We start from the raw sequence: 72089 nt of genomic DNA, 5'->3' as shown, positions 1-72089 counted from the left end.
ACTGATGAGTCAATATTTAATGTCCAACTGCATGTGTTTGTGTGTGGCTGTGTCATCCACGGTTGCCTGGAAATGAGATGGAGTGTGCTTGACCTTCCCGGCTAAAGGGCAAATTCCTCAAGGGCAGGGTCTGGGCTATCTTTCTTTGTTCATCCTTCCAAAGCCACCACAGTAGTAGAATTAAAGAATTATGTTCTGAGCACTAAGATGAGAAGCAAATACAATGGATTTTTAGCCACTGAAGTGACCCCTGCCCTTAATTCACATTCAGGCATCACCTTGGGAGCTGTAAGGCATGATGCGTGACCTTGGCCAACCTGGGGGCACCTGTTGTGGTTCCTTGCTAGGGATCCCTATGAGCCTCCACTTCACCTCTTCCCTGCTCCACCTTCCCTTCTCACCTCTTTACCCACAGCCTCTCCTCCTCTGAAGGGAGCAGGAAGTTCTGGTGGCCAAAGCCTGACAGAGACAAATGCTTTATCACCAGGAAGCCTCCGGTGCATGGTTGTTAAGTGATCACCAAACCTGGACGGCCACACTAGAAAGGCACCCCGTGGAGAGCACTTAGCTGGGGCCTAATTGCATTTGCCAGCCATCAATCACCAGGGTGATTTCCTGTCTGAAGACATGTGCTGTCCTCAGAGGAAGAAGCCAAACGTGAAGCCAAGAAGGGGGAAGAGAAAGCCTTGGATTGCAGGTGAATCCAGGTCCTGGCTTCACCTAAAATAAAGCCGGGGCTTGCCCAGGACAGGACACAGGGGAGTCTGTCTTCTCTTCTCCTGGTGGCTCATGGGGCACAGGTGACAGGCTTATCCAGTCCTTGGCTGGCAAAGGTGTGACCTGAGCTGAGTGTATTTCTTCTGATAGCCGCTCTGAGGCCCTCTGTGAAGATTCAGTGCCTCTCCAAGGGCCTGACCAGAGGGCACAGCTTGATGAGTGGCCCAAAAACCTTTGCTTTCTCTGAACACGTTCAATTTTAATTTGCTTGATATCATCATCTCCCTTGGATCTGCAATTAAGGGGGGATCAATTGCTAGCGTGATAAAAGATAAACTTCCCAAGCATTTGATGAAGAACTCTCCACAGGGTTGGGTTGGGCTTCCCCATCAGTGAGCACGAGATTGGGAACACAGGACTCTCTAGGCAGAAGGTACAGAGAGCACCTGGCCTCTCTCCTTGTGAGGGCCAGGGTCAGGTATGAGGACAAGGGCCTGCTTCTGGGGCCTGTGAGCAGGAAAGAGAGTGGGTGGGAAATAACCCAGTCAAACAGGAAGTTAATTCAACCAAGGGCCAAGTGCAAATCTAGTGGGGACATGACTGCCATTTTGAATGGGATGATTATTTTGGGGGTGATACTCTCCAAGGTCAAAATCTGGAGAAGTAGAATATGTTAGTGATCTGGGCCAGGACAAAATATGGCAGGAAAAGCCAGAGGTCAAGGGGGTTTGATGTATGCAGGAACAAAGAGCCCAAGAAGCTGGGTGTAAGACCAGAGCAATGTAAAAGGTGTCCACTGGGCCATGACCAGGTCTGAGGTGTATAATTTTTCTCTGTTCAGATGCTGGCTTCATAGGTAATGGGAACAAGAGGTACAGTGTTGGAGCAGAATGGCCACTTACAGTTTGACCAACAAGGCCACCATCCCTTGGGCTACATGCCTTGAGTAGAGTCTCAATCTTTGCAGGACCTGTGTCCAGGTCAAAAATCCTCTGGGGTAAAATAAAGGTTAAAGCTATTTCTCCTATATTCTGTTTCCAAATAGTGAGGAAGAGGAGTTTCATCCAACGCACAGGCAAGTTGACTGTGTGTTAGCAGGAAGAGGGCCCAGAAAATGAGAGTTTATTTCCTTTCATCAACATCTGGGTCTTCAAAGATTCTATCTAAAACCTCAAATTCTTAGAGTCCGGGTATGTTCCAAGGTCGTCCTCTAGCTCCTGTTTTGTGGGTGAGTTGGTTAACCACCAGGGTATTACAGGTTGCCCTCCATCTCTGGCCTCTACCTACCCTATGTTGGCATGACCCCTTTGCCAAGCATTTTGACAATCCAAAATACCACTACACACACACACACACACACACACACACACACACACACGCATGCACACACACACACACACACACACACACTTCCAAATACCCCAGGGTAGGAAGCCCGACCCCCTCAGCTTCTCCTTTAGCCCACGGAGGTGACTGACACCCCAGGTGTTGGGTTCATGTTCAAGGGCCTGAGGCCAAAGCTTGGGAGCCTCCTTAAAACTGGGTTTTTAATCAGAGATGACCAGTCCCCAAGTGGTGGTTTTCAGGACAAGGCCTTCCTGTGGGAGGAAACAGTGCTTTCAACCTTTTCACCCTCCTACGTTGGTTTTTGAACTGACATTGTGAGATCCCTGAAGGCACCAACAGTGGCCTTTTTGTCCTGGTGTTCTTGGTCAGTGAGGGCCTGATGGATACGACAGGCTCTTGTGAAAGACCAGGGACACACACCCCAAAAAATCCACTCAGCCTTCAACTCGCAGACATCTGCTTGTACCTCTTCCCAGGAAAGGAAAAAGTAAATAAAATGAAGGAGAACAGCACTGGTGTACCAGTCACTTAGTGTCCGTGAGCACGGAAGCTGGCTGAGGATGAAGACGTGAGTGAGAATGGCTCCTGCCCGCCAAAGGACCTCACAGGCCACGGGGAAGACACAGTCCCTCGTGTCGACAGAGGTTGTCAGGCTTTGGCATCCAGGGAAGCCAAGCATGGGGTCTGAGGCTTGCGAGTTGCTTGACCACCAGGGTTTTACAGGGTGCCCTCCATCTCTGGCCCTCCCTACCCTGTGTTGGCATGAGCCTTTGCCAGGCATTTTGACAGCCCAAAATACCACTACACACCCACGCACACGCACACATGCGCACATGCACACACGCATGCACACACACAAACACCCCCACACACGCCCACACTTCCAATAGGAAGCTGGCCTCCTCAGCTCCTAGGTAGAGGAAACAGAGGAAGATGGAGGTGCCAGGGCTTGGAAACAGGGGCAGAGAGAACCAGTTGTGCAGAGACCTGTTGGCTCCTGACAGACCTCCTTGGCTTTGCAACACTGGAGCTCTAAAGGGACCTCACAAGTCCTTCTAAAAATGTGCCAGAACCCAGAAGGCCTATCCGGAGAATGGCATTAAGTGGCTTAAGCACTCTGATTGGAGGGTCGTCCCCAAACCCTCCAAGTCCCCGTTTCCCAAACTCACATTTCTGCCATTGGATTCGCATCTTCACCATACTGTTTGCCTCTCCCTGGAGATGCGTGTCTTAAAGTCATAAGTCACTAATAGTACAGCATGGGTGAGTCGTGCCAGTTATTGGGAGAAGGACTTAAGGACATGAGCATCAGAAGGCAGAGGGAAGGTGGTGAGGTCTCCAAAAGCAGAGGTGAAGAGGATACTCAGTTTGCTAGAAAACCAGAAGGCGCCAGCTGACCAATCTTGGATATGGAGTGGGGAGGGAGCTGGTGTCGGGTTTGGATTCTGGTTTTTGCTGTTGTCCTCAGACCACATCATTGCCATGGCGATTCTCTCATCTGTTAGTCCTTCCTCTGATCAATCCGACAAGTGTCGCCCTGATAACAGACACACTGCGTGACCCCTGCATTCAGGAGCTGGGTGGCCTTTGGTAGGCCGGCAGACAGGCTGTGGAAGGAACCCCAGGAAGCCTTCGCCTCCCTCTGCAGCTGAGCACAGGGCTTGCCCCCTGAGGCACCCCTGAGCACATCCCCAGACAAAATAACCCTGGTAGAGAACCTTCTAGAGCTGTTAGCCCCCGGGGTAGGATTCAGATCTCTGAATGGTGGTGCCTGACTCCCAGGAGGGCTTACCAGAACCTGGGGGTAGTGAGTGGGGAAGATCATGGGAAGAACTGCACAAAGGGTACGAGAGAGCTGACGGTTGAGGAATGGCCAGGCATGGCAGCCAGTGACACCACGCAACCCTGGCCTAGAGCTCAATGGTTCCATTTCTTTGGGAACAAACAAGCACCCAGAAGCCCTGCAAGACCACAGCAGAACACCTGTCTTTGGCATCTTTCTCCCCTAATCAGCCTGTGCCCCACCTGCCATTCATGTCACACCCGCTCTCTCCCTCCTCCCAGGAGCTACTCAGTTTCAGGGGGGCCCATCATCTCCAACCTGCCTCCTTGCCTCCACTTCCGCCTCCTCTCCAGGCTTCCTGCCTCCATCCAGCCCACCTCCAATCCATTTTCCACACTGCTCCCAGAAGGATATTTCGAAAGCAGATTTGCTCAGGTGATTCCCCTTCTCAAAGCGTGCAAGGCTAAGGTGTGCCCAAGGCCTGTGACGGTGGGTTCCACGTCCTTCCCAGCCTCCTCTCCACACCCTTTTCTCCAGGTCTCCTCCCTCGGCCCTCGGCCCTCTCCCCACTCCTGTGCCCACTTTCTCTGCTTTGGCCTCCGTTGTTCCATCTGCCTAGAAATGTCTGCCTGGTTCCGGGTTCTCTTCCAGGATTCAGCTCCTCCAGGAAGACTTCCCCACATTGCAGGATGGATGAGGGGCCATCCCTCCCACTCTCCCCACCCTCAATCACCTTTTCCAAGTTTTGTTGCAATAGTACAATATAAGTCAGCTCCTTCTTCCCATCTGGCCTGGTGCTTGGCCAGCAGAAGAGAGTCAATGAGTAAGAAACCAAAGTATCTACCTCAGGGCCCCCAGGGCAGCCCCAGCCCCTGCCCCTGCAGCTTGGAGAACTCAATTCACTTGCTAAAGGGAAAATGCCCACATTAAATAATGCTGTGTGCTGCTAGAAATTGTGTGCAGAGGGAAAACAAATAAGTGATTAAGTAATGGCAGGCAAGTACTTCACTAAGAGTCCTATCCAAATAAAATAACAGGAAAAGTGCCTTTCAGTCCTGATTAACTGCAGCTGAGAATTAAAGATCATTTGTAACAAATCATTACAGTCAACTGATTAAAAATGAATGAGTTTGTACAGAGAGCCATTACTGAATCTGGGGTTGGAAAAAAGAAAAGAGTTAAAGCACATTAACATGAGCTTCCAACCTGTGTGTGTGGCTGCATGAATCTGAGGTGCCATTCACATGGAGGGGGTGCCAAATGTGAGAAAAGAGCACGCCTCTGAGTTCAAGTTCTACCTGGACTCCAGCCCCCATGCCTGGCTCTGTAGTCTAAGCCTCCATAGTTGTCAGAATGGGGACCCCCCCACCACCCATATTAGATTGGATCATATGAAATTGCCGACCTCCGGCCACAGTTGACCTGCAGAAATGGCAAATTCATGTGGTTCAGCCTTAAGTATGTGAAACAAGACTGTGTGGAGATGGAAATGAGATAATGGCTGTACCCTCCAAATGCAAAGCTCACCGGAAGTGTCTCCCAGAACTAGAGTGAGACTGGGATAACCAAGGGCAGTGCACTCTCAGGCTGCAAATCCCAGGAATGAAGTACCTTGCTCATTTGCCAAGTCGATAGAAAGGAGGAAAGAGGACTAAAAGAAACAAAAGAATATTTCCAACCCCTACCCCAGGTCCTCCCTCCCTCAGCCCATCTCTCCACAGGACACAGTGTCCTGCCCGGGCTGGCATGGTAAATGTAAAGATTTTACTTTATTTTAAAGTCACAGTGGGTCAGAATGGGGCGCTGCATGGTTGGAGGAGCTTAGCGGTTCAGAGGCCGCTGGGGCCCCGTACCTGATCTCTCTCCCACTCTCTGCTATGATGAAACCTTCTGATCTGAGCGACTGCCCTGAACAAGTGCTCAATAAATGTTTATTTTAGCAAAGGGGTGAACAAATGAGCGAGCTTCCAAAAGCTGCCTGTCGGACTGCCTGTCCGTTTGCCACCCGGCACACCCCACAGAGGACGAGGATTCTGTCACCACACCTCCACACCTAGCATTCGCCCAGTCACCCTGATCTGATTTGATACAAACATGGACAAGCAATTTCATCATAATTACAAAATGCTCTGATGAGACAGCTTATTTTTATGAAAACAACTTCTACATGGCATGGATTCAAACCCTTATCAAATAATCACATATTAACCTTATGCACACATATGTAATTTCCAAAACATTTTTTTTCTAACTACCTTGGCTAAAGGCCTTATTCAGAAATAACACATTCCACCCAATTCCTTCCAATGCTTTGCCCTAATGCAGACAAACACCCTTGCTAACACCATTGAAGCATTGACAAATTCCTTGTTTGACCCTCTATACGGAGCTACAGCCTGAAACTGGCTCAAGTCGGCTTCACAGGCATGCAAACCGGGTGGTCCTGCAGGGTCCTGTGCTCAGAAGGATTCGCCCATGCTTGCTATTGCCATTTTGAAATTCTCAATAAAGTTTAAACCAGGGTCTCTGCACTTCCAATTGGCACCAGGCCCTGCAAAGTTAATAGCTGGTCTTGGCAGAGATGGGGAGGAAAGGACCCTGAGAAAAATAAAAAATGGAGGCCGAAAGAGTGATGATGTAAGCCAGGTTCAGGGAACTCCAGCGGAGAGGGAAAGAAGGGCCAGAGGGGCCAGTGGGAGTCCCCGGGAAAGCAGGAGAGCAGGCACGTAGCCAGAGGAGCAGTTACGTTGGAGAGCCCAGACCTGGAAAAGCCAGGTGGCCAAGGAGCCCCATAAGGGTGGACCTGTAGACTCAGGCTATCAGGGCTACAGGAGGAATAGGTTTAACCAGATGGCAAGAGGTCTGTGGTCCAGCTAGGAAGGAGAGCATGTCCCCCAGGGGCAGCAAGCAACCAGGGAGAAAACTGATAAGCAGCAAAATCTGGCCACTGTGTTAAGGTGACATAGACCGACTGGATTATGTCATTAATTTGTTTATTCTTTACCTCAACAAACACTGACTGAGAATTCACCACGTGTGTGCTGTGTCAGATCCTGGGCAACTTCAACGAGGACCATGAGTCATCCTCTGCTCTGGGGAACTCATCTTCTCTATTCTCTGGTCTCTTTCTTGCTCTTTTTCACTCCCACCCATGAGGCAGGTGCTTTTGCTCCCCCAACACTCAGCATGATATGCTGCTGCCTCACAGCAGGCCAAAGCCAGGGGGTCAACGGATCATGGACAGGAGCCTCCAGAACTGTGAGCCAAAATAACCCTTTTCTCTTTATGTGTTGATTGAGGCATTTGTTACAGCAACGGAAAACTAACACAGATAGCAAAAACCCCAAACCAGGTAAGAACAGAGTAAATAGAAACTAGCCAAAATAACCCTTTTCTCTTTATACATTAATTATGTTAGGAATTTGTTACAGCAATAGAAAATTATCACAGATAGCAAAAGTCCAAAACGAGGTAAGAACAGAGTAAATAGAGTCTAAAGGTTTATTTTAAAGGAAGAATGAATACTATTTGATTCATTGGTTTGAATGAGATGGGGAGGAATAATGAACTCTTCTTGGGATTCTGATTTAGACATCTGGGCTAATAACATTGTCATTATCCACGAAGGAGAATAGGGTAAGAAAATGAGTTGAACTTTGGAAATGTTAAGTTCAAGGCACTGTTAAGCATGTTTAGTGGTGGCCCAGCTAGAGATGTGAAAGTCATAAGAATATGGGTTCTTGTCCAAGTTAAGGGCATGGGTAGGATTACCACAGAGCACGTGGGAAGTGGAACCCTCTGCAGAGTCCTCGTATTTAGTAAATGGATGGAACGTGCTGGCTCAATGAAGCTGGATGAGCTATTGGGAAGGTGGAAGAGAAATCCACATGGTGTCCTTTTCCCTGTAATTTGCTGCCTTTCCTGGAAGGTCAGAGCATGTCCCTGCTCCCTGCAAATGAGAGGAGTAGACTGCTTCCATCTCTTGTAGTCAGGCTGGGCCGGGTGACTTGCTTTGGCCAATGGAATGTGAGCAATAGTGATGCCCACTAGACCCAGGCCGAGGTGTCAGGGGTCACTGCAGGGCCCTGCCTTAGCCCTTTGGCTGGGCTATGAGACCTTGCTTCTTCATCTGGGTCCCCTAATGAAGATCATCTGTGGAGCAGAGGGAGATCCAGCCTGCTGCTGATGGGGAATCCGAGTGTAAAGGAAAATCTTTATTGTTGTAAGCCACTGAGATTTGGGGATTGTGACTTTAGTGTAGCATAACAAATCTGACTGGTCAACCAGAAAAGAATGGTTGACGATTCTGGGAAAAGTGAGTGGTCCACAGGGTCAAGAGTGGGAAGAAGTTAGGGGTGGCAACAGAGAGGTGGCTGGTGACCTTAGGGAAGGCAGATGGACTGGCATCGGGGAAGCTGAAGATTGCTAGGGACGGAGGCACGAAGGGAGGTGAGAAGGTGGGGACTGGGAGTGCAGAGATTCCCTGAGATCATTGACCGCAAAGAGAAGGAAACCAGGGAGAAGGGAGCGTAAGGCGGAGTAGAAACAAAGTAGGGGACATTTGTGGAAATGAAGAGACTGGAGTTGTAAGTATTGAGGTTATTTGCTTGAGGTTATTTGTGTTTCCCTCAAAATATTAAAAATAAAACAAATGGAAAGTCCCAAGCGCCCCACGCTGCCTTGATTGCTGTGTGTGCACTAGTTTATTTAATATTTAAATTACTGCTATTAGCCTTCTCTGTATGTCCAGGATTCTTCATCAATCTGCCATCTTACCCCTCCAGGTACAGACAGGTTCTGAGCACGGACAGGGAGGATGACGTGCCAGAGAAGGCCGTGCGAGTCATGACGGAGAAGAGAAGTTCGCAGAGTGAGCAGGAGGAGCAAGGCTGGCCTCTTGGACAGTGGATTGGACATTCCCAGGACTGAGCCCCCTCTTTGGTCAGCAGGTTGGTTTGCTGACAGTGTCCCTCAAGCCTCTATGTTGTGACTGGCACTGGGGTGTAAGGAAGGAAGTAGAGGAAGAAAAGAGGGGGACAGAACAGCCCAAAGACAGAGGAGGAAGCCACAGCCTTGGTAGCACTTGCTCATTGCGTGCCAGGCACTGTGCCGGGCTAAGAGCTTAGGGAGACTTGGCCCTGTGAGAACAGAGCTTCCTAGGTAATGGAGAACATGGGCACAAGGAAGCAGCTTCGACCCTGGAATGAGTGAGGTGCGTGTGAAAGGCTGAGGGAATTGGGGCACAGGAGGATGGGATCTGCAGGCAGAGATTCCAGCAAGGGGGAAATGGAATTTCCAGCAATCTCTCATCTTTAAGATTCCCCAACTTTCCTCTGTCTCCTTGTGAAGCTCAGGACATGGCTAGTGGGTTCTGGAACTTTCCTCAGACCTGGACTAAAGTCAGAGAAGTTATGGGGGCAGAGTTGCTTTTTAGAATTCAAAATTGGAGAAATCTGAAATGATCCCACACAGTCCCCAGACCAGTGTGCCTTTCAGGAGGTATTTCAAAGCAGGACTGGCCTTTCATCCTGTCCCAGGTCTGCAGGACGTGTTGTGAGTTGTCAGATGGCCCAGTGTCACCGCAGTGTACTGAGGACGCTCTAAACAGGAGAATGTTCCCTGGCCTCTTCAGAAGTCTGAGGACTTCCCCATCACAAGAACAGGGGTGCGGGCACAGGGGGGCAAGTGAGTTCCAAAGTGGCGTGAGCCGAGTGGACAAGTGAGGGTCATAGCTGCTAGGCAGGGACAGAGGCTCCTGCACGTCAGCCAAAGTCTGTTTGCTCCGAGATGAGAATTGATTTGAATGAACAATTGGCTACTCACTCCCCTGCCTTTCTTGTACTCTAGGCTTGGAGTTCCCAGATCATCTCTACTTAAGAGCTGCTATTTAAGAGTGACCACTGTCCAAACAGGCACAGCACAGCACTAGCTGTCTTATGTACTGCAAGGTACACTGTCTCCCCGGGGGCTGCCCTGTCGCCAGAAGAGTGCTGCTGACCCAGAAGGCCAGCCACAGCTCACTCCAGCATCTCCAACACCAGCCTCCCCGGCTCCAGACTGGCTCTGCCCACATGGACGTCCCTTGTTCCTTCATTCGTTTCGTGTGGGGTCCTCGATTCTGTCAACTCCTTACCCACAACCTGTGTCTATGTGACCTTTCAACTTCTCCTTAATAAATTAGCAGCTCATTCTGCAGATTCTTGGGTGCAACTTGAGAGGAAAAGACCAAATAGGAGCCCGTGGTAAGGCAAGGTTCTCAGAGAACAAGCCTGGGGCTGGTGCTCACGGGACAGACGAGTGCCATGCTTTGTGACATTTACACAAAGAAAGCAGGAGTGCTCTGGGCAGGAGGAAAGGCATGGGCAAAGATACCAGCCCGTGTGCAGGGGGACGTCAGTGAGGGGTGCAGGTGGCAGGGGGCCACAGCGCAGGAGCACGGACACTGCAGCCAGGAGCAACAGGGTTCAAGCCTCGTCATCGAGAGGAGTCAATGAACTGCTCAGAAATTTGGCCTTGGGCTTAGTCTACAGGCGATTCAGGTCTCCCAAGGATTTTACGTAGGGATCCTACCTGATTAGACTTGGGGTTTGGAAAGCTCCTGGTGGCTGCGTGAAAGGCAGAAACTGGAGAGGCAAAGACCTGCAGCTAGGCAAAGACCTGTGGGAAGCTACTGGTTGTGGTCTTTCTACCCAGGCAAGACCACAACTGGACCCTCATTGTGGTGGGCCACACAACTGGCCCCCTGGAGGCAGCCTCTCGCCCCAGGCCCTGCGTGCTCTGCAGGGAGGAAGCTCATCTTCCCAGGGCTGTGGTTCTGAGTCTCTGTCTCCACCTCTCCTCTTCACAGGAGGATGAATAAAAGAGATTTTCTAAAACGAATTCCCAGGGACTTGCTGGGAATGGAGGCCAAAGGTCCATACAGCAAGATATTTCTGCTGCCACTGGATCGGGGGCAGCAGCAAGAGGAGCCTCCTCCATCAATTTCCTCCAAGTTTGCACGTGTGTTATTGGTGTACCGATGCCCAGTTGGCTATAAGAAGAAATGTACCCGTGTGAGGAAGGATACTAAAATCACACTATTTTCCCCATGTCAGTCTTTCTCCCTGTTCCTGCCTCTACCTGTTCTCTCTTCTTTCCCTTTTATCTTAAGACCAAATCACATGTGACCTTTAGAAAGCAGGTGTCTACTGGTTACCTGCCTATGGCTCTCCCCCTAGTTTTCCTCCAAGCAAAAAAAAAAAAAAAAAAAGACAAAATTTAAAGTAGAATGGACAGGGAGCCGCTCCTCGAGGGAGAGCTTGGCAGAGCAGGTCGGGAGACACGAGGCTAATGAACTACAGAATATTGGTCACATCTCACTTGATTACACTCAGGAAATGTAAAGCCATCTTTTAGTTATGACTGGCCATTCATCTGCTGGAATGCTCAGGGCAACACCCCTACTCACATTTATCTTCCGCCTTCAGGTTCTAGTCAAGGTTTCTAGAAATTAGTGATTCATCACTGAACACAGCAACTACCGCTGGGATCCGCCAAGCCAGGAAAAATCACCATGTCCCTGTGCCAAGGTACTGCTTCTCATCAGTAACGTCTTCATGCAGCGGTTAGTACCCGACACCTGCGCCCACGCCAGGAGCAATGAATCCCCCTGACTGGGTGCATCAGGACACCAAGACGGAGCACAGAGCAGCCCCCGGCCTCCTCACATGCTATGACTTTGGAAGGGAACATGTGAGCCTACTCAGGGTCTCTTGGGGTTCTTAGGCACATAATAAGGCTCACTCATTTGGATGAGGGAGGAATAAATCTTTTATCTTCCTGGACCACAGCCATCACTCCCATTGAAAAGTCAAAAATCAAATTTGTTGTAATGTCTACAGTGGAAGTGCAACAGCATTAGAATGCATCAGAGAGGGCGTAAGAGACTTCCATGAAATGTTCTGGGTTAAACATGTAAATTTATTGCCATCTCCTTTGAAAAATCTCTCATGGTAGAAAGAATTCTAAGTTTACCATGCTTTCCCTCCCCCACCCCATATTGTATAATACTGAGGCTGTGAATTTAAAGCCTAACTCCTGCAAGGAGGTAACTGTTATATGTTGTGGTCGATGTTGAGATGGGGAGGCTATCCAGCGAGGCTGGGCCCAATCACATGAACTCTTTAAAAGCAGAGAAGGAATTCAGAGATGTGATGCATGGAAGAGAATTGACATAAGTGGTTCTCTGTTGCTGAGCGGGGGTGGCCATGTGACAATGACCCCAAAGCTCAACAGCCAGCAAGACAATGGGGACGTCAGTTCTATAATTTCAAATAAGGGGATTTTGCTAACCACCTGAAGTACTTGGAAGTGGATCTTTCCGTGGTCAAGCCTCCAGATGAGGATGCAGCTGGCCAACTGCAGTTTCAGCCTGATGGGATTCTGAAAAAAGGACACAGCTAAAACACACTGTACTCCCGACCCACACAAGATAAGATGACACATTCGTGCTGTTTTAAGATGCAAGGCTTTGGGTGGATTTTGTGAGTGCAGTAGGAAGTCAGTGCACTCTGTAAAGAAACAAAGATTTCAATGCATAAATGAGGCAATTCTAGCAGAGAAGATATGGTAACATAATTTTGCAATAGGTTACCAATTAGAATAGCAAAGAAAGCACCCACAGGAGAAGCCAAGATGTAGTAATCTCACTGGGGATTCAGGAAAGGCCCAGGAACAAGAGTGGTGCCTGTGAAGAATGGGGTACAGGTGGCCCTGCAAGTGGGAGGACCCACCCAGTAAAATCTGCATACACAGCATCTGGACTCCCTGGAGTCCTCTCTTCCTCTCTCCAGCCAGACAGCATTCCTACCTGCATCTCTATAGGTGACCAGAGCTTTCCTCTCCAGAGACACTGAGTCAGATTGACTGTGGACCTACAGACACCCATTACAGCGACAGCAGATGTACTGAAAAGGGAGGATTAAGAGAAATTTTCAAATGAGCCATAGGAGACTCTCCCCCAGACCCCAGACCTTTTCCCATGCAGGTGGACAAATAATAACCTCACCCCCTGAGAAGGAGCCTGGGAAACTTTCTGTCAATTCCTGTTCCCACCACATTCCCACTATATGCAATTCATTGGTCTTTTTGTGCCTTGTTCACATTGAAGATATGAACAGAAAAGTGTTATCAGACGTGTAAGGTCTCTAGTATGGAAAAAGATTAAAACAAAGAAGGAAATGAGAGTCAGACCTAAGTGAAAACAATATTTCATGAAACAACAAAATGGGATCTTATTTACAGAAGGGCATTCAGGAAGCAAGAAAAAGCTCTTGGGTATTAAAGATTAAGATAACAAAAAAATCAAGTGAGACAATCTCCCAGAAAGTAGTACACAAGATAGAAAATAGGAAAGAAAAGATAAGAAAGTTACGTGATCCATTCCTGGAAGACTGAATTCCAGCTAATAGAAGTTTGAGAAAGATAATTCAAAGAAAATAGAGGAGTGGAAATTATTAAAGGAATAAATATGAAAATTCTCTTCCACTAAAGGACATGACTTTTCCAGATCAAAAGGCTTATGGGACAACACAATAAACAAATAAGGACCACACCAAGGCACATCACCATGGAATTTCAGAAGACAAGTCATAAAAAGATCTGAAGATCTCTTTAGAAGCTTCCAGATTTTTGAAAAAAGGCAGTTGACACACAAAATATGGAGAATAAAAATGGCCTCAGACTTCTAAGAACAAAGCTAGATTCTAAAAGTCAATGGAGCAGCTCCTTCAAAATTCTGAGTGAAAATAATTTTTAAGGTAAAATTTTATACCCAGCCAAACTACTAAGTAAGTGTGAGGGAGAGACAATGGCATTTCAGATATTCAAGGTCTCAGCCTCAAAAAGTTTACCTCTGATGCACCATTTCCTAGGACCTCGTAGAAGGTAGGTGCTGCAAAACAAAGGAGTGAGCCAAAAAGGAGGAAGGTATGGGTCCGGGAAACAGAGGGGGATGGGGAAAGGAAGTTCCAGGAGGACTGGGTGCTGCAGACCCAGAAACCAGCCAGTTGATGGGGCAGAAAGACTGAAGCTCTGGGAGGAGAGCTTCTGCAAATCTGAGAATCTCCTGCAAAAGAGATTATGCACGGCTTTAGGTGCCTGGCTGTTTTTATGTTTCATGGGTCTGCAAAGAGCTTGGTTATATTATAATTAGTCACAATGAAAACCAGTGGGTGCAAAACCAAACACTATGGACAACCAAGAGAAGAAACATGATACTTGTAGCCTACACAGTTTTGTTGTAAATAATATGAAAGCAAAATAATGTCAGTACTAGATGTTGATTTAACAGCAATTAGGATACACTCCATTGGGAGGACAGGGCGGGGAGGTGCGGGTGTATATGGAGGGTGAAGTGCATCTGTGTCTTCCACAGGGGTAAATCCATGTGAGGCTTCTAAATTTGAAAAAAACAGAAACATATTCAAGAAATGGCATCATAGGCTGGGGACATAGCTCAGTTGGTAGAGTGTTTGCCTCACATGCACAAGTCCCTGGGTTATAATGCTGTTTTCATGAAGAGATTGCAAGAATTGTTCAACTTTCTAAATTTCATATCAGTAATTAGGAAGCCATAGGAAAAATATCTAATTTACATAGCATCCTGATAAAAAAAAATGCTCCCCTTTTGACCCATCCTCGAGGTGGGGTGAAGAAGGATTTTCTTCTGGTAACTTTGACCTGCCTGGAGAGCCGGATTCTTTACACGTGAACATAAGCCCCTGGTTCTTTTTACCTGACTCTTGAATGTTTGAATGATATGGCTCAGCTGTGTAGTACTGAGGCACAACTGAGATCATGTCTTTGGCACATATAGTACTGTCCAGTTTACAAAGTCCTTGCACACACATTATCATGTTTGATCTTCATAACAAGCACATGAGGAAGTCAGGACAGGAAATAATGGGCAGATAAGGAAACTGGAGTTCAGAGAGTTCAAGTAACTTAACCATGGTCACACAGCAAGGATTCCAAATTATCTTTTTTATGGACTGACAGAGGCCACCTAAGGCAAAGGGAAGTACAGCACCCATTTGGAAAATGTCATCCATCTGTCTGTACCAGAGTACACTATCCATTCAGGGCTCCAAATATGTAGATACAGAGGCACCTATTCTTTATTTCCCTGTCTTTCCGCTATATCTGTTCCTACCTTTCTCTCTCCCATTTCTGAATTGCTTCCTTTCTGAGTGTTTGGGCCTCATTCCTGCTGCTTGAGGATCTCACCCTGATGCCTCCAGATTCAATTCTCAGCTTCAGGAATGGAAGCGTTTGAAAGGCTGAAACTGAACAGTGGACCATGATCTGGTGCCCCTTTGGTGGCTGGAGGCAGCCACCCCAGTCTCCGCAGACTTGGAATTCGAATTAAACATGAGAGACCTTCCTAACAAAGCCACAAGGCCCCCTGCCCATCCCAGGGCACCTGCTCATCCTTCCACATGCTCAGGGGCCTGCCCCCCAGAGCAGAGCCCAGGGACGGCTTCTCAGGGCCCCAGCCTCTTGCTGTGATCCTCGAGCGCACACTGGTTAGAGGCTGAAGAAACAGTGGAAGCTCAAAGTGGGAACCCGGCAGGGCGGCAAGGAGAGCCGCAGTCACATTGTCTGGGTCCATGTCCACGGCCACCGCCCGCCAAGGGGCGAGGTGGCCAGAGGCCCAGGCTCCAGCCAACACGCGTCCACCCTCCAGTTCCTGGGAGAGCTCCTGATCCCGTCTTGTTCTCGGGGTGAGTTGGCAGGATCCCAGCCACAGCAGGACGGCCGCGGGCAGAATGCCGACATCTGAGGACAACATCCTCCAAGATGTTGACCTTCCCCTTCCTGTCGCCTCACCGCTGGGCCCTGGGCGCACTCCACAGCTCCCACCACGTCATCTCAGCCTCTTTGCAAGTCTTTTCATATCCATTGGAAAATAATGCTGCCTTTGATTCCAAGGCGAATCCCTAACACTCCTTCCCTTGTTTCTAATTAGCAATATTTCTGTGGTAATTAAGACGAGAGTGGCTCTTCGGTTCCACGGCATTTTTAATTCAGAAAGAAAAATGCAGTAACGTGAAATGAGTCCAAGAATCACTCTGCCAGCTGACTGGACTGTATTTTAAATAATCTCTGCACACCTTAAAGCACGCACACTCACACACACACACACACACACACACACACACACACACCTGCCCATGCATGTAGCTACAATATGAGTATGTATACATGACACACTTGCTTGTGCACACACAAACACAAGTTCATGTGCCAATTCACACTAAATAGTTACTCATTTCTGAGAAAAACAGGATTCAAGATGCAGTAATGGGAAAACTGTCTGTGGGCAAAACAAACCCATCATTGGACGCCCTCAGAGTCCTGCAAATGAGCAATCTGGTGAGCTGAGTGCTAAAGAAAGATGGCCGGAGAGAAACAAGCACCGGGGGACTTGGCATGGTCAGGACCCTTTGCAGACCTGCTGCATGTGCTGGGCCTGTGCTGGCCTTCACTCTTGCATGCCTCGGAGGGGAGTCAGACACTCCCACAGGCCAACCCAACGCTGCAGGAGGAGCCACAAGCCAAGTGCATGGTAGTTTCCCTTTCAGAGGAGGCGTTCCTATCTCTAAACTCCAGGTGTGTGATGAGTCACAAGGACCTGCTTACAGGACCTCTCAGGGACACACGAAGGTGTTCTACGCATCAAAAGCCAAACAGATACCCTTTCTGCACTTAGGACTTTTTAAAATCAAGGTGTGATTTTGAGGCTGGTGCTCATTAGAGTTCAGGCAAAGAGCTCGCACTTATCATTTTATGTGTGTGTGTTTTTCAGTGAATTGACAGATAGCAGAGGGTTTTATTTGTTTGGAAATTGTAATTATTTCAGGCAATTTGGTAATTTTTTCTCATGGAGCTGGTTACTTTTTGCCTTCTCAAGCAGAATTGTGTTTGTCAAGAACTGGGGCTATGCATTGTTTGGTGGTTTGGGTTCTGGGCACAGCTGAGGGGGTGCTTCTAGCTTTGCTGGGGATAGGCCCCTGGCTCGATGCTTCCCTGGGCCCCCCATCTCTGAGCTGTTCAACACCTGCAGTAGAGGCTGAGAGGCTGGGTCAAACTCTTCCCTTTGTATCAGTTCTTTCTTTCCCTATGAAATCCAAGCTTCTCTCCTACCCATGCCTCTCCCACCATATAACCATTGGGGGTTTGAGTTAATTGAGCCTTAGGGATCGATGTATTCAATCCTATCTGTTGGTGAGGAATATGCCTCAGAGTGGATGGATAAGCCAAGGTTACCTAGTAGCTGAGAGGGGCTGGGCAGAATCCAGTGCTCCTTCCTGGTCCACATGCACCCTTTCCTGAGCTTACAACAGGACAGACACAAGCTGATTTGATTCTTTTTAGTTCAGCAACTAGTCTTGAATTCCTAGTATAGACAAAGCATCATGTTAGGTGCTGCAAACTCAAGGCAGCCACAGAGAGGGGGGGATGGTAGATGTCAGGTGAGACAACACATGGAAAGAGTCTGTGCTTGGCTTGGAAGAGAGGTGTTCCATAGGTGCCACTTTCTTTCTCTCTGTCACCCTTCCCATGCATACGGAAGGGAAAAGTGTCAAGTATTTGAATCACTCCAGTTCTTGCAGATGTCAGGTTAGCAGCCCATGCCGCCCTCTGCCTAGTGTGCTGGGTGAACATGCGGGTCCACCACACTGTCTGAATCCTAAGCAATCAGTGCTGACTCACCATTACTGAAGAGGGTGTAGGGGGAGCCATCTCCTGGGGTTTAGGCTGGAGATGGAGCCACTAGATGCAAAAATCAGCTCTACTGATGGAAGGATCCTGAAGCACACACAGGTGAGCTGGTTATCTAGGGAAAACATGGCCGAGGCAGTTTGCGTTTGCTCTTAAGTTCAAGCAACTATACCAATTTCCTGAACTTACAATTTCCTTCCTTGTCCAGAGACTGAAAAATCCCTTTGCTCTTAATCAAAACGAGAGGCATAAAACCATGAATAATCTTAAGTAGCTGATGCAAGCCTTCTGACATCAGCCTTGAACAAGAGGATTCAACTAGAAGGTTCCTCCTAACCCCGAGTTGCACAAGTCTCCCACCTCACAGCCACCACACTGCTAGCTTTACACGAACCCATTATGTATGGATTTGAAGACTGTCTAGACTCTGTTCAAGCGAGGTCCATAGCTCACACACCCTGCCCTAGCCCTGGACACTTATGACAGAATGATAATGTAGAAAGATTTGAAAGTATATGTAGCCAAATTGGAAATAGCCAGAGCTGCAGCTATAATTTCTGGGCCGCTTTGTGAATACAGCCCAGATAAGAAGACCCACACGCTTGATGGCAACATGGGCCAACCAAGAGCCATTTGGAAGGCAGGCTCCCTGGCCACCAGGGGTGCCATCCTGCATCTTCAGCCTTCACTCCCTGTGAAATTCTTTTCCTCATCCATATTAGAGGGCCAACTGTCTTTGGCACCAAGCCACACACACAGGATCAGTGAGTGGGCAGCCTTCAGCAAGAGCACAAAAGTTAATAACTCCCCCAGAGCAGGAAGTATACTCCAGGGGACAGAGGCCTGGTCTCCACCTGGTACAGAGCAGGCCTGCTATTAGCACGCACCTTTCCACTTTGTCTAAATGCACCTTATGCCCAAATACCTTCTGATAAATCCTGTCTACGCTCTGCTCGCCTTCTCTGGGCCCTGCTTTGCTGGTGAGTTAGCTGTCGCCGCCCCTCCCCCGGGGCCTGCTCCTTTGCTCCTTCTGGGTCTCACTGTGCTCCGCTTGGATTTACCCAAGTGGACTGCCCCCCATCCCCCCTCACCATGACACTCCTGTTTCCCCTGTACAGTCCCCTTCCTGTGGACGAGGGATTCAGAAATGGCCCCCAGTGATCCTGCTCCCTGGGCATCATGCCCTGAGTAATCTTATCCCCTGGAGTGTGGGCAGCCTCTGTGGCTTGCTTCCAGCCAACAGCACATGGCAAGAGTGACGGAATGTCCCTTCCATGGTTATGTGGCATAAGGTCGTGACGTCCTGTTGGTAGACCTCTCACCCTGCTGGTTGGGATGAAGCTAGAAGCCACATTAGGAAGGCTCCTGTGACAAAGAACTGAGCCCAGCAGGCCCACCACCAGCCATTGCCAGAACAGAGGGCCTTCTCCTGGCACTCACTTGAGCCTGGAGGCAGTTCCTCCCCCTGCTGAGCTCTGAGAAGTGACTTCAGCCCTGGCCGACACTTTGGAGCTTTCAGAGGAGACCCTGAGCCAGAGGACCGACTGAGCTGTGCCCAGACTCCTGGCCCAAACTATGAGATAACAGACGTGTGTTGTTTTGAGTCCCTAAATCTGGGGTGATATTGCTCACAGCAATAGGTGACCAGTGCACCTTACACTTAGAGGCACCCCATGATCTGGCTCTCCAGGGTTTCAAACACGAACTTGAAGATGCGAGGATCCTGAGACCTGCAGGGCACATGGGCCTTAGCCTCCTTGCTGATGCGGCATCCCCTCCTCCAGCACCTCGGACAGGGCACCACCCAGCAGTGCTCACAGCGTGCAGGTGCTCCTGGTCCTAGGAACACCCATCCTGAGTATGGAGAGCTCTTCCTTCCTGTACAGTCACAGCATTTGATAGGTATGCAGCCCTGATTCTGTGATACTCACCACCCTAAAATTAAATATATCCCACTGAAATTATTTCTCATTCTATTAGATCCGTATTCTCATTATGCATTAAACCCATCTTAACCCAAGTCTCTCTAACTCAGAGACATTTTCTGAACCACAGTGATGTGCTGCTCAATCTTGTTAGGAAACTTCCTTATGTTAGACCTACCAATCCCTCCTTCTAATATCTGCTCATTGATCCCTGGGGAACATTACAAGATAAATGCTGAATTTCTCTTCCACAGGAAATATTAAAAGTGTTTAAAGATAGTTATCGTGTATCCCCTTTCCTTCTTAAGACTTAAAAAAAAATCCCAATCCTTAAAAATCCATTATGGAGAGGAATGAAGAGGCAGAGCCTGGAGGAATTTCAGGGCAGTGAAGCTACCCTGTGTGGTACTGTTGTGGTGGGCACATGCCACCGCACCTCTGCCCAAACCCTCAGCATGTGCAATAGCAGGTGCCAACCCCAGTTCCAGTGGACTCTGGGTGGTGATGAGATGTTCACATAGGGTCCCCGGTTGTGACAAATGTGCCCCTCTGTCAGGAGATGGTGATAACGGGGGAGGCTACACTTGTGCAGGGAGAGGGGACACACATACTATATATCTTTGCACCTTCCACTTGATTTTTCTGTGAACCTAAAACCCCTTCATCAAATAAAATCTATCAATGAGAAGTTCTCCCCATATAAAAATAAACAAATAAATAAATAAGAACCCTTCCATGGGGGATGGGGAAATCTGCTTAATGGGCTTGTGGTTTGGAGTGACAGGAATGTTTTAGAATGAGGTGGTGGCTGCACCACATTGTCCCTGTACTAATTGTTGCTGAGAAATTCACTTTCCAGGGGTCAATTTAATGTTATGTGAACTTCATCTCAACATGTTTGTAAACCTCCCTCCCCCCATGTATTATGGGTAGATATAGAAAATTGTATACAGATTGAAATAAACCACCAAAACAACATTCCATCTTCAAAAACGAAACTTGGGTGAATTGAGGTAAGGGCCCGTTTTCCCATCACATACTGTCCTGCCCTCCTTTTCCACTGAGAAGTGACCACTACCCAGTGTAGGTTGTTCTCACCCCCATGGATTTCTTCTGTATTTTACTTTATACATTTGTATCCTTGAGAAATGAATGGCATCACAGTGCATGGCTTTTAGATATGAATAAATGCTCTTAACTGTAGACATTCTTATTCAATTTCCTTTTGCCATGATAGTTATGTCTGTGAGATTTATGAACATACCACCTTTCCTTTGGCCATGGTGTGGAGGGACTTTCAGGTTATGTCTGTTCATAGCCGTCACAGTGAAAGCCACTAGGAGCATTATCATACCTACCTGCTCGTGCACAGGTGCAAGTGCTCTTCCAGGTTGTACATCCAGGAGCACCTGTCACCTGTAGCCCCACCAGCCATCACCCAGCTCCTCTCCTAGTGAGGAATGGGATACCTTGTGACTGTGTTTGCATTCCCTGGAGGAGCTTTGGCTTGTTAGGAACATGGTTGCCTCCTTGTTCCTGGACAGAATACTTCTACCAGTGGCCTGAGATGGTAGGAAATGTTTTAGCAGCCATGTGCACTATAACCTTCTATCGATATTTTAGTCAAACAGTAATCCCCCGAGTATTTTTCATATGAATTAGTCTTAATCCAGATATCCCCAGCCTGCACCTGCACAGCTAATTCTTTTTAAGCCTATGTGCATGACTTTAATTCTATCCCTATTGAATTTTGCCTTATAATTTTTAGCCATTCCCATAGTCTGTGGAGATGTTTTGGTTCCGAGTGTTTCTACCCTCCTATCCATACATTTCATAAGCCTGCCTTCTGCATCTTGAGCTAAATCCTTGATAAAATAGAGAAGACAGAACCAAAGATAAAGCCCTTCAGTACACTGCAAAATGTCCTCCTAACATTGATGTGACCCACTGTCTGGGCAGCTGGGCACTCAACCATGATGCTACTCAATAGTACAAGATGAACTTGGTCAGGGGTCTTGCTGTGTCTACAGGGTGTGGCTGATTTACATATCTATCAATTTGGTCAAAAATTATATGCCTGGCCCTCATTAAACCCACACGGCTTCTGGTGATTGGTGCTTCCCTCCCAAGACCTTGCCGTCCATGGGGATGATACCTCATCCTGGAATTTCTAAGGTCAGTGTCACATTCAGCAACTTGCAAATCTGGAATCCAGTTTCCTTTTGAAATACCCAGGTTTTACTCATCTGAAGTCTTTGGGGCTCTTTATCTTAATCATTCTCAATTGTGTTTTGTGAATGTTTTCAAGTATCTTAAATCCTGGCATGAAACTTGTCAGGTTTGGAAAGTACTAAAGCCTCCAGGTGACCATTTACATTTTGTTTATCCAGGTTCAGAGTCAAGAATATTTTAACAATATTGATTCTATTCTCTCCTGCTGAAAGATCTTGCCTGTTGGTGAAGAAACAAAATATTTGAGTGGTTCCCCTTCCTCATCTCATCTTCAGACTGGCACAGGTCCCCCAAGCAGTGAGCTGTCCTCCCTGTCCCTCTAATTCAGATCACAGTGACTACAGGTGCCTCTGTTGCTCCTGGCATCTTTCTGAGGCCTCTGCTTACTCTGAGCTTCCCCTTCCTGGTACGATCCTTCAGGCTGATGATGCTCTTAATATCTGTTATGTGTCTCTCCATCTTTTGTCCATGGCCTTTACATGTATGAGTGCTGGGGTGGCCTCCATGTTATTAAAGGACACCATCTCCCCCCTCCCATCAGAAACAGGGCCATCTCTCATCTACTTCTACAGGGTACAAAGGGGGCCCAACAGACAAAGCAGCGTGGCCATCACCCTCCACAGACCTCCGTCCACACCAGGCCCACCTCTCAGGGTGGACTTCTTACTCTTCCTTTCACCCGTATGGAGGCAAAATATGTCACAACCAGAAGGAAACCTGGATTCATGGAGGCAAGAGACTTTTTAGCCTCCTTGAGCTCTTTGGTCCCATGATTGGTAGGATTTTATGAAGCTACAGATACCCATAGTGTCAGTTTAAGCCTGAAAACCAGCACCTGTTTTTCATAGAAGCCATTAAACTGCTGCATTTAGACCTTAAAAAGTCTATAAAATCGAACTGTGATGTGTTGGAGGGTATGTAGGGAGAGAAGCTAGCTGGACTACCCATCACTCACTTCTTCCCACCTGAGAACTGGGTCTTTTCTAATCTGTATAATGTTGCAACATGGAGTCCCTTATTTGGAGATTCCTGACACCTGGGCCCCTTAGTCTGTTTTCCAGTGGCCATGACCCACTGGCAAGAGTAATAGAGCAGTTGAACAAAGCTGGGGACCACTCCCAGCATATTGTAAGCTCTCTCCTTTCCCGAGCCACACTCCCAACCCTGGAATAGGAGGAGAGCCATGCCTTCCTGCCATCACAGGTCAAAGGGCAACAAGAGAGCTGCTGACACAGCATCACAAATCTCCTTGACAAGAAACGAGGCTGTGTGACGTTTCCACGTGTCTGATGGTGTTCATATCCAGCAGGGGCTCACACTATGCTAGGGCTCCTTCCTCCAGGCTAGAGATCTATATTTATTTTCTCACTCTCTGAATAATTTTTCTGGTCCATTTCCCCCCAATACTCAGGGAACCTGATTGAGATTTTATAAATTTAGTGTCTCCCCGGTTCTCTCCCCAAGTCTGTTGCCTTCAACATCATCAAGAAATGCCCAATTCAGACCCATTTATACTCCCAAGCCCCTCGTACAGCCAATGATCCCTAAGTGCTAAACAGATTTGTCCTGGACTTGGAGTCTGAGCCTGTGGAGCAAGGCTCAGATAATTTAAGTGCCTCTTATAACAGAAGGCAACTGGAATTCAATAGAGATAAATGTAAAATATTGAACTAGGGAGCTGAGCCATCAGCAGGGCAGGATTCTAAATGGAAAGGTTATGGCTGAATGACTAAGCAGAGGAGAACACACAACATACTCAAGGAATTCTTGCAGAAATACAAGTCCTGGGTGGACCCTGCAGAACAAAAAGCTAGGATGCTGCAGAGCCGTGCGGCCACAGCAGAGCTGCTGGGCTCAGGAGAAGCTGCTGCTGGCTCGACTCCCTCCCGGTGCAGACCGTCTGACAAGGGACAGAGGGACTTGGCTGGCTATGTAGAGCTGCCAGTTTTTAGCTGCTGTCATGAAGAGTCAATTTTGCTTTTTCTCTGCCAGGTCCTAAACACCAGAAGTAAAACATCTAATGATAACCGGAGGCATTCTGTGCCTATGAGGAAATAAACAAAAGCAAAACTCAAAACAAAAAAAAAAACCACCACAACAGCCTCTAGGGTTGGTTAATTCAATCAAACGCTGGCCCCGCTCCACAAAGACATCGATGGAATCAGTCATTGGCCCAAACGGACAGGACAAAGCAGGAAGCCGATCAATCCTGTCACCCCACCTCAGTCAGCCAGACAAGGCCGCATATCAGATGCGAAAGGCTCTCTGGGGTGTCTGCAGATTTGTCTTGCAAAGAGCCCCTGACATAGGCATGAGCCTCAGAGACATCCGCCATGGCTCTCCCTTTTCCTTTCTTCCAAATCCATTTCCACAGAATCAACTAAAGGGCAAGGGCTTGCTCTCTCCTAGATAGACCACACCAGAGGAAAAAGAGAGAAACAAACCAAAAAAAAAAAAAAAAAAAATCAAGCAAAATAGCAAAAGGGTGAGCAGATGAACACGGGTTGCAATTAAACAAAGCTAAGCTTCAAAGTGGTCAAAGATTTCTTGGGACACAAAACACACTTGCAGCGTTTTCTGGACAAGGTCCTCCAACCCTTAGCAAAGTTTCCCACATAAGCGCTTCAGTTCTTACAAATGGTTTGTCTATTTGCTGCTCCTCATCACCAGGTATTAAGGGACACACCAGTTATTAATCTTGAGAAAAAAAAAGAAATGACAAGTACACTATTTCTCCCAGGGGAGCCCCCTCCCCACCCACCCTGAGAGCTCCCAACCTCTAATGAAGAAAGTATCCATCCATCGGATGCGGGCAGCTTTACAAAGCTCTGTACAGCGTTGACACATATACTAAGCTCTTTTGGCTCCAGTTCCAGATTCATTGCTGGGTTTTGGCAGAGAGCAACATGGAGGCTTCTGTTGGGAAAATGCATTGCTATTTGAATGCAGGAGGAGGAAGAGCCGTGAGTGCTGGTACTGTCCACAGGAGCTCTCTGCTGTCTGTTATTTTCTAATCAACCATGAGCAAGGGGCCCTTGCTGACACTTTGGCTTGGTGATAAAGGCCTCCTCTTACATCTCTGTGTTTTAGCAAAGTGCTTTCTCTAAGGCTTGTGTCAGCCTTTTCCAAAGTTCACCAGACCCTGGGCACGAATTAGGCTTGTTTGCTTTCTGCCGTCCCTGTCAAGACTGGTGGGTGCGGAATCATCCTTCAGCTCAGAATCAGTGAGCCTTTCCAGCTAGAGAACCAGTTGTCAAATTAGATTAAGATTAGCAAAAGCATGGTCACTGCCATTAAAAGTGCTCTCCAGGAGACGTGTAAGCATCAACAAGCCAAATGGCAGAAATCCAACCCTGCTCCCCAAGCCCCTGACCTTCACGGCACCTGGCAGCTTCTGAAATGTGAAATGCACCTGCATCTTCCCCAGCAGAGCCCCTGTGTCCTCCTCCTGCGTCTGCCCCGTCTCCCTGTCCACAGCTTCCTCCCACCTGCAGGCAGGTGGGCGGCGGGGAGACCCACACCTGGGTCCAGATCCGGCCACCAGAGACTCCCTCCCCAGACTTCCTCTGGGATGCTTCCTTGGGGCCACTGTGCCTTACGGGGTGGGAGAGGAGCCTCTCTTGTGCAGAGCTGCAGAAAATCTCTTGAGTAGCTGTTCTTTATTAATCCACTCAATCAGGAAATTACATAATTAATATATCAAATGGTACCTGGAGGCCCAGAATATTTAAAAGGCATTTCATGTTGGTTGTGTATTTGATGCTGACTTTAGATACATCCCAGACAACTCCAGAATTTCCAGATGGGAAGGGCCTAAGGGTGGGATTGGGGGGGTTTAGGGAACACACCAAGGTTAAGTGCTGATTTAAGCTGGCTTTGGGAGAGAGGCTTAGGATGGAGATGGGCCCCCCCCCCTCCTGCACACCCCTGATTTCTTAGCCCTCCCGCATTCTTGTCATTCTGAATCAGACCCTGGAAACTAGCCGGCCTTGAAAAATCTCTCTTTTCCTCTCTGCCCACACGTGGCCTGCCCTTGGCTTTTGGCCTCCCTGGCCCCCTTTGGCTCTCCACTTGTCCCTTGCCCCATCCCTGGCCACTCACTTTGTTTCCCAATCTGCCTTCTCTTGATTTTAGTCAAGACTGGCTGGAAGGCAGGGAGGCCCGGGAGACCGCCGTAAACCTGAGTTATGACGGAACATCCAAGGCTAAGGGCTGAGATCACCTTTCTAGTTTGAAAGCAATTGCTTTAGATGGTTCTGACCCATAAGGAATTCTGGATCTTGAGAGAATCACAATAGTTTTGCTTTTTTTTCCCCCCTTTTCCTTTTTACAAATCAGAATAGGAGGGCTCTGCCAACTGGCCCTTCTGTTGCTGAGGGTGCTGTTGGTCTCAGAAGGAGCAAGAAGGTGCTGGCTCTTCCTGGAGCTCTTGCATTTCATTTTTGCCCTCCCCACTCCGTCCCCCGCCCTCTGCCAGGGATGACATAGGTGAGTGGAAGCAGAGAATCCACAAATGAGGTCGGGCAGACCTGCGGAGGAGGAAAGCAGTAGATTGACCTTTATAAAATATACAGTATTGGATCTGAAAGGGCTCGGGCGTGGAAACCCATAATAGAGGGTGAAGGCACCCGGTGGAAACGCCACCCTAGGAGCAGCTGCACCAGGCCAGGGAGTGACTTCTGACCCAGGGAGAGCTCCTCCCAGGAAGCACCCTGTGGGGGAACAGCTCCCACACACTGTGGTCTTTCTGGAGCGTGATTGCACAATGCATCTCAAAACCCTTAAAAACTCATGTCCACTTAAACCCACTGTTTTCTTCTAGGACTTTACCCTCCAAAGCAATTAAGGAAGTACAGGTTTATTGATAAGGATTCTGATTAAACTGTTGAGAATACTAAAAAATGGGGAATCATCCAAGTGTCCCATAATAAGAGTCAGATTAAATGAATGGAATACTATGAAACTATTAAAAAGGGAAATGTATTTGTCGAGCTGTTCCTAAGTTGCTATGCAGAAGACATTCCTGAATGGGGGTGAGTGGATATAAATCAGATGTACATCTGGCCCTCCAAAGGGGGTGGACAACAGGTGGAGTCACTGAAAGGTTTTTCAAAGAAAAGATTATTAGACTATGGTCTGTTACTTGGTTTTGTTTCCACAAAAATCCTTGTTGTTTTACTCAAGTTCCAAATTACCCAGCCTCCAGCAAAGCAGGAAGAAAATAAAGAAGACTGCATTAGGTTGGGAACATATCCCTGAATAATCGGGAGTTCATTACAGACTCTGAGTACATCAAAATCCAATTAATTCATTAGCTCTGTGCTTGCATTTTTAGTCTCCCCCCTGGCTGCCAGCCTTTTACCCTGAGATGTGGTTTATTAGCAACCCCAAAATGGGGTGCGCAGGGGAAATAAAAAGGAGATAAAATCCAAATGAATCGATTTTGCTACTTGTTAACAACGACAGACCGGGGTGGGGGGGGTGAGGACACGGAGTGTTTGTGGCTTTGAACAGAGGCCCTAGCTTCCAAAACAGCATGTCCAATGTCCAATGAGCCTCAGCAGCATCCACTGTGGATGCACTTAATGAAGAAATCCACTCCTGACCCGGGAGCCCCAGACCCCCAGGCTGTAAGCTCCCATCTCCAGATTTCCTGCCCTCTCTAGGAACAAAGAGAATTCAGCCACAAGGGATTTGTACGGTCTGGGAATGATCTAAGTGTGCCCCAAAGGGTCATGTGCTAGAAGCTTGGTCCCCCGTGTTGGGAGCTGGTGAACCGTAGGTGGGAGGCTCTTCTGGAAGGTCACTGGGTCACAGGGGACACTAATGCTGATCCTGGGGAGGGGGTGGTTATGAAAAGCAAGTCTAGGCCCTGCATCTCTCGCTTTCTATCTCATTACATGATCCCTTCTGCACATGGCTGGTTTCCTTTCTCCTTCTCTGCCATGTTGTGATAGAGTTAAGGGGGCCCTTGCCAGAGGCCAAATAGATGGAGTAGGACAATCGGGATCTTCTGACCACTAAAACTGTTTTCTTTCTTTATAACGTACCCAGCTTCAGATATTTTGGTATAGCAACAGAAAACAGGGACCTGCTTCTCTCCTCCCAGCTTCTCTTTATAAACACGAGTACTACGGCCTCTGGAAAATCTTTGAGTGACACAAAGGCCCCTGATAAATGGCCTATGGGACCAGAGAGCTGTTTAATGAGGCCTATGCATGTTCCTATTCCCCAGATTCAATCCACATTAAACCTCTGTCTATTCCATTCCTCCATCGCCTTTTATTCACATGAATATCATAGATATATGTTTTTTGTTTACAAGGAGAAAGCACCTCTAATAACTTTAGTCCCCAAGCTGTTATCTTTCAAAGTTATCTTTAGGGAACAGAAATAGGAGACATCCAATCATGTTTGCAGTTACGTCCCCTATTGAAATGTGCTCCTCTGTCTGCCCTCAGCCCCAGGGGTCTTAAATTCTTTTTTACAAAACCATTATGTGAGCAAGCGTATTGTGTCCTATTTCCTTCAGCTGGCCTGGCACCCTCTCACCACCTCTAAGATGCCCCTGGTCAGTAGGTCTTAATGCTCTTCCGGTCAAGTAGTACCCAGCAGGAAAGATTGAAAACCTCAGGTCCCCCTGGTCATCTGCGGGTGGGACTATGATTCATTATGTCTGAAACAACATTCAAGTTCCCCATGGGGACTGTGAGTGGGGGAAGGAAGGGTGTCCGTGGGCTCGCACACCAGTGGCCAGCTGAGATTTGTCCCCATGGGGGCTGAGGCCTTGGGACCTGGACAACCAAGTTCAGCCAGGACTGAAACAGCCCTGAGAACTCTTCTCTCCCACAGACCGCATCCAGCCCTCCTCCTGTAACTTATTAGGGGGGACCTTGAGATGTTCCTCTGCACAGTCAGGTCGTAAGGCTGTTTAGGAAAGACCCCGGAGCCACAGCAGGAGACTGATCCAGGAGGCTAACCCAGCCCAGGGAAGAGCGTCTCCGTTCTGATGCTCTGAGCACTTCCATCCTAGGGGTAGAAAGCAGGGAGCAGAAGCTGGGGCCTGAGATACAACCGCCAGGTGCCTTTGTGGGGCCCTTTGCCTCTGCTGAGAAATGACCCCTGAACGAGGGGCGTTCGAAGGCCCTTCCTTTCTGCTCATTCTGGGAGTCTTTGCTGCTTTCTTGTGAACAAAGTAGGATGGATATTCGTGTTGGGTTTCGTTATGGCTCCTAATGCCTGTGGTTTCACAACAACAACAAAGTCATTGAAAAAGTGGCTGCAGAGAACAGTGATTAAAATGCTGCTTGGATATCCCTTATTTCAATTTTCCTGTTGCCCGCCTGCCCCTAAGCCAGGCATAATTACAAGTTAGCAGGTGTATTGACAATAGCGTGAGCTGGCCAAAAAGCTCTCAGGTTTCTTGTGTCACCTTGCTCAAGGTGACATGAGCACCTGCAGCTGACATACCCCCTCCAGGCCAAGCTCCCGGGGTCCTGGGGCCAAGTGCCCCCCGCTGGTGCAGCTGTGGACAGGCCTGTCTCAAGGACTGCTCGCAGGGCCCTTTCCGTGGACTGCTGCCCTCGTTTAGTAAATATTTATTTGGCTGTCTGAAGTATGATGATGAATCACTGCTGTTCTCTCTTTAAACAAACAGGCCTGACCTCTGGGTTTTCTTTCCCTTGTTAAGAGCTGGTTCCTACCTGTTTCGCGTAATTGTTTAAAGAGCTCTGCGTCCACGGAACAAGCTTGGTGGGCCTTGCTCAGCAATCAATACCTCCCTTAATAGCTCCATCCTCCCCATGGAGAGGCTACTTCACCTCATGAGCAGTGCTCAGGTCTGACACGGTCCCTGTCCCTCCGTCCTCCAGGCTCTGTGGTCCCTTCGCTCTGCCTGTTTGTGCCACTGAACATGCGTTCCCATCGCCCCTCGGCTTTAACTTCACCCTCTGAGTATCTGGAGCCTGTTCTCAGCCTTTCCAGTCCTCTGCCTCCCACGCAGTCCTGGGCTCATGGCTGGAGCCCCCGTGGGTCACTTCGTCCCCCCTCACAGGCCCCATGCGGTCAGGCGGGAGGCTTAGGGGCTGGAGCTCACAGGAACACTCTTGCTGGGACTTGAGGCTTGGAGGAAGCTAAAGGGCTTCCCCTGGATGCCATGCAGGGAGAGCGACGGCTCGTCCCAGCTGCAGGCCTCGTTGACAAGACAGAGCCGGCCAGGGGCTGCCAAGGGAGAGCCCGTGACTGGCCAGGAAGGAGAAAAACACAGGCGCACAGAGGGGACGAGAGAAGGCACAAAAAGGCAACTGGCGGACCCTCTGGGGAGACGCAAAGCACCACCCAAAAGGATCAGAGGACATTTGCACGTCTCTCCACCTACTGTGGACATCCCATTTTCCTTTTATTTAATTAGAGTGAAAGCATCTTGCATATGAGAGGTGACAGCTTCGACAGATGCACAAAAGGGTCCCTCCAGAGCACTTACAAATACATTTCCTGAAACCAGTGTAACCCTGATTCCAAAACCAGACAGACACACATAGGAAATAAAACTACAGACCAACCTCCCAGATGAACATAGATGCAAAAACCCTTCATAAAATAGTAGCAAACCTCATTCAAAAACATTAAGATGACAATACACTATGACCAGGGGGCTTTATTCCAGGGACTTCTTTGGATGTTTTTGAGGTGTTTGGTAAAATAAAGCAACCTTTCTTGTTAAAAATGCTGGAAAATCTAGGCATAGAAGGAACTTACCTCAACATTATAAGGGCTACATACAACAAACCCAAAGCCAATACCACACTGAATGGAGAAATTCTAAAAGCTTTTCCTCTAAAATCAGGAACAAGATAAGGATGTCCACTCTCATCACTTCTGTTCAATATAGTTCTCAAAACTCTGGCCAGAGCAATGAGGCAAGAAAAGGAAATTAAAGGACATGAATAAAAAAGAAGAAATCAAATTATCACTGTTAACTTATGTCATGATCCTATATCTAGAAGACTCAAAATATTCTACCAGAAGATTCCTAGAGCTGATAAATGAATTCAGCAAAGTAGCAGGATACAAGACCAGCACTTGAATAAAATAGCTTTTCTATGCTTCAACAGCTATTCAGCTAAGAGAGAAATCAGAAAAACAAAACTATCCCTCTCACAACAATACAAACAACAACAACAACAACAACAAAAACCTGGGTATTAATCAAACCAAGGAGATGAAAGTTCTCTACAATTAAAACTCTAGAACACTGAAGAAGTTGAAGGCAGCCTTAGAAGATACAAAGACATCCCATGTTCTTGGATAGACAGAATTAACCTTGCCAAAATGGCCATACTTCTAAAATCAATATATAGGTTCAATGCAATCCCTGTCAAAATACCAATGACATTCTTTACAGAACTAGAGAAAAATAGTCATTTGTAAGAATAAGAGACCCAGAATAGCCAAAGCCATTCTGAATAAGAAAAGTGATGCAGGAAGCATCATAATACCTAATCTCAAATTATACTACAGAGCTATGGTAGCAAAAACAGCATGGTATTGGCATCAAAATAGACAAAAAGATCAATGGAAGAGAATAGAAGACACAGAGACAAACCCTCATACTTATGGCCATCTGATACATGACTGGTGCCAAAAATATATGTGGGAGAAAAGACAGCCTTTTAAACAAGTGGTGCTGGGAAACCTGATAGCCATATGTAGAAGATCAAAATTAGATCCCTTTCACCTTGCATAAAAATCAAATCAAAATTGATCAAAGATTTAGAATTTAGGTCAGAAACCTTGCGATTGTTAGAAGAAAACATAGGGTCAACACTCCATCATATAGGTACAGACACCAATCCTCAACTGGACTCCTAAAGCTCAAGAAATAAAACCAAGAATCAATCAGTGGAATGCCATCAAATAAAAATCTTCTGCAAAGGAAAGGAAATGATTTAGAGTGAAGAAAGAGTCTACTAAATGGGAAAAAGGCTTTGACAGCTACTCATCTGACAGGGGATTGATATCTAGAATATATAAAGAACTCAAGCTGAATGCCAAAAAAAAAAAAAAATCAATAAAGGGGCAAAAGAACTAAACAAAAATTTCTCTAAAGAAGAAACACAGATGGCCAAAAAAAAAAAAAAAAAAAATACCCCAAAAAAATCTTTCAACATCTCCAGCAATCAAGGAAATGCAAATCAAACTGCACCAAGATTCCATCTCACTTTAGTCAGAATGGCAGTGATCAAAAGCATGAACAGCAGTAAGTGTTGGTGGGGATGTGGGAGAAAAGGTCCATTCATACATTGCTGGGGGGACTGCAAATTAGTGCAGCCACTTTGGTGTACAGCAAACTTAGTGAGACTCTGTCCCAGGAAAAAATAAAAATAAGAATGAAATGATGGCATTTGCCAGTAAATGGATGGGAATGGAGAAAATCATGCTAAAAGAAATAAACTAGACTCAGAAAATCAAAGGTCGAATATTTCCTCTCATCTGTGGAAGCTAGAGCAAAACAAGGAGAAGAAGAAGGGATCAGCTATCACAAAGACACAGGGAAGATCAGTGGAGTGGAGGTAGGAGGGTTAGGGAGGGAGGGAGGGAGAGGGGAAGAGATATGGGCTGTATCTAACACAACCACATTTTATTCAAACAGAAGGGAATTTCACCTTTAAATGTAGAAAGTGTAAATTGAATATAAATAAATTAAAAACTAACTAAATAAAAGGTGTGTACAGAAGAAGAACAGAAGAGGGAGAACGGGGGGAGGAGGAGAGGATTGGAATCAACCTCCTTATATGTATGATTTTATGAAAATGAATCCAAATACTTACGTATAATTTCAATGCTCTAGAAAAAGTCCCCTCACACCATACCTCCTACTTCCCATCTTCCAGGCCCCAATAGATGTCTGTCCCATGCTTGGGCATGCTCAAAGAACCTCCAGTTCTGTCCATGATCGATGCAAAGAGTTAATCTCCAAATATTCACTAACGTCCACTATTCAGCCCAGCTGATGCCGGGCAAGCTGTACATGACCAGATCTGTTTTCAAGCAGCCTACAGTATAAGTGTGGGGACAAGACAGAGACAAATGTGACATAGAAAACTAGTACAAAACCATATATCATTCAGTGATGAAATTTGTGGGTTTTGCAGTTTTGTTTTGACTGGTACTCATAGAATTGTCAGCGATCGATAAAATGCTTGCTAGTGATATCAATATGTCATCAAAATTAATAGCACCCGGTGACCGAGCTCCATTTATTCACTCATTCAACAAGTACTTATTAAACACTTACTCTGATGATATTTTACACTTATGAAGAACTTTACAGTTTGCAAAACACTTCCACAAACACTGGCTCATTTGGTTCTTATTAGGCAGGCAGGTCTGCAGACGACAAACAGCGAGGTCAGAAAGATGGGGTGCTTCTCCAGGTTCCCAAGTATGAAGCCTGGACTCCAAACCTGCAGCTTCCACTAGTCATCCACATGCCGGCTGCCAGACAGCCCTCTAAACCTAGCCAGAGACGGTGGATGGACATTTGAATGACCATGGTCAGCCCGTGGCACAGATCCTCATTCAGGCCTGTGCACCCCGCTCCCCCAGCCTTACAGACAGTAAAGGATAAAAACGCTCTCCTACTGGTACTAAACATAGGAATCCCCGGGATTCAGGGGTAAGTTTTATGCAGGTCTGGACACACACGTTCCTGGCCCTTAAACTTTGCTTCTTTCGTCTTTTGTCGTTGACCCTTGAAAAAGGCCAAGCTGCTAATGTGCGGTCTTTGTGAATGTCCCCAAGGGCCAAGGGTGAACTTTACAAAAGCACCTCAATTTCAGACTGAGGTTCAGGGTCATTTGCACAACGTCCCATCCTCCTCACCCCTTAAACCTGATTAAAATGATGATTGAGGGCATTGGGTAGGGAAGGAAAGAGGGGCAGGGGGCTGGGCTTTGTATGCGGCTTTAAGAGGAAGCTGCCGCCTCTTTTGGAGAGGGTGTGTGTGTGCGCGCGTGAGCATGTGGGGCGTGCGTATGCAGGGTGGACAGACTGATACAAATAGATTTTATTATTTTATTTGGTGTCATGGCGGACTACGTCCCAAAGGGTTGGGATACTAAGATTGATACTTAAAGCTCCCCCACAAATCTCGTCTGGGTGCCTCTCCAAACACCAAGCCTGAATTTATTGTTTCCGTCTTTCCTTTCCTTCTCCTCCTCTCCTCCTCCTCCCTCCCTCCTTTGTCTTTTCCTCTTCTTCCTTACATTTTTCCCTTTCTTCTTCTGTCTCATACTCCTTTTTTCTATTTTTCTTTTTAAATTCTAAAAAAATCAGTTGCATTCTAGGCTTTTGTTTGTTTGTTTGTTAAGAAAAAACCCAATCCTACCCCCCATATCTCCTGATTCTTCATCATTTTTCCCTTGCACTCCTTTCTAACACTGAGACATCCCTTTCCTCACTTGGCGTGGGACCCTTCAGGTGTCTCCAGGGAAGACTCCTCCCCCCACTTCTCTGATCCAGTGGGACCCAGGGACAGCACTGGCATTTGCTGAGGCTCATGTGGACATTCTGGCTCGTGAGTGTCATTTACTGCCCCCTTCAGAGTCACCCTCACTTGGAATTTGAGCACTTCTCCTCTTTATTTGGACCTGGTCATTATCACGGGTGGCTCCACTGACCACCTGCATGACCTATCGAAAAACCTAACCTCAAAGTTCCTTTGGCTTCTCACGTGAAAACCCACCGTAGAGGTCATGACCTCCACTCCACTGGCTGCTCTCCTGTGGAACGTTCTCTCCCCCTCCCCACACACTCCTCTCCTCCCTCCTTTGAACCTCATCTCCTTTTCAGTCTTGGTGAGAGGGTAACGCTATAGCTAATCTTTACCACACCCCTAGCGTACCAGGCCCAGAGTGTCCCCAAACAGCCGTCACCACCTCCGTTTAGCACATGAGGAAGCCGCAGCCTAGAGAAGCCCAATAATGCCCTCAAGCTGCACACTCAGCAAATGTGGTGGAAAGATGGCCCCTGCTCCGGAGCTCGCACCGCCCACCGTATGCGGAGAGCCTCTGCTTTGCCCACTCCGTCGACCCCTTGATGCATACTTCACCCTCTCTTCGGCCAGACCCTCCCATTTTCCCAGAGTCCACTGGAACCTCCTGTGGGAACATACGCACCAGCCACCGAATACTGTTTTCCTTTGATAGAAGAATCTCCAACAAAACAAAGAGGGAAGCAAACGCCCTAAGGTGATCTGTGAATCCGCAGCCCCAGAGTGAAGAGGGCCCCACTTCCAGCAGTCTGCTCTGTGTCTGCACCTTCCACACCCCGACTGGCCGAGGACCAGGACCATGGGCGGGTGCTATCCATGGCACTGAGACAGAGGAGCCCACTCCAGGGTCAGCAAAGTGACATGGGCCTGACCCAGCTGCCTCAGTTGGCTTGAGGAGCATCCAGTTCACTACATTCATTCATGCAAATATGCCTTGCGTACGTGGAGCTGGGCAGTGGGTTCTGCAGTGGGCAACATGTCAGCTGCTCATAGAGAGGCTCATTTCCAAATTTGCTGTCAAAAAAAAATGCATGTGAACACAGAAGAAGTTCAGGTACATTAGTAGAGAATGAGCCAAAGAAAAGCATTATGATAAGGTGCCAGGAGAGGGATGACCAGTGATGAGAGTCACTTCAGTTGTCATAATGGGCATCACCAGTCACCTGGGCCATAGATTCTTGGTGCCAAAATGCATGCTATTTATAGAAAACTGAGAAACTTTAGAAAAACAATACACTGGAAGTTACATATGCAATATATAATAGGTACTTATATGTGTCATATACAATTCATAGAAGATGCAGGTCTCTATCTAAATGGATATCTTTATATCTCCCAACCTTTGAATTTGACCATTTTGCCATTTTGGTATGTTCCCTTCCAGTATGTCTGTATCACTTGTCTTTCTCTAGAACTTAAAAAAACTATCCATATACACTTTGGGTTCTATACGATTGCAGTCGAGGCTCTTCACCTTCCTTGACCTCCCTCACCATGATTTAGAATTTCCCAAGCGACCTTCTCTTTTGCCCAGGAAGGCATGCCTTAAGATGAGGAAGCTTAATTTTAATAGCTTAAGTTAAGAGGTTGACTGTAAAATACCTTGTGATCCATTCTGGAGCCAAATGCATTTATAAATCATTTTGGATGTGCTTGTTGGCAATTTTCAGTGGTCCAGATTGATCATTTGGCCAGTATGCCTAAGCAGGGGCTGACCACAGAGGTATTTCATATGCCCTGTAATGTCGGACAAGTGTGTCTGTTCACCAGGCCACACTCCAGCCCCTCCTCTGACTCTTACAGTGTGGGCAGGGGGTGGGGGGGAGAAGTTCATGTGCCCTGGGATCTGCCCTCTCTTTTGTACAAGAAGGTTTTGCTCTTGCTTGGATTAGGGGCCCACCCCCCCTCCCTCAGTGGCCCTACTCCCTTTCTGGTAGCTTGGTGGTTGGGTGTGGGTGGCTGCTAAGAAGGAATGTGGGAGAGCAGGATGGTAGGTGGATAATAAAGATCCTTGCTGCTATTTTCTGGAGAAGGCCTGGCTCACCTAAGCAAAGTAAGATGGAAAGAAGTAACTGGAGAGTGGCTTGTCACACCCACCCAGGCTGACAGCCCGACAGGTGAGTTAGCAAATGCTACATTGTAAGGAATTGCAAGCTATTTTCTGCAAAGTGGGCAAAGACTCTGGGATTAACGACTGTACAGCGTGATAGATGTTGCTAAAGAAAGCCATAAATTACCAGCCATAAACCTGGCAAAGCTTATCTGATTGTATGATGCAGTCTGGGGCGCTGCCAGGTTCCCAGCCCAGGCTGGGGGCGGAGGGGCGAGGGCGGGAGTTGATGCAGGAGCTGGCAATGCACGCCGCTGGCCGCGGGGTACAGATGGTGAGCTGGGCAGACACCCAGCACTGGAGGCTCTGGGACCAGCCACGCTGCTGGACCAGCCTTGCCTTTCTGAACGGCAGTCCTTGATCAGAGATGCTAGAAAATCCCAAACTAATCCTTGGATATAATCCACAGAAGGCCTCAGCCTCCTGTCCCTTCCCTGGCTGTGGGATGCATGACCAAGGGGACTTTCCTTAAATATGAACCATGAGATCAGATTCCAGTTGCTTTTCCCCTCAAGCCTTGAAAAGGAGGGGTGGAGACAGTGCCCGCCATGATCTCTGCTCCTGACTTGCTCAACCAGGGATCCCCACCTGGTCAGGTCTGTCCATATGTGACCATGACAAAGACCCTCGAGCCTTGATCATGACACTAAATGCTGGCCCATCTGCAGCCAGACCCTGGCCCTGTTCTCACATCCCCAAACCGTCCCCTCGCTCCCCAGCCAGGGCCACACCCCTTCCCTTCCTCATTTCCTAGGTGCTGCTGTGATTTTGGAAAAAGGAATAAAGCATTCAAAGTAGAAAGAAAGAAGGAGAAGAGAAGGAGGGGCAAATGGAGAATGTGAAAGCAGGAGCGGCTCCCATGGGGAAGCAGGCAGGGTGCCAGGAGGGGGACTGCACTCTACGCCCCCCCCCCCGGGGTCTTTCTCCCAACTCCCATTACCAGCATCCCAGCAAGGATGACCAGATTAACCACCAGTGGGAGATGGGAGTTGGGGACACATGGAACTGCCTCTGCCTTCCCCTCTCGCTGCTACCTGTGGGCACAAGTGCATGTGAGCACACACACACGCATGTTAGTGTTTTATACACACACTTTTCAAGAAGAGCCTGCTTACTGAATGATAAGCAGTCTCAACAGAGATGGTGGCCTCTTGTCCTGCTCTCCTATGTGCAGAAGGTTAGGTGCCTGAGTGACACCACCCTTGTGAAGGCAAGCTGCGTCCTGCAGGGCCCACGGTCCCCAGAGGCACAGAAGGCAGGGCAAAGGCCAACAGACACAGCTCTGCACCCCGACAAAGGCTCATCCAAGGTTGGCTGCAGCCTCAGTATTATTGAGTATGCAATGTGTGTCAAGCACCATGCGGGCCATCAAGGATCGGGACTGGACAAGAGAGAGATCGTACATTCCACGTGGAATTTAGTAACTAAGCACATTGGAGAAAAGATATTTCTTTTCTTTTTGTTTTTGACTAATGTTTCGAATCGAGTGTTTTTTGCTTTCTGACTTCTGGAGAAGTGGCAGTTTTTATGGTTTGGATGTGAGGCGTCCCCCCAGAACTCCTGTGTTAATGCAGAAGTGTTCAGAGGAGAAATAATTAGATCATGAGATACAACCTGACCAGTAGATTAATCCATTTGATGGGTTAATAATGTGAGTGGCTAACTGGGTGTTACTGCAGGCTGTTGGGGTGTGGAGGAAGTAGGTCACTGGGGACATGGTTTTGGTGATTATAGTTTTTTTTTTTTTTTTTTTTTTTGCCACTGGCTCCTCTCTCTCTCTCTCTCTCTCTCTCTCTCTCTCTCTCTCTCTGCTTCCTGGCTGCCATGAACTTTCCTCCACCACACACTTTCGCCATGATGTTCCCTCGTCACCTCAGGCCCAGAGCAATGGAGCAGACTGACCATGGACTGAGACCTCTGAAACTGTGAACCCAAATAAACTTCTTCCTCTAAGGTGTTCAGGTCAGCTATTTTGGTCACAGTGATAAAAAGCTGACTGACCTAGTAAGATTGCACTTTCTGGCCCCCTTATGTTTGTTGGGGTCATGTGGCTTGTGATAGAGGTGATTTGTCACTTCCAGGTCAAAGCTCATTCCATTGCTAATGTGAGAGCTTCCCAAGCAATTCAAGTGGCTTTTCTTTCAGCCTGGATCTATGGGTGACTAAAAGAAGCAGTCTTCCAACTGACTTGAATGGACATGCGGCATAAACAAGAAAGGCCATGTGAGCATGTGAGTTGGGGTATTTGTTACCGGAACATAAACAAGCATGACCTGACTGATACACTCCTAGGAGGAGCCGAGACCTTTATTGAGAGTCTACTTTGTGCAAGGCCCCGTGCCAGCCATGGTGGATGGACACAAGCCTGCATGGGTGCCATCTCCACCCTCTGTCTGTCACATTCTGGAGGAGGAGCTAATGTATGCACATTGGGAAGAAGCCAACCATCATTTTAAGCACGTAGACTCTCAATAAATGCAATTTATTCAATTGACTGCTGTTAGGAGAGTATGGGTAGAATAGGTTAGGGTGTGGAAGAGAGGTTAAAGATGGCCTCAGCTCAAAGGAGGAAGAGAGCAGCCCAGGCTGGCTGGCGAGGGACGACCTCATGGAAAGTCTGGACTGGAGTTGGGCCTTGAAGGTCAAATTAAGTTTAAGGAGGCGAACGGAAGTGCATGGCCTATTCTGGGAGCCTGAGTCTCAGTGCAGAGGGCTGGGGAGGACGTGCTTGGGGCAGTCAGTAGAAACAGCTGCCCACTCCCAGGACAACTGGGGCGTGATTTAAGCCCATCTGGAACCTGAAGATGCTGGAGGGAAAACCTCCTCAGGAAAGGAAGGGGTGGAGCAGAGCAGGTACCCGACTGGCCCCGCACTGGCTGCTTCTGGAGAGCCGCTCACTGGGGGAGCTGCGTCTCCAGCCAGCAGCCATTTCCCCCTCCATCCCTGCAGAAGGTAATAACCTGTCACCAGAGCAAATAAAGTCTGATTTACATGAAATTTAATGCTAAGCGTTTTCCTTTATTCCCGGCCCTGCAGAGGCTGGGTGGCAGAGCTGGCACAGCTGGGCCACTGGGTGCAGTGGCAGGATGACATGGGATAGAAGTTTGAAGAGAAATTACTTTTCTGTGACGGGGCCTATTGCTCGGGGCGGGGGGCGGGGGTTCTAGACTGACTTGGCAATACCACCACCCGCCCTGTTTTTTCTGGAAGGGATGCAAAGTCAGAGAGGGTTGGAGATGATGGTAGCAGAGGAGAAAATGGTCTGAGAAATTCACACAGGTGTCCTGGGCTCTGGTTCCCCACCTTAAGCCTCATGGTGATGGTGGCTGAGTGGCAGCAAGTGGCATCTGCACCCCTTCACATACGCGCTGTGGCCAGTGTCACTGTGCCACTCACAATCAGAAACTGAGGACCACCCATAACTGGGCAGGGCCAGCAGCTACTAAGACATGGCCACTGCCCCTACAGAATGTGCAGCCATGAAGTCACATTCTCCCATGAAAGATGGTCTCCTCCACCCTCATCGTCCCCAGCTCATGACCCAAGCTGTGAGCTTTTCCAAGACCTAGCAGAAATGTCACCTCCTCCATGAAGCCTTCTTCAACCCTATACTGGCGCAAGTCTCCCGTCCCCAGCGCCCCCATTTCCCACGCTCTGCAGGGTTCCCAGGGTGCTCACGGCCTCCCTTTATGGAGAGCAACTTGGTGCTCTATACTACAGGCTCCGGGTAAACCCCTGTAACTAGGAAAGAACAGCCCTTCATTCTTTCTCAAGCATGCCTGGGGGTTCTCAACTCATCCCCCACACCATGTGGGGTACAGGTAGGGACCCCCTGGACTTCTCATCTGGTAAGGAGAGGGAGTTCCCGCAGAGGGTGAAGTCCAGGAGGGTGCCTGGGCCTCGCCTACCAGTGAGGGGTCCCATCCAACTCTAGAGGCAAGAAGCCCCCAGGGAGGAATTGGAGACAAAGAATCCAACAGTGCCCTCTGCAGCGTGCCAAGTCCTGTTTTACGGCTGCTTTTCTGTCTTGGGATTCTTGTTCTCGGGGTTTACGAGGTCTGGGGGAGAGGTCTTTTTTGGGCTTGATCAATTAGTCTGAAGATTCTCTCTTCTCCACCTGACCCCATGAAGGTTCCCTTTGGGACCCCTCTGTTTTCCAACACACAGGGGACACTCAGCTACTCTCCCTATGATTTACACTAGACCATGCTGGGATCCTGGGGTGCCTTCCTTTGATCCTCACTGGGCCTCTGCCACCACCCCACATGGCCTTGGTCCACACAGGTACTGGGGCAGTAGAGACAGTTTGGAGGGCTGGGGAGGAGAAGGGCTGGAGACCCAGGGGCTGGGGAGGAGGCCAGCAGCCATCATGCCAGCTCTGCCCTTTCCAGCACAGGAGCACTTGAGTTCAGGGCCACCTTCAGACTCGGCGTTTTCAGAATCGATGACACAATGCTGTCCCACACATTGGCCTTTCCTGCCCTGAATTAGACTATCAGTCTCAGCAGAGCAGCACCAGGGGACTCTACTATCCCCAGTGCCGTATCCCAGAGCCCATTAGAAATGAGTTCTACATTTTCCTGTAGGGGAAGATTATCCATGCCATTGCTCATGCAGATAACAAAGAGTGGGCTGTCAATATTCCACATGCCAACTGAGTGACCTTGAGCAGTTATTCCATCTCCCTGAGCCCCAGCTTCCTCCTCTGTAACATAAAGGGAAACTGCCCGGGAGAGTGGTGGCCAACAGGAAAAGGACGCATGGAGGGCCTGACCGCTGCCGGGTGCTGGTCAGGCCTCAGCTCCTGCTCTTGGTCCAGGACGAACCTCAGCTTCCCATCTGGGGGGCAAGGGTGTCTGGTCAAGCATGTCTTGCCCCCTAGGTAGGTCTAATGGGGGTCACTTGTCAAACGCAGGAAGTGGGGGTGAGGGTGGAGTAGGCGGCCAGGGGAAGCTGGAGGCCCAGAGAGAGGGTGGGGGCAACTTAACTCCATGGATAACTAGATAATGGCAAGATGAAGGGCAGATAGAGAAGGTAAGCAAGATTGATAAAGGAGATTAAAAAGGACAGGAAGGCTCGGCGCTGCTGGGAATATAAATGGCCCCTAATATCAACAGGATAGATGCTTTGGATGGAAAGGGCCATAAAACAGAGCAGACAGGAAATGGAAACAGTGTGAGTAGCCCAGTGGATAAACTACGAGAACCGTCGGCGGAGAGCCGCGGGCACTGCCTGGGTGGAGCGGGAAGGAGGGCGCACCTGGCTGCGGGAGGGTGTGAGGAGCAGGACGGACGGGCAGCAGCCACCTTGGGTTTGCTGCCTCTGGCTCTGCCCCAGTGTGGCTTTAATGAGGAGATCCCTGGAGCTGAACTAGAATTAAACAAACAGAAATCCTGCCGGGATTTCGTCACCTTTTCTGCACTTTCCACTGAGAGGAATTTAAATGAGAGGCAGCCTGGCAACCAGAGCATCACCCACGGCTGAGAGACGGGACTTCTGCAGACCCGGGGCTGGAACCATGTGGCAGGGTGGTGGGGACCCAGGGGAGCTAGGGTCACCCCTGCTATCATGAGAGGCCTGCCTCAGCCTGCCAAGGCTGGTGCTCTCCACCTTGACCATGGGGCATCAGCAAGTGCCGGGAAGCCTGCCCACCATCACTCAGTTTTAGCCAGATAATTCAACTGCGTGAAAGAAACTGTCTGAGGGTCCCTCATGGGCTACTACCTGAGGCCCCTTTATGCAGTGCTAGAGGATGAGCGGGTCTTCTCTCCCTGCCTGCTTCCCTCCCTCCTCCTCTGGCTTCCCCATTCCCCTTTCTTCCTACAGTTAAGATCTATTAAGTGTGGAGCCACCATTACATACCGCGAGGCATTTTCCCAGGGCTTTGGGAGTGATGCAGACTGCAGGGTGATGGGGATTCAAAGGCTGGACAAGAAGTTTGCAGTGGGCTGGGGGCTTGGAGGGAGCTTGGCCAGTGGGGCAGGTCAGTAGGGAAGAGCGTGAAGAAGGCTGTCAGGGTGGAGGTGAAGGACTGAACCAGAGCAGGCTGGGTGCACCGGGCGGCCACAAGCAGACGCCGTGGTGGAAGCAGAGGGTCCAGGAGAGGACCCCTCACAAAGAGCAAAGGTCAGGAATTTGAGCTTTCGCCAGCATCAAGGATAACCCACTGAGGGTCTTAAGAACATGGAGACAAAGTCAATTTGGGTTAGCAATGCATAAATGACAAGCAGGACATGGGACAGGAGACAGGCCAGGGCATAGATCCAGGTCCTAGGAACTAGAGAGGAGAGGGCACCCTCTGGCCCCTCCTTGGGAAGCCCAACTTAGATTCTTTCTGGGGCAGGTTTTGCCCTTTATCCTTCCATTCCTCTCCCTCCCACCCCTTTCTCTTTCCCCTTCCCCTTTAGGCCATCAGTCCCCATGGCAACCCAGACACATCAGAGATCCCTTAAAAGATACTAGGGTCCAAACAGCATAAGGAGAGGAGAGCAAAGCAAGGACCCAGAGGAAGACTCTACCATCAAGGTGTTCACCTGCAGAGTGGACCCCAAGAACTCTTCCGCCTGACATCCAGACATTGATTCGGGCAGGCAGCTGCTAGGGGAGAGAGAGTGGGGAGGTGGCTCTGACAGCTGATGCAAGACAGCTTGACACTCTTATTTGAGGTGTGGCCAATTATTTTGACAATTCTGTCTTGCCATGTCAGTTAAATGTTTTGTGCTGTACCAACCTAACTTCTCCCCAAAGACAGCAGGGGCTGGAGAAGGAGACCTACCTTTCCCGTGTGCCCCACGACACCTGGCACAGTGTGGCAACCTGGTAAGGGCTCAGAAATACCATTTGAATAAATGAATGAAGCCAGACACTATACCTGGGGGGTGTCTCTTTGCATATGAAATGTGATTAACTTTTTACTGAGATCCAAGGGAAGGCTGTCATTCAAAGTAATGCCTTTGCCGCTTCTCCCTCTGCTTGAAATATCCTTTGAACTTCTCTTGGAATTATCTTTAAGGCTAGTTAATGAGCCACACAAGAATAGCAGCCTCACTATATTATAATCACTCGCGCACAAGGAATCAGCCCTTCCTTCTGTAGTTTCCGACCTGGGGGAGCTTGTGGGACTCCCTTTACCCTCTCCCAAAGAAGGCCTTTTTTAACTTTTTTTTACCTTCAAAATTGTCCATCATATTTTTACCAAATCTCATCTGCAGAAGGGGAGAATGGTGTCTGGGTCTGAAAAAAGGAGAGCCTGCATCCCCCAGCCCCCCACCACTGGGTGGCATGTGGGCCTATTTAAATTCTCACTGCTGCCTCTCCACTGTGAGGGTGGGAGGTCCCGTATATTCTTAAAGGAAGAACAGAGGGTTTCAAATCCTCAGGAAGTCTCCGCTTTGAAAACAAAAACGGAGGGAGAAGGTGCACGGTTATGATTGATGGTAAGTCCTTCCAGGTTTCCAAATGGGAACCCTGCCAGCACAGCCATCAGGACGAAAGCTCAGTGGAGCAGGCTTGAGCTGACAGCTGCCTTTTAAAAGTCCGCAGAAATTCCTGCACGGTGTGGGGTTCATCTAGGCACTGCAAGACCACTGTAGGAGGAGAGGCTTGGCCCCATCCAAGGATGGAACTCTGCATCCTCACCACCTGCCCGGGTCTGCTCTGCCTCCAGAGCAGGGGCCTTCGGATGGTGTGCAGCTGATGCACCCAGCGCAGCCGCCCGTAATCCCCACCCTCACACGGGGGCTCATCGGAGCAGAGACCTGATCCTTCCTTGGCATGCGGCTAAAGTCTCTTGGCAAAGAAACAGGTCCCAGTTCGTCAGAAATTCTATCTTGGGCAGCCGTGAGCAGATGGATTGGGGTTTCTTGGGGTCAAGCATTTGCACTTGTCCAGCTCCTCCTCCACTGGATATTTATAGTTGGAAAACAATCTGTCGGTTGGGAAGTGTAAGGAATCCTCCTGGCAGCAGGGTACAGGGGGAGAGAACCGTGGTGGGAGATTGGATTCCTGCAGAGCTCGTCTGTGCCCAAGGCTCCCTGCCTTGGCTTCCCTACAATGAAGCTTTGGGATCTTTGAGGCAGTTTTTCTCACTTTTCTTGGGTTGTGTTTCTACATTTTAAAAATGACGAAGACTGAACAGATGATCAGGTTTATGGTGTTGGTGGCTCTTACTCATAAAGGAAAAGGTCACTGTTCCCCACCATGTTCCAGTCATGGCAAGTCATGCTAACCCACCCTAGCTACACGTGGTCTCCAACAGCACAGGTTTGGATGTGGGGACCAGAATCAGAGGTATGGTCCCAGGTCCTCGACTCCAGCAAAACCCTTCAATTCCTACAGGCCAGAACCTAGGACTCGTTAAAAGTTTGCATCAACCAACTAAACTCACAAATTCTGGGAGGCACCAGGAAAGGATCCTCTTCTTGGCTGCAAAGTTTTAACGACAAAACAAAAATAGAGCACTATTCTAGAACATTCCCTCAAGGACTTCCTTTATAGGCAACTCCTTTTTACCTTACAACTCTTTCACCTTTGAAACAGGACCACCAGGCTGAGGCTGATTGCCCAGGACACCAAAGAGCCTCTTGAGAACCAAGGCTCAGCTTCTAGACTTTGAGCTCTTGAAGCCAAGTCTTGGCTGCCCCAAGATCCAGGACTCACGGCAGGTCCTGTGGCTTTGCTGCCGCTTTAGTATCAAAAGGCAGTTGTGATTGGCAAGAGAAAAGACGGGAGGATTCAGCATGGACTTTTTAACCCAAGTCCCAGAAGAAGGGGCCACAAAGGGCTGTAAAGATCAGCTTCCCCATCACGTGGAGGGGGAAGAACCTCTGGTCAGCTTGGAGGAGGCTGCGGAAGACGGGAGAGGAGCGCAGAGTGTTTTGGTGTGCCAGTGGACATGCTCCATGGGCTACCTTGAAGCTGAATCTCTGGGGGAAGGGGTAGCAGAGAATCCCACCTGATGGTCAAAGGCCCCTTCACCTGATCCCTGTGTGGCACCAGAGAGCTGCGTGTCGTGCAGATAGCACTGATGGCAGGTTTTATAGTGTGAAAGTTTTTCCCTCCAAAATTCACCTTGAAATCTGAGGGTGACAGAGCTGAGCAGTGGGAAAGTCAAGAAGTGATCAGGCCACAAGGGCTCTGTCCTCAGGAATGGGAAGACGCTGCCATGGTGGGAGTGAGTCCATGAGAGCAGGAGCGGGTTTGCTGTAGAAGGGAAAGCCTGGCCCTTCCCCGCTCTCTCCCCCGCTCTGCCTTTTAGCCCTGGGCTGCTTTCTGCCATGTTATGATGCAGCGAGGGGCCTCACCAGGTGCCAGTGTGTTGACCTTGGAGTTCCGGGCCTCCAGAACTGTGAGAAACAAATTTCTGCCCACTGCGAATTATCTAGTCTCAGATGTTCTGTTACAACATCACGGAGGATAGCAGGATGGGTGTGGAGAGAGAGGGGAGCTGAGGAGATCCCTCCTCTACCACCGCCTCACCAGGCTGGGCCACTGCTGAAGGCCAGGGAGACCCCATCTGCCTGACTAGCTCCAGAAGGTGGCCGGGATGTGAGAGCCAAGAGGCTGCAGGAGCAGCGTGGGCAGAAGAGCCAGGCGGGGGCTGGCGGAGGCTGGAGCCTGGGAAAGCCAGGGCCTGCCAAACAGAGGGTGGGGCTGGGAGAGTCAGGAGCTGGGAGTTGACCCGGCACAGTGACAAGCAATCCAGACTCTGGTGACACCAGCATCGGGGGCCAGCAGAGGAGAGCCCCTGGGTCAGAAGCTTCTCCCTCGGAGCCAAGACCATAAGAACTCCCACTCCTGCCCCATCCGGAGCACTCCAGGGAGGGCTGCAGAGTGACGGATGGGCCACAGCGGTTCCTTGGGACAGCCGGGGAGGGCACAGGGTTGTCAGAGGCCAGAGTGGACAGTGGCTAACTAGGAAGGCACAGCAGAGGGGAAGGCAGATGCCAGGACCAGGAGAAACCCTGAATGCTGATGAGAACAAGCAAAGGGAGTCTCCAGCTGAGAGCATTGGCACCAAGACCAGAGAACGGGTTAATCAAAGTCAGTAAACCATGCTGTGGTGAAGTAGAGGAGCCCCTGCCCCGCAACACTGTGATGTGCCAGGGCCAGCAGCACCCAGGGACAAGGAGAGAGGGGTCTCATGTGGGCCCGAAGACCTGGGATCTCTCCAAAGGTCAGCTCTGTGACTGGACACCTTTCTTGACCCCCTGAGGCTGTAATCATGTATAAAACAGGACACAAACTTTGAAAGGTGGTGTGACTATTATTGATTAAATTGTGTCCCTCAAACAAACTTGTGTTGAAGTCCTAGTCCCCTGTACCTCAGAATGTGACCTTATTTGGGCACGGGGTCTTTACAGAGGTAATCAAATTAAAACGAGGTCCTTCGGGTGGGCCCTAAGCCAGCGTGACTGGTGTCCCTGTGAAGAGGGGAAATTTGGACCCAGAGACAGATGCACACGGAGAGGGCAGATGACATGAAGACGGAGAGGAACCAGCCACACGGGACCAGGGATATTCACAAGCTGCAGGACTCCAGGAATCACAGCGACCCGAGGAGCTGCCAGAGCCACGTAGGACTCTCCCTTAGAGACGTCATGATGGCGTGGGCGGCTGACATCCTGATTTGGGACTTGTGGCCTCCAGAACTGGGAGACAGTAAGCTCCTGTTTTTTAAATCATTTGTCCTCAGAAAACTGATACAGGCAACTGGCGACATCTGAGTGGAGGTGTATGAAAGTCAATAACGGCAGACTCTAAAGGCCACAAACCATAAGAAATGCCTGCTGTTCTGCACCCAAACCCCTTTACAACTCAGGACAGGGGGCCTGCAGTTTTCTGTTTTGCAGATAACCTTGATTCATATCAACACTTTCATTCTTTTAATAATTAGAACAATAATAATAAAAAGAAGTTGTCAACATTCTTACTAGCCTACAGGCTCATTTTTCAAAAAGACCAGCTTAATTTATTTTTGGGCTTTAGGGCTTGAACTAATTAGTACAGCTGAATATATATTAACTGCAAATGAACTTCTCTGCATCCCCCAACCCCTGTGGGTGCACAGCTCCATGATGGGGCCAGTGGGGGGTGTCTCCTCTACCCGCGCACAGCAGCCTGGGCAGGGGGCATCTGCACATGGCGCGGGCTTATAATCCACTTTAGCCAGCTCCTACCAGGTGATATGTATCATAAATGGCAAGCAGGAACACAAGGGTTTAGAATGTGCAGATGTGTCTGAGGACAACCCATCTCCTCTCTCTTAACTCGCTTAACAAAGCCTGATACAGTAAGCACAATTATTCACATTTTACAGGAAAAAATAAATCAAAACAAAAAGCAGAGGCACCAAGAGTTAAGTAATTTGTCTAGGGTTATATAAACATAGAACCAGGATTGGAGCTCAAAAACTCAAACCTAGCACTAAGCAAGTGCTGTAAGAATGGTTCCCGAAGTGGTTCTGAAAGAAAAGCACAAAGGTTTGGGGAAAATGTTGTGTTGTCATGGGTCAAGAGTGTTGTGAAAACAATATACCGTTGACTGTACAACAGCCTAAAAACAAAACTATTATTGTACCCATTTAATGGACCAGAAAGTTGAAGGACAACCAAGTTGAACACCTTGAACAAGGTCTCAAGATCCTCAGAGCTGACTCCACAGCCCATGCTCTTTCCACTGGGTCTTTCTGGCCTAAAGGTTGGGGTTCCCTAGATGTCATGCAGGATGTCACCCCATCCAGGCTTGAACTGCTTGTGGGCCAACTTGGCAATGGTCTCGAGTAACTCCATCTGCTGAAAACCTGTCCCTCCTGGGCAGCCTGCTTCTCTTCCTTTCCTCCTTTCCTCTTCCCTACTCTCTCTCCCCCTCTGCCTCTCTCTTCCTTCCTTCCCATCGCTAATTAAGGAAGAGTCTAGAAACTTCCCTCACCTTTCCTAGGTTTGCATAAAGAGTAGTTTCACCTCATAGTTGGAGGAACAGGCTGAGCCTGCTCAGGACTCAGGAGCTGGATGCCCTAAGTACAACAGAGTGGGCTCACTGGGACACACCTGGGGGCACACTTAGGCTTTGGTCTAAAAGAAGTGATAGATGAGAAATGAGGCATCGTGTGTGCTGTGGCGAAGGAGGATATGGGAAGGACTTTGGCCCAATCTTAGGTGACCAGGGAAGTGTCGAGGACGAGGAGCTGTCTAGGAGAGGTCAATGTCTCCTGGGAGGGAGATGGGAGGTGGGTAGCAGGGTATTGGTGGCCAGGGGAATGTCACCTAGAAATGGTGGCTATTCCATGCACACCCTTAAGAATCTTTTTACTCCTCTTTCCCTGTTTCACTTTTGTTCTTTCTCTTTCCTTCCCTTGTCTGGACCACTAAATAGCCCTGCCTAGTTAATCTGAGGTCAAAAAAGCTGGCCATCTTCATTCGAGTAGGCTCTAAGCTCTTCTGAAGGAGCCAGAGACACTGGATGCTGTTGAGTCACTCGGGTGCCGGGAGTCACCTGCTTGGGATGATCTTTACAGGGGGAAATAACTCTAGTGGCTGAAATAATGTGAAAGCCACTCCACAGTCACTCCTGCCAAAGAGACCATAGTTCCAGGGATCAGTCACGGCCAAGGTGCAGCAGCTCTCTCCTTGCATACCAAATTTGGCTTTAAATAATGAAACACCAGCAACAATAGTCCTTCAGTATTCTATGGCTCTGTGGGAAGTGATTTCATATACAGCTCTTTATTTTCTCTAACATTTTATTCTGACATTTATTTTACAACCAAATACCAAAGACTTATTTCTCTACAAAGCCTGCATTACATTGACATGATTTTTCCTTCAAGAAAATGTACCCATAAACAAATCATTGAATGAAAACAGAAAATGTTCCGTGTCCTAGCACAGCTTGGTAGATTACCACAAAGACTTCAGCTCACAACAGTTACTGGCCTCGCACGTCTAACATATGGTAGGCCCTGATTCTTAATAAATTAGTGTTAGATTAATTGAATTCAGGAATGCAGAGTGGCATGAAACGAAGATGGGCTTTGGAATCCCATCTGGGTTTGAATGGGAATCTGGTCACTTGGGAAGCTGAATGACCTGGAATGTTCTGCTTGATCTTTTTGAGCCTCATTCTTCTTCTTTATAAAACAGGCAAAAGCACCTACCTTGCAGATGAGGATTAAATGGAATTGTGTCCTTAGAGGACAGCTCGGTACTTGGGTATGGTGCTTCCTTCTGTCTTCATATTGGCCCAACAAACAAGCTGTGAATTATGTCCAATAACTCAATGGCCAATTGAAACAAGAATTGAGGATCTAATGTCAAAAGCAGTGCCTCTTAATTCAGGCCACACTGAAGGATTATTTGAACATTTTTAAAAAATCAGAGTCTCAGAATTGCTAATTAAATGGTTCACTGATAAAGCTGGGAAAAGATTTTTTTCCCCGTAAAAGGTTTTAATGCCCAGGTGGTTTTAATGCCCAGAGGGTTAAAAATCACTAGACCAGGAAAAGAAAGCTCTTCTGCCACCTCTCTGGTCTGACCAACCTACATTGGATGTTGCATGGTATTCTGGAGTGACCAGAGAGAGATGAAAGGCGAACACGGCAGCCACATCCATGGTCGGGGTATCACGTCTATGTCACAAAGCTCAGGAATGAGGGTGATGAGCTTGACCGATTGGAGGGGGCCAGCAGTGGATGACCACCTTCCAGTTATCTGGAGGGTATCATGTGGAGAGGGATTTGGCTTGTCCTGCCTGTCTGAGGAGGGCTAGCTCTATGAGTCAGGGGTTCGAGTCAAATGGCTTCTTTCCCTTTTTAAGCAATGGAAATGTTTTGGGGAATCTAATAACTGACCAAAGTGGAGCTCTGTTGGAGGAACATGCATCTCCCTCGCGAGTCCTTCAGAAACCCCTGAGAGACCTGCTCACAACACCACAGTTTTCACACAAGTAGCTGAAAACCACAATTTTGCAGATAAGTTTCTTTTCACACACAAACTCATGGGAGCTCAGAATGGCTCAGTAGCTTGGTCAGAATCACAGCTCGTGAGAGAATAAAGTTGGGCCCAAACCCAAGCTTCTGTTTTCTGGGCCCACAAAAGCCCACATCCGTGTCTTCACTGGGACAGAGGAGCTCCGATGCAGCTGCCTGGCCAGCTCTTGGAACAGTGATGTGTAAAGGCATCAGGACTCTTCAATCCAGAAGGACAACCTGTGCCTGGGGGTGCTTCCTGCACTTCTGCTGGTGAGGAGGGTGGGCTCTAGTAGCTCGTTTCTCATTCAGTGTTCCCCGTGACCAAGGCTTTCTGTTTACACAGTGACCAGCGAGGGTCAGGGCAGGGAAGGGAAGGGTAGCACTCTCTCTTTGGATCCAACAAAACCCAAACTCAAGCAGGTGAGACCCCGAGTCCTGGTGCCATGACTTGCAGCTCACATACGAGAGCAGAGCACATTTAACAGGCCTGGTCTGGGGGCCCTGTTTCACCTTTCTTCTTTTTCTCTAAACTTGGAAAGGAATTTAAGTAACTTTCATCAAAAGGCAGATAATAGAATGTAAAAGGAGCTGGTAAGGACATGCGGGAAATTCCAAAAGTGAACACAGAAATTTTGGGTCACAGATGAATCAGCGGAGACTGGATCTGGAAAACGTTTCCACCCGTTCACCCCGTGCCCTCTCAGGCCTCCCTCTCTCCCTGACTCACCCACTCAGTGATGTTTATGCGGCACCCACAACAATCTAGGTGACATTCTTAAAAACAAACAAAAAATTGTTGCAAAACTTGATGCATAAAATTCTTGCAAAAAAAAAAATCCCAAATGAACAAAATTTCAAAATTTGATATAAAGACAGAATCAGTATTTCAGATTTTCCCTTTTGCCTCAGGCTCCAGGGTGACTCAGCATGGCACTGTTCCTGGTTTCATTTTATTTAAAATTTTGAGGACTATAGTTAATAATATTGTAACTCTCGAGTGGATTTTAGATGCTATTACCATACACAAGTCCAAGAGGTAACTGGGAGGGGACGGGTGTGTTCTTTAACCTATCTGTAGAACTCATTTTAATATGTATGTATATAGACAAATGTACATACATGCATCATGGCATCGTATTTTACACACTAAATTTATGAACATAATAAAACAAAATTTTGTCCAAAATAGATTTTGCCTTAATTTTGACTTTTAAAAACGTTGCATTTAAGACGATCTGCTTTGACTGCTGTCTTTTTGGTGCCCTCTTATGTTTTGTGCTGTCAACAAATGTCTGGCTCCCCTAACCCCAGTCCTGGGGCTGTGCAGGCATTGGGAAAGGCAGAGGCGCACAGAATAAAACAGACATGTCCCTGTTCTCAAGGAGCCACTTCTAGTGGGAAAGACAGGTGGGTAAACAACTCACTGAAATGTAATTGTGTCTATGACAGAACTCTGCAAGGGACAGTGTTGGCACAGGAGGGAGGGGTCTGCTCAGCTGAGACTTATGACTGGCAAGGAGGAGGGGAAGGGCATTCAAGGCCAAAGGAAAGTGTGGGCGAAGTCAAGGAGGAGGGCCACGCAGATGAGCCATGGTCCCAGCAGGCTGGAGTGAGGGGTGAAAGCCAACGGGGTCACTGCGGGACCTATACAAAACGCCACTGAACCCCTCGTATGTGTGCTGGGCTCTGAGTGTCCCCACAGAACATTGGTCATAATCTGCACTCCAGAAATTCATGTTAGTGGCAGGACACAGTCACGTCAAAGAAACAGAGACTGTAACACCCAGTAAATAACAAGAGGTGCAGGGACAGACGGCAGGAGGACAGCAGTTCTGAGGGAGGTCCGTGATCGCACTGGACTGGGGAGGGGAGATCACAGAGAAGGTAGCCTTTAAGGCGGCTCTGAGGACGATGGCAGAGTCCCCAGCCTGTGAATCCTCCTGGCCGCCTCCTCTCGATGAGTGCCTCTCTGCCTGATCCCCAGGACTCAACAGGTCCATTCACTCCTCTGGATGAATGCAGCCAGGGAGCCAGCTGAGAAGGAAGAGTCCTTTGCAGCCCTCACTTGGATGGCGGCCAGGGCTCTGTGTCCCTGGAACCTAATCCCAGCAGACTCCCCTGCTGGATGAGCTCAGAAAAAGGTATAAATAACAGCAGCAATGAACCCCTCCCAGGACTGCTGTGGGATTAATAAACCCTCGAGACCCTGGTGCTCCAAACCCTGCAGAAACTAGTGCTTCAATTGCTGTGATGAGCAGGCTCCCGGCCACGGCTTTCAGCACATGCTGGTAGATAATCTCCCTCCAACTATCGCTGGGAGCCATCAATCACCCAGTGCCTGTCTCCTAACCCACAGCCTGAGAAGGGGAAGGAAGAGGCTTCAGGAGTGTGGAGGGAGGAAATAGGTACTGTCTGCTGGCTGACCTCTCTTCTGGACAAAGAGAGGACCCAGCACAGACTCTGGAGTCACCCCATGCGGGTTTGAAGTGTGGCTTCCCCACCTACCAGTTCCCTGAATCTGTATGGACAGAGAAGGGCTGTTGACAAATACTTCAGCTCTCCAAATGCCACATGGCAGAATTGCACTTTTCTGGCCCCTTTGGAGTTGATGTGGCCAACTGACTTGCTTTGGCCAAGGAACAGGAGGGGAAGAGAAATGGAGGTGAGAACTTTAAAAGCTAGTGCAAAATTCACCACATTCCCTTCCCTCTCCTATAGCAACTGAGGAAGCACAGGTCAATTTTGACCTCGCCTGGGAACTAGGATAAGCAGAGACCCCTGCTGGCCTGCTTTCAATGTGAGGAGAAATAAATATTCTGTTGTGCCGAGCTACTGAGACTTAGGGAGTTTTGTTACTGCAGCCTAACATAGATTATGCTGACTGTCAGGGCAAGTTACTCAATCTTTTGAAGACTCAGTTTCTCCATTTATAAAATGAGGATAATGATATCATCTTATGGAGTAATTCTAAGATTTATAAGAGATAATTCATGTGAAATCATTAGAATACTCAGTTCATAATGTGCTCAATAATTATTAGTTTGAGCAGTTACTATTATCATATGATTATCATATTTATGACTCCACCCCTTGTCTTAGGCCCGACCTGACTCCCAGTTTCTGTAGCTCTCCTCCATCCCAACTGGAGGCATTTGTCCTTCATGTACAAACTGAACCCTGCTCCTGGGCTCTGAAACCAGGTTCAACTGAAGTAAGAGGGTTTGAAAACCATTCCCACCCAACACTCAGGACTGTGGAACCACGTTTTCCCTTCCCCCAGAGCTGCCATTCTCTGGGCTTCAGTTTCAGTGGCTAGACCTCTGCCAACTGCCTGGAACCCTGCCCTCCCCCATGTCATAGCCCCCAAATGGTAACTGGATTCTCGTGTTATTTCCTGTGTGTCCAATAACAACGATTTTAGGGACTGTCCTACATGGGGGGGTTGGACCCTTGATGCTGAGCGCTGCTGGAGCCTGCTACCTTGGGCAGATACTCCTGGTGGAGCCTGACTGCCCACAGAGTCCCTCACTGCACTTGCTGGTCACTCTGTGGCTATGCTCTGACCCCCGGCTGCTGATCCCTGGACACACTGTGGCTACAGCCCCTTTGCTTTACCTTTCCTAATAGCTTTCCTTTCAGCAGTTGCCCCTGGGTCTTTGATCGGTTGTATTTTCCACAGTATGTAAAAGAACCATGGTTAGCTCATTCTTGTAGCTCCAAGGCTTGGCATGCAGTAGGCACTCAGAAAGCATTGATGAATGATGAATGAGTGGATTCATTGGCTCTTGGTGCCCAGCCTGTCTAGTTTTGAAATCCTCTTTTTTCAGATTGAAACTAGAGCTAAGAGGATGCTAGTCCCTGCCTTCCACACACCATGCACTGACTCCCTCATGCCAGAGTGGGGAAAAATCCCTTAATGTTCCCCAAGTCCAGGAGCAAACGCAATCTACTAAGCGAAGTTTCTGCAAGGAGTCCCCGCACAGCCAACACCCAGTTTTAAAAGGAAAACATGAATAGTAAGCAGGGCGTATGACAAAAGGGGAGCGTTTTTCTTTTGTTTCCTAAAGTGTGCAAAGGGAGATGTATTTGGCAGATACTAGGTAGGGGAGAGGAAACTGCACCCCGGTTTTCCTTTTGCCCCTGGAGCTATGACATTTCCCTGCCACCTTCTGACCCCCCGCCTCTCCAGCCTTACCCACATGCCCAGATTCTGTGGACATGTCCCCTTCTCCAGGGCCCTCAGCTCACTGAGGGCTCCCCCCTGGGGTCTAGGAGACAGGCTAAGCAACACCTGGTGAGGTGCAGCCAGCTGCAGCACTGCGTCCATTTCTCTGGTCCTTCATGCCCACCAGCGGCTCAGCTCCGGGCCCCCACCCCCTCAGTTGTTTGCAACCTGAAGACAGAGCTGTTCCACTTACATTCTCCCAAGGCCCTCGGTGCCTAGGATGGTGCAGTGCCCATCAGGAGCCCCAACATATGACTAAAAACACAAGGCCTCTGCCTCCTGGAGTTGCTTCAGGGAAAAGATCATAATACAAGCAGAAACTGAGAGAGGGCTAGGTTTGCTGTGGTCTCTGTTGGCACTGGGAGCTCAGGAGATGCTGGAGCCTCTGCCCCCCTCCCACTGGGCTTGAACGCCAGCCTGGGGAGATGCTCCCGGCCTCCCTTCCTGGAGCCAGTTCTCAGTGATGGAGGGCCAGGGAGGTCCCTAGTTGGGATTGTGCATTACTAATGGCTACCTGTGGGCGATGCTCTGTGTAGGTAACCCTTGTCCCTGGGGAGCCTGACGAGGGATCCCTCTCTGTCAGGGCCCACCGGACCCGGCTCTCACATTTCCCACGGTGCGGAGTCCACTGGTGTCTGCTCTCACTGCCTCCCTGTCACGCATCTGCAGCCTTCTCTGAGCTCAGCTCCTTGTTCCACTGTGGGATTAGCCATCGCTCAGTGCAGAGTGTCCTGTGGCTGCACTTCCCAAGGTTAAGTCACAGCCCCCAAGGTCACAGCTCAGGGCTGGAGCATCAGGAGGCCCAGCCCTCTCTCCCTAAGTGCTGTGTCTCCTCAAGTGGAAAAGCTTTTCTCTCTAGGTTTCTGGGTGGACAGTGACTTTTAAAGCCCCCTTTCCCCCTCCTCTGGCCTGCTCCTTGTCAGTGGCTAAACAAGCACTACTTCAAGGGGGAACATTTCTTGTCCTAGGAGCCTCTGACTGCAGTGGGGAGCTGTTGTTTAGTGGGTACCCACCGAGGTTTGATAGCCCCTTGATTCCCCCACCACCAGCGCTGGGAGAGACATTCATGTCGTCCGAGGCCACGGGACAGGAAGCAGGTATCTCTCCTGCCTCTCTGACTAAGGGTTCACTCCTGCCACCTGTTGACTCTCTCCAACAGAGAATGGAGAGTGCCAGAACTTCTCTACAGAAAGAGATTAGGGCAGCAACCTGTCTGGGGTGTAGGGGACTCATCTTGGAGCTGTCTCTGCCAAGAAAGCCGCGAACTTGAAGTTAGGGAGCTCGCCTTGCAGTCGGCTTGCCCTGCTGGGGTGGGCGCTGATGGAGAATGGAGGTTCTGAAGCCAGCCTGAGCCTCGCCTCACCTCCATCCTGCTCCACTACCCTGTAAATCAGGCCTCCCAGGAGCCAGGCAATGGAGAAGCAGAAAAGTCAAGGAGAAAGTAGCTCCATCCCGGCCAACCCTTGTGAGCAGTGTGCACCCCCAAAGCAGTGGGACCTGGAGACCCTCTCTTGCGGGGCCCTCGTGAGAGCTGCCAAGTGGCTTTGTGGGCAAATAATTCCTGCAAAAATAGCTCACTACAGCAACCTGACCCCCCTGTCAGCCCCTTTTGAGAGTCGCAGGCCTCGGGAACTCCGTGGTTTGATGGCCCCTTGATTCCCTCACCACCATGAGCTCCCTTCACTCCAGAACCCAAATCAATAAGATTACATTTCAAAAGAGCCTGTCCCTCACAGGTCCTGTCCATGGCCAGCCCAGAGAGCTCATCAGCCTCTGTCCTCTGTTCTTGTCTGCAGAGGAGAGGCGTGTGGGCGGCCTTGCATGACAAGCAGGGCCCCGGGACCATTTGTTTTCTGGAAAATGGAGAAATGCTGCGGAGTTCGCCTCCACACGCCGAGTGTCCTCCCCTACAGATGAGGCCCGGGTGGAATATTTCACATTGATGACTCCAGAACTCAGGACTGGCAGCAGTGCTGCATTCCTTTTATTAGACTTTATTTCTGGAGTAATTATTCACCCATAAAGCCGCCTGGCGGATCTCGGGAGGGCCACAGGAGAGGAGCCTCTCTCCCCACAGGCCTCTGCGCCTGCCTCCTCGGCTTCTAGGAGAGGCCTGTTTGCTGGTGTGGATCTTGTTCTCTCCCCAGGGTTCTCCCGCCCCATGGCACACTTTCCAAAGGCACAGAGAAAAGACGAGCAGACCAGTTAGAGATGTCCTGTCCAGGATATTTCTGGTAGACCCTGGAAATGTTGTGCTGGGCCTGTGGACATTCTGCCTCTTTGCCCATGTTTTTCCTACTCCTGTGTCATGGTTGACAGTGGATATCTGGTGACTGCCTACCATGGGTAGAGAATGTCATTAGGAGAAGGTATAAGAGACACTGACTCAGAAAATTAAAGCTAGAAGGAGCTTAGAGGTTGTCGAGGCCAAGGCTTTCATTTTACCTATGAGATGCAAAGGCCAATACGAAAGAGTCTTTCAGGAGCCTAAGCATCTACTAAACTGAAACCTGGAGTAAGCCTACTTTGGCTTTCTCCTGTGTCCATGCTGCCCCTCTGCTGGAGTGCAGCACCAAAGATTCCCTTTTAGAAACAGATGGATGGAGAAGAAGAACTTCTCAGGTTCCTTTTAGAAGCTGTGAGAGTAAAATCAGGGCAGTTTTGCATTGACTCAACTGGTTTCACAGCTATTCCTGTCCCCTTGTCCTCAGAAATGCTGACTTTCAATGTATCTCCCATCTTTTTTTTTTTTTTTTTTTTTTTTTTAGTTTATGGTAGTCGCCTCTTGTCCATAGTTTCATTTCCTACAGTTTCTGAGCTCACCCTCAGTCTAAACATATGAAATGAAAAATTCCCAAAATAAATAATCCAAATGTTTTAAATTTCTTGCTGTTCTGAGTCACATGATAAAATCTCCAATCCGCTGGCTCTGTCCTGCCTGGGACATGAATCATCCTGTGTTCAGTGTATACATACAGTATATGTTGCCCTCCCATTAGTCACTTAGTAGCCAGCTCAGTTACCAGATCCACTGTCATGTTATCACAGGGCTTATGTTCAAGTAACCCTGGTTTTGCTTAATAATGGACTCCAAGCACAAGAGAAGTGACACTGGCAATTTGAATAAGACAAAGAGAAGATGTAAAGTGCTTTCTTTAAATAAAAAAGTTGAAGTTCTCCACTTAATAAAGAAAAATTTGTATGTTGAGTTTGCTAAACCCTGTGGTGGAAGCAAAACAGCATAGTGGGATTCAGTATTACCCATGTTTTCAGGTATCCGCTAGGGGTCTTGGAACATATCCTCTTCAGATAATGTGAACTATTGTACAGCAGGCCCACAAAATTCTCAGACTGAATGGGACTGAAGTGAGTGAGGCAATGGAGGCAGTGTGGGCTTAATTCTCGGGTGGTGGTGTGGCTAGTTAAAAGATGAGAGCCAACAATCATGGTGGACAGGATTTATTGAGTGCTTGTCTCATGCCGGTATCTTAGCATCATGTATATATTTATATATGTGTATACACACACACACACACACACACACACACACACACATACACATATTCTCTCATTTATCACTCCCAACACCCCTATGAGGTGGGTGTTGTTATTATGCTAATTTTATAAACGAGGAGGCTGAGGCACAGAGAAATTAAGCAACTTGTGGTGGAGGAAGGAGAATACAATAATGAAAGAGGAGCTGTCAGAATTCTATGATTCTTCTGCTATTCTTAGACTCTATTGGTCTAATAGAGAAAAATTTATTTTTTTTCCCTACACTCTAACTTCATTAGAAAATTCACATTAGTTTAAAATCGAGGTCAAAAACAATATCTCATGGGTCACGTATTTGGTGAGGCTACCTAGCAATATAAAAAAAGAAAAATAATTTATGAGTCACATTTGTGACTTGGAAAGGGTATATAGAATTATTGATTTTTTACTTCCCTTGAAAGGAAGAAAACCTGGGCCTGTGTTGCTACATGGCAAGAGCTGGCAGGGGCTAAGCATGGCAGCTCTTTGGGCGGGTTCTCCAGTTCCGGGGACACTCCCACTTCCTGCGACTCCCCAACATGGAGGGTATGCTCAGAGGTCTTGATGTCTAGCCTACTGCCTGGCTCCCAGAATCGTTTCAGTTTGGGCCACCTGCTTTACAGGGGTCTTTTATGCTTCTTGGGGACTGATTCTATACATGGAAAATAATTTTGAGGTTCTTCTGAACATTGATGATCTTTACCAATGGGAAGAAAGGGTTATTGCTGAAATAACAAACCTTGTTTTCCAGTGTGGGAAGAGTCAGTGGACTCATTTCTCTAGGAAGAAATGGTTCTGTTATATGGAAAAATCAGCCTGTGTTCTGCAGCCCTCCAATGATAGCCTCAACCATCAGAACCTTGCCAAACCAATATACCCCTTTCCGATTCAACACTGCTCCATTATCTCAGTGGGGACTAAAGACCAGCTGAATTTGAAGTCATAAAGCTCAGCCTTTTTGAATGATTTTGGTCAAAACAGCTCTTTTGTAAGCCGGCAAAGTGTGCTTACTTATTGCTCTTCCTCCTCAAAAGAGACTAAAGGGAAATTTCTAAAATTTTCCCCAAACATTTCACCTCTGAGCCGATTATAAAAGTGGAGAATTTCATTTGGAAAAGGGGAGCATATTTCAGCGTGTTATCAGCTCTGGGAAAGAGGAGATTATAATGGAATCAAGGTCCCCCTCCTTGCCTTTAACTAGAGCCACGCTCCTGTGATCACTGTAATAATGATGCTTTGCATTTATATAGCACCATTCATTCTTCTGAGGAGCTCAAAACGATTTACAAACATTATCTCATTAAATCCTCTCAGACATCCCCGTGAGGCAAGTAACCACGAGAGAGATTATCCCTGAGGTAGGAGGCTCCCCAAGCCGGGCAGGGGTGGGAGGAGCCGCCCAGAATCCCAGTGCGCGTCTGGGCCAGGCTGGAAACAGCACTGGTCTGTGGAGCTCGGGGTGAATGCTGTGTGGGGAGCAGTGTTTCCTCCGGGATGTCAGTAGTGACTTTGTTCCCCACGTGTCCTTGCACAACATCCAGAGGCTTGTAATGGGAAATCATGCCCAGGCCGCCCATCTGGAGAGCCCTGGACACTGCGGATAGAGCGAGCATTCAGTAACTTCTGCTGAAGCCATGAATGCCAGTCTCCAGCCACACAGCTGCCCTTGGCCGTGCTGAACGCTCAGACTGTACCTAAGCACTGAATCTTCCCGGGACTTCCTTTACTTTGGAGACCTTGGGACCCATTCTTAAATGTCTTACATGTCTGTACCTGGGGATGAATTTACACGGGGAAGAGGCCTATTTGTTTGAGGTAAGACTAGCTGAGGGGTGTCCTGGCAGGAGGCAGGGTGCGGGGGCAGCAGAGGGCATTAGCCTTAGTCATCCCTCCGTGAGTGTTGATACACTGACCTCCAAAACAAGGGGCTGGGCCCTGAAGGAAAGCAGACGGCCTTGGGGGAAGATTGAATGCCCACGGAATTGGAAACTGGTGACTCCTCTGCAGTCACACGTTCCTCTAGGTGTGTTGCCATTGACTGTGTCCTCTGTAGGACACTGGAGACTTTGCTGCATACCACCACTTATTGCAGTTCAACTTCACTATTACTTACAGAGCATCTATCAGAGCTAAAGGCCCAACAGGTTAAGTGACTTGGTCAGGATCCTACCATCGCAAAAGTAAAAACAGACCGACTCTCCAGAAGTCATGGGGCTCTTTTTCATGGGACCCAGAGTGTGTATTCAGCACTGAGTGAATCCAGGCTGGAGGGTTATGGTGTTAGCATGTTTTCTAGGTTTTCAAAGGCCTTGGAAATGGACATAGGCTATATGCTCTTGGGGTGTACAGGTGCTACAGAGGCCTGTAGAAACAGAGCAAGGTGAGGATTCAAATCTGAATTCAAAAAGGTGACAAAAGCCTAGTTACAGGCCCGAATGAATACAGATGCATGCAGAAGTGTGGACTCTACAATTAGGTTTTGGGACAGAATGCAGGTCCCATATGACACTGGTCCAGAGACTGTAGTAAAGTGTTGACGGTGTCTTTCACCTGAAGGGGCAGGGTCAGTCTCCATTAGTTCAGCCAGCCTTCTGCCCAGTGGCTCACGTCAACTACGCTGTGACAAATCTCAAGGCCCCAAGTCTCCACATTTTCTGGAATCCTCTGATAAACTGGAAGGTCCATGAGGGCAGACATTTGGAGGGAGAGCCTGTTGGGCTTACCGAGCATGCGCCCTTAAATCTAAGGCTCCCGCTAAGAGGTTTCTAGGGTTCTGGCTTCGGGATGGAGAGGCAGGCTGGAGGAGTGGCTGCAGACTCCCCCAGCACCAGCAGGAGGCTGTGGGGCTCACGAGGAGCGGAGCTGAGGCCCAGGGGTCAGTGGGTCAGCGGCCAGGAAGGGCTTTCCATGTGGCCCTCCTGGTGGCCCACGGAGCAGGCGGGCTCTTTGCTTTCACCTCAGGTCCTTCCAGGGCTTGGAGCTGTGTTCATGTTGCCATGATGATGGAAACAGGCCATTAGAGCCCTACTGGGAAATGGGAGGAGGGGGTCTTAAGGATCCTGGCCACCAAGTGACGAGTAATTCACACGTGCCACCCAGCAGCATGGGCGGAATTAATAGGGTCTGCCTGCTCCTCCGCTGCTGCTCAGCAGAGTCTACCTTGGGGGGAGCTGGGCCACCTGCGTGCGGGAGGGAGCACAGACACGTGCAAGAGCAGGGCAAGTTGGCCACGACGTCAGGAGGCCCCCGGCTCCTGGGGGCCAGAGCGGAGGAGGAAGGCTGGCTGGACATTTGCTGGCCGCCCAGCTTCCTGGAAGTCCTGGTTGGTGGCTTCCCTACCACCACACACAGTTCTCACCACTTTCAGACCTATTGGAATACAGAAAATGCATTTCCCAGAAAGCAAGGGGGATTGGGATGCCTGGCAGGAAGAGGCCAGGGCACAGGCAGGGGACAGCCTCTTAGCATGGAGAGGTGGCCTGCAGGGGGCTCTTGGGAGGCAGGAGGGTGGGACTTGCATTTGAGGACATACCTGCCTATGCTGGCCTTGTTTGGGCTGCCAGCCTTTTAAAAGGGCTGGGAGTGGTTAGTTGTCACAGGCTCTGGAACCAGACTAGGCTTTACCACTTCCTAGCTGTGACCTGGAGCGGTTACTTGACTCTTCTGTGTTTCAGAGAACTCCTACATCTGTACCGTGGAGTCATGAGAACCATCTTAAAGGGCTGCTAGGAGGATAACAAGGCTTACTACATGGGGCATTCTGGATAACGGCTGGCATGTATAAGCATTGAATATGTTAGCTATTACCATCGTTAAGGGCAATCTAGACTCGGCTAGGAAAATGCCGTGTGAAATGAGCGAGTTAGAAGTAATTCTCCATTGCAATGAGTGGGACAGTTCTGTGAGCAGTCTTCTTGCCATTCCTGACAATGCATTTCTAGTTTGATGGAAAGGCGACTTGGTTTAGCAGAAAGCAAGGCTTCTGTTCACGCCTTGTGTGAACTATACCACCAGATACAAACCGTATGGAGTTGAACGGCCCTGCAGTCTCAGTACGCATAGAGGTTCACAGAAAGACAGGGCCACCATGGACAGTTGAATTGGTTGTGTCCTGCACAAACGTACCAGGCAGAGGGGTGAGGGAAGTAGAAACTCAGCTTCCGCTTCACTTCCCAAGCTGGACTCCCTCATGTGGGACTAAAGGCGACTAGAGAAAGGAGGGTCCTGCCTGCCTGCCTGCTTCCTTCCCTCCTCCTTTCTTTCCTTGGTACTAGGAATTGAGCCCAGGGGCGTTTCACCACCGAGTCACCTCCCCAACCTTTTCTTTTTATTTTGAATCTTTCTGTCTCTCCGGGTTGCCCCGGCTAGCCTTGGACTTGCCGTCCTCCTGCCTGGGCCTCCTGAGTGGCGGGGATTACAGGCTGGGCCGCTGCATGGCGTCGAGGCGTCAGGCCCTCTCAGCAGCTTTGACTCTTGTGAAGGTCACCGCCAAACAAACAAGCAAAAAATGAACCAAGCAAAAAGGGCAAGACATTTCCCTCAGAAGCAGGTTCTGGATTAAAAACTCATCAACCAAGGAAACCCGGGTCTATGATTTGTAGTTTCTGGTGAAACCGTTTCTTGCCTTTTCTCAATCGGACGATTTGCTGATTCCTTTCTGCTACCTTACGCAGCATTGGTCTAGATTAATTTTGCTGAGGAGACCAAACCGCCTTGCTTATAATAGGAACACCATGCAGTTTCTACATAGTCACCCACATTTGTATGCAAGCAGAAATATGTCTACAAATGCAGACACGGGAGGATGTGGAAATGCCTTTATTCTTCCTCTTCAGCTTGTGTAGCTGATTGTGCTCGCTGGTAGCTCCACTTGACAGAGGAGTCTGGTAAAAGCCACTGTGTCCTGAGTTTGCTTTTGAAGAGTGGGGTGTGGGGAGGGTCCCATAGCCAGCCCTTACTCCAAGGTGCCATGTGTACAGAAGGTTGTCCCGGGCACTTACGGAGCCGAGGCCTGACCTTTGTCTTTTTGAGTTGACCATGGCTGATGATGGTCCTTATGTCCATCATTATTGTATTGAGGATCCCAGTGTGTGACCAGCATGGCTTTAAGCACCAAAGGTAAAGTGGCAGAGCTAAGGGCCTTGGTCTCCGTTCTGGATGTGTAAGGCTAACGCCGCGTGACTTTGCTAAACATCAAACCGCCCAAGCTTGAGTTTCTTGTCTAAAAAGGGGGATGTGAATACTTACAGAATGTCCCCGGGGATAGAATGCTGTAAGGCATGTGAGAATCACGAAACACCACAGGCCGTCAACAAACAGATCCAAGGAGAACCGGCAGCCACCTGTTCACAGCCAAGCACAGCGCTCAGCAGCACAGGGGGGAAGTTTTCCCTGGCTTCTGATCGGTGAAGCAGGAGGCTGCGCTACACCCTTTCCACAGTCCTTTCAGCTTTAGGGCTCAAGTTTATTGTCTTCCCGTCTAGGGGAAGAATCGTGGAATTTTGGAGCTGGGAAGCACCGTGAGGGAGAACGAAGGAGGAGAGATGAGAAACACACTCACAGATTCAAGGACGCTGTGGAGAAAGGGGTACAGGGCGGGGAGGGCATCTTCAGAGAAGCCACCGGCCCCACTGCTGGCAGCGACAGGGAGATCAGAGGACCCTCGGGTGGCAGTGGGCGAAAGAGGGGAGATGGCCGCCAGACTTTCCTCTGAGCTTTGAGAGTCCATAGATCCGCTTTAAGCTGATCAGGGGAGCCTTGGCTCCCCGGGCTTCTGCCAAGAGAATACATCCTCCAGCCACCTGTTGCCCAACTCTAATTAAAGGCTCGGGACAAGAAATGGTGTTCCAGAAACTGTCAGTGGGTCCTGCCGTCTACTCCTGCTCCCCCAGCCCTCGTCCTCCCGCATCCAGCCTTGTTAAAACACAGGTTCCCGGCTCCACTTCCAGAGTTTCTGATTCAGGAGGCCTCAAAATCTGGCATTTTTAATAAATTCCCAGAAGATGCCGATGCTGTCAGTTCAGGGCTACGCTTGAGAATGCCGGGTCTGAATAATATCAACTGTGCCAACAGATAGAGCCTAAAACAGAGAGACACATACTCAAGGCGCATCGTCTTGACCCCCATCTGTTGGGGATCTGTCCCCAGACTCCCCGCTGACATGATGTCCTTCCCCCACACTAAGCAGTAATACAAATAAATAACAGCCTTAAGAAATCTCTGGAAACTTCACCCTTGGACGTCGTTCGGGGCGTCAGTTCTTCACCCAACATCCTTTTATTAGAGCCCCAAGAATGAGATCTCTGTCAGTTCTCAGGAGGAGGGAAAATGGCCTGTTTTCTTCCCAGAACAATTTGGATGCTGGCTCCTTTCAGGCTCCATGACCTCATTTGGCTGTTGGGAAGCTGAGGCCCACAGACAGCCTACTCTAATCAACAGCAGAGACCCCGCACACATCTTAGGACACTACTTTTTTCCCGTCATCTATTTTTTAACAACCTTTCTCCTTTCTCTTTTGTGAGTTCTTTTTTAAATCCCTGGAATAAGGGAAGAATAAATAAACTACATAAATAATGAAATAAATAATGGTAAAAAAAAATTATGTGCTCTGGTTCTGAAAAGACAAGAAATAACCGAGAAATAGAAGTTAGTGTCAGTAAATGTGTGTTTTCATCTGTTTTAGTGCAGCAGGTAACAAACATGATTTACCCAGGCTCCCCCAGCTCTATGCTGTTGACCTGGCGCTGCAGTATAAATCTTCTTGCTCCAGCGACACAGACCTTTTTTCTAGTCTTTCCTGCTCCCCATACATAAAGCACTGAGATAACTGGGCTCTTGCTTTGGTGTTAGGTGTCAGATGATCCGACCTGAGAAATCAATAAAATGAGTTTGCTTCAAGCCGGTCTCCTGCTCCCATGGGAAATGCTACTGCGCGGATGTGTAAAAACTTGAAGAGACGGCCTGAGTCATTAATGAAGAATTTTTCGAGTTGGGAGGGGGCTAATAAATCCTCCTACATCTCAGCAATCACTGTAGCAATAATTAAATGGATGACCAGCAGGGGCAAGGAGTGTTCGATTTTTAGAGAATGCGAAAAAATGATGCTTTGACGAATTCAAAATCATGGGGTCGGAAGAGTGATTCTCATGCTTAAGTAATGGCCGTTGTCTGCTGTCCTGTGTCCCAGGGATTGAGTCCATGTTCTGGCTGCATGGTGGTCTGCCGAGATCACTCCAGGCATCTGTGAATTGTGTGTCACAGGGAACCTTCTGACCAACCCAGTGGGCCCTTTCCAGGAGGCCTGGAAGAGGTGGGCCAGTCCTTGCTTGGGCCTCCCTCTATATCCTGTATTCTACACTTACCACGAAGCTCATCTCCTGCCCATGTGGCTGGATGGCAAGCTCCATCCAGGGATCCTTGGAGGAACGATTCCAGTACAGAAGAAGAGGGGCCTTAATTTCATTATTTTACTTCCAAGCAAATAATCAAAATTGTTTAACCCTTCCTCTACGGTTTTGGGAGAGGCAAACCAGTACTGATTCTCTCTCAGCCCCAATAGAGGATCCGGCAGACCCTGATCGAGCCTTGACCTTCTTGTTGGAAGAAGCCAATGGGAGAATCTAGAAATGGGGAGATTAGGACAGTGGCAGCTCTGTCCCTTCCTTTCTCCTCTCTTAATGAATTCTTCAAGCAGCATCCAGAGGAGAAGCTGGGGGAGGCGGGCCCACCCTCTCCCCAGCAGCATTAATCACATGCCAGCCCCTCAGCCCAGGCAGGATGGATGGCCCTTCAGCAGGCATTGGGTGTATCTTTAATAATAAGCTTAATTCAGCATTTCTGACTCTCCTCGCAGATTTCTCCTTTCCCGGGGAGTGACTAGCCCCGAGAAGTACCAGTTACGTGGAAGGTCTCCAATGGAATGGGCTTCCAAGGGCTCTGGGTGGCCTCAGCCAGCCTTTTTCTGTTGGGAGGACTCTAGGTGGGAAGGTCACCCAAGGTCACAGTGATACAACCAGGCTGTAGTGAAGAAAACCTCCTTAACCGATGCTATCTGGCTGCCCAGAGAGAATGTAAGAGAATTAGAGGCAGACAGGCTGACTCCACTGTGCCCCAGTTTTTCCAGAATCTACCTCGATGCCCTCCTACTCCCATTGTGTAAATCCCATTTGTCCTTCAAGAACCAGGCTGTTCTGTGTGCTGCTGATGGATTGATTCTGTTACTAGTAGGCTTTCCAAAAAGCTCTTGTGCACCTCCCACCAATGTGCTACAACCCCCTGGGTCCCAGGCGCCCTCATTCTGTCACCCTCTGCTGAAGCAGGGACCAGGGTGTCATGACGGCCTGTGATCCGAATCTTACCTGCAAGTGCCTGGGGATGAGTGGCCAGAGAAACACAAAATGTGGCTTTTGCCCCCAAGGAGTTGACAGCCCAGAGTGGAGGAGAAAGCTTATGCAAATGGATCACCCAGAGAGGAGCCTGGCACAGTCTAATTAATGGATCTGCTCAGAATTCATCTTTTTTTTCCTTTCTCCACTGTACCAGGTGGAGGAAGTGTAGGCAAGGGGGTAACAAAACTGTAGTCAGCACGGGAGGGATGATAACTCATTTTTACATCAGGCAGTCAGACCCGATAGCATAAAAAATTATCTATAAATAAGTAGTCAATCCAATAAAAGTCATAGACTTTAAAGTCAGATAGGACTTGGTTTGAATTCCAGCTCTTCCATTTATTCACTGTCTAGCCTCAGGAAAGTTATTTAGCCTTTCTGAATTTCAATTTTCCTACCTGCAAAATGGATATGATAGTATGTATCTCATCGCTGAGAGATTTGTATGACTCAAGGATGTCAGGTGTCTAGCACTGTGCCTGGGTGCATTTATTTAGTCATTTAACATCTGTGCATTTACATGCATTTGTGTATTTACTTAGTCATTTAACAAGTAGGTAACAAGCATCTACTGTGTGCTACATGTTGTACTGGGCTTTGCATATGCTGAGGGTGAACCAAGAAGACAGAGTCTTCACCCTTGGGGACATGGCATTGTGGCCAGGGAAACAGACAAGCAAATGGGCAATTATAATTCAGTCTCATACATGCAAGGATGAAGGAAGTACTGGCTGAGCCCTGGGAAACCAGAGAAGAACTCCCCCTTTCAGTCTTAACATTTCTGTCCCTATTCCCACCCCTTGCATTATTTTTTCTCCTTCTTGCTCTTTTAAGATTATCTGGCCAATTGATTTTTTTTCCTTTTGCTGATAAATCTTTAGTGCTCTAAGGAATTGCTGGTCATCTCATCTGCCCAACGAGCGGGCGTGACAGCTCCCTCATCTTTCAGACTTTCTTTCCTCGCTGCCTGGGTGTCCATGCCATTCTTCAAAAGCAAGCTTAACCCCTTGGTGGCTCCCTGCAGTTGGGCCTGGCTCTCTGTCGGAGGAGTTGGTGAGAGAGATGTAGTGTTGGGAAGGGTTGGGCAAAGCTCTGGATCACAACATCCCCCTCTCGAGCTGAGGAAGAGCAGAGGCAGGAGCAGATTGTGTGCTCTTTGCTTCATCCACTCTTTCGTTCTTAAACAGACAATAATTTATTTGATATGGGCCGAGATTTATTTCATGACTTACAGGACTGGAAATTTGGGGGCAATAAAAATTTGTCAGACTATTCAGACCTGTCATCTTCTGAGTGGCTTCTTCAGGCGCCAAGGTTTCCTTAACTGCCCAGATAAGTCTTCCAGATGACTGCCGGGCCCTCTGTCAGGGGGAGAAGTCTGTTTGCTGCTGAGAAGGGCTCAGTGGGCTGGCTGCAGCCTGCAAGGATGGATGCTGAGCCTCAGAGAAGCCAGATGTGGAAGAGCATGATGCAAATAAAATGCAAAGTATGATCTGCAGAGCTGGCCTGGGAGTAGTCCCAGCTCTGTGGCTGTGGTCATCAAGAGAAGTGATGTGGCCAAGGGGTAGTTTCAAGGGATCCGGACCTAAACTTAGGAACCTGAAATTCTACCTCTGTGACAAATCAGTTTACATGACTTTAGGCAATTCATTTAACCTCTCTGTGCCTTGCTTTCCCATCTGAGGGGATGCCTAGGACCCCTAGGAATGCGTAGACCCGCAGGATTCCCGAACTAGACCTACGATGTATTGCAGACCCTGGTCCACAGCAGCTCTGCAGATGCTCTGCCCAGGCCCCACCTTCCCCCAGCAGCCGTGAGCCTTGACTTCTCCCTACCCTGGTCCCTTCTGAGGATGGTCCTGGGACTACTGCAGCCAATGGTCCTGAGCCAGTACCTGACAGTGGCAGGATGTGACAGTCCTGTTACAATGTCTCCAGTGCACACACTAGGACATGCCCTGTGCTGGTCCAGCTGAGACCGGGGCTTTGCCTGAAATGTCACCTGCACCTGGCTTCTTCCCACTTCCTGTCCTCCTTGCTAGCTTCTCCTGAGCTACTTTGACAGGCATCCTTGTCCCAGGGTCTGTCTCTGGGGGACCCAAACTGGGACAATTTTAAACCTGAAACCGTAGCATGGTTTGTTCTGTCAATAAAATGCCCACCCAGCCCTTTTCTTCCTCTGCCTTCCCTTCTGCACCTCTGTGTTCATCTCTGGCCTGTATGTTTCCTTCGCCCTGGTGGAGGATTGCTAGACTGAGTGGCATTGAAATTGTGGGTCAGAGCTACACTTGCCTGTGGCTCAAGTGAGAAGGATATTTCATGCCAGATGGAGTCGGTGTTCTTAAGTCCTAGACTCCTAGAAGGAATCCTTGAAACTACAACCTTCCTAAGCACCTGTTACAGCCCAACAGTCAACATCCAAACCCGTTACTACAACATCCAAGGAAGACTGATGGGATGGGTACCCTGGGGAAGGGAAAGGTGGGAAACACCTCTCCCAGTTCTGAGCAACCGCAGAGCTCACCTCTCCTCAAAGGCAGTCCCCTTTTTTAGCCCATGTTGTACCCATGTATAAATCCGTCTTGTCTTCCAAGTGACACTATGTGCTCCTTAAGGAGAGACCCCTAGGATAAGTCCTTTTTGCACTAAGCACAATGTCTTGCAATAGTCAGAACTTGGTAAACAGCATGCCTGAAGCAATAAAAATAGATGTGAGGTGCACACAAACAGGGCGGGGTTGTCAGTAGTGGAACTAAGCATACCAGGGTTCAAACCCAGTCCCTTCCTTTCTCTGTCCACAGGCTGGTGTCCATTTATTTACCCTCTTTTCATCTCAGCTTCTTCGTCTGTAAAACTGAGATGGTGCTGACAGCTTCAGAAAAATTTTTTTAAGGGTTAATGAGGTCAGGCACCTCAAGGAATCAACAAAGTTTCAGTCCCACTGCAGTCACTTAACTGAACAGGGGTTGCTGAGCTTGGTCAATTCTGCAGTCAGAGGGAGGACAGGGGAGGCGCTCACACCCGAGGCTGCGTGCCTCACTAGAAAAGTCGAGGAGCTTTGCTCTGCACAAGTGTTTCCTTAGATTGCAGCTCACCCTGGAAACACAGCGGGGTTTTACAGGTCTTTGCCGTTCTAATTTTCAAGAAAACTTCTGAAGTCCTGTTACTCTCTAACAAGTGAGTCCAATCAGTAAACTCTCCGATAATACACATTGCTTTGGAAAAGTAATACATGATAAAGGTGGCACCACAAATCAGTGGAGGAATGGTGTTGAGCAAACCACAGATTTCTTGCACTTATCTAACTTCCACGTTTGCTGGAGATAGCTTTCTGGTGAAAACCAGAATTGGAGTCCTCAAATGCACATCATAGGCAAAGGCAGAAAGAGGGATAGAGGGCTACAGAAGTAAATGTAAAGGTCAGCAGTAGGTTAATAGAAAACTTAAGAGCATAACTTTTTGACCCTGGGGTAGGGGGACACTTCTTAAATAAAACCTAGAAATCATAAAATGTAAGGCCCAAAGGCAGAATCTGACCAGCTGAAAATTAAATATTTATGGACAATGTGGATAAAACTGACAGATGAGATGGGCGGGGGAGGGGAATCTGGTTGTTATGTCAATGTCAAAAACTGATCAGGGATCGATACATAGAATGTATGAAGCTGCTGTAAATCAACAAAAAAAGAGACAGCAAGTCTTACAGAAAAAATGTGCAAAGGGTAGGAATAGAAAACAGAAAAGATCCAACTCCAAAGCCTTCTAAGCACAGTAGAGCTGTTCCAACAACCTACTGATCGGAAATGTGCAGAATAGAGCAAGACACGAAGCGAAGCTTGCAGTAGCAACGATTAGAAAGCTGTGACAGCCAAGGTGGCAGGGACATGGGCTGCGGGGACCCTTGGGCTGCAGGTGGAGTGTCGGTTGGTGCAGCCAAGGTGACAAGGAGTTTGGCTTTCCTCGGTCACCTTGAGGGCACAGAGCTTGGGCACACGCAACTCTGTGGCGTGAATCCCAAGGAACCCTCCCTTAGGTCTGGAGAGGCTCTGGAGAAGCTGTTCTCACAGGGCTGATGGCTGAGAAGGGAGGCGACGGTTCTCTGAGTGTCCTGGGGAGTGGACCAGCCAAGCAGGGTGCATGCTCACCATGAAGCAGGAGGGGACACACACTGGTGGCACACACAGCATCACAGACGGAGCTTTCACACGGTGCCATCGGGAGAAAGGAAGCCCTCGACAGACACCTGGAACCCAACGTGGCTGGCATGAATGCAAAACCCACACCAACAATACACGTCCTCTGCAAGAGCACATCACGCACCACGCTTGTTGGTGTCCTTGCCTATGGCAGAGGAGAATGGGAGGGGGACCGGAAGGAAACAGTGCCAAATCAATTAAAGAAGGAAAAAATAGATGCCTAGAATGGGGTTCGCGTTTGCCCTCATTTTTATGTGTCTGCTGAGTCAAAGTGATTTGAAAGGTGCACCTTTTTGACAGTCTTTGGTTGGAGAGAACTGAAGGTTTCTTAGAACAGCAACTGGACGGGGTAGTAGTGTCACCCAAGGTGTCAGATTCAAGGAGCACCTTATAGAAGTCCACACACTGGTGAATTTGACCTTCACTCTGTCGGCATAGAGACAAGCTTCTGTGATTGGCCAGGTGACAAATCCACATTACCTGAGACAGAGGGAAATGTCAGAGGGCCCACTGATTTGGTTAAAATAAGAAGTAACTGTCATCCAACCAGAACTCTAAAAGCTGCCTGATTAGTGCATTCTCTCCCTGTAGTCAAACTACACGGGAAGCCAAAGAATAATCAGAAATTTCCTTTGATAGGGACAGAGATAAAGCAAAAGGAATTTAAATGATCTTATAAAAAGTCGCTCAACTAAGAGAGCTTGACAGACTGTCCCACGACGTGGTCTTGCTAATGGGAACATAATACTGGGATTATGTATCTGCTGGAATTTGGACACATATGCAATACCTAATTAAATGCAGCTGCACACAAAGAAAGATAGACGGAAGCCTGGGACCTAAACCGTTCTGAACACAAGCAGAAGCCTGGTTCCAGACAAACAGTATAACCAACCACCCCGGAAACCAATCTCAGAACAAACCTCCCCCGGTCTCTGCAGACCATCGGGAATGCCTGCGTAAACAGAAGAGCAGCTCCTCACACCTGGCACTACTGAATTTTACCTGAGCCCCGTGACCCTGGAGGATTGTCAAGGTTTGGAAATCCCCGCAACCTTCTGTGTTCTGGGAAATGGCAGACTACAAAGAACACGGCTCCCGGTGTGACTTGGCTAAGACCCACAGATATGCCCGTTATTGACCCAAGATGAGGCCAGACACGCTCCTCAGATCCCATTAGCTGTCTCCTAAGTGAGTAGCCCCAAACCTCCTACCCACTGATCCACAGAAACAAAATGCCTTCGGCCAAACTTTGGCTAAGCATCTCTTCTCCCTGTACCCGAGCTGTGGTCAGCACACGGCTTCTCTTTAATAGCCCCTCTTGAGAGGAAGCTGGCCTTCGGGCCGATA

This window comes from Callospermophilus lateralis, chromosome 13 (genome assembly GCF_048772815.1).
Source record: "Callospermophilus lateralis isolate mCalLat2 chromosome 13, mCalLat2.hap1, whole genome shotgun sequence".
Taxonomy (NCBI): domain Eukaryota; kingdom Metazoa; phylum Chordata; class Mammalia; order Rodentia; family Sciuridae; genus Callospermophilus; species Callospermophilus lateralis.
The sequence above is the reverse complement of the archived record's forward strand: the minus strand, read 5'-3'. Positions refer to the sequence as shown.